The sequence below is a fragment of the Sinohyriopsis cumingii genome, chromosome 17 (assembly GCF_028554795.1).
Source record: "Sinohyriopsis cumingii isolate HCF-2022 chromosome 17, ASM2855479v2, whole genome shotgun sequence".
Lineage (NCBI taxonomy): Eukaryota > Metazoa > Mollusca > Bivalvia > Unionida > Unionidae > Sinohyriopsis > Sinohyriopsis cumingii.
In genome coordinates this window covers 66,092,777-66,164,865 of record NC_142977.1, presented here as the reverse complement: position 1 = coordinate 66,164,865, position 72,089 = coordinate 66,092,777, and the positions used below count along the sequence as shown (strand labels likewise).

The window sequence follows — 72,089 nt, the reverse complement described above, 5'->3', positions numbered from 1 at the left end:
TTATTTAGATTTCCAAAACCGGTTGATATTTCTTGTTTCTACAAGGAATTGTAGACTTCAACACTACAGGTTACAGTTACAGCATCTGTCATTGTCTTCCATCTTGGATTCTTCATCTGGACTCGAACTTAAAATCATCAGAATATTTTATTATTAGGACTTCTAAAATTTTATTTGTGGATTATTCTTGAATCATTTTGGATTTGATTCTTAAAACCATAAGATCATTTTTTTCTATTCATTTTTACAGAATTTTTCTAGGGAAATAAATTATTATATTTTTCAAAGCTTGTTGTTTCAACTCTTTTTTGTGCTACTGTTTATTCTAGCCTAAACACCAACATAAGAACACACACACACACACACATACATACATACATACATACATACATACAGCCTTCTTAATTGTTTACCTACTTATTCACTTCTTCCTCCTTATTTTTACTAAATATAGATTGAACAAAATTGCATTTACCCTAGACAAATAACATATTCCTTCGCGATTGTGACAAACTTTTACCGGTATATGTTATTTAGGCCTCTTTCATCGTTATTGTTTAAAATAGTGCGAGAAGAATACAAAGTTTAGTAATATAGTGTGTGTGTGTGTGTGTGTGTGTGTGTGTGTGTGTGTGTTTTGTTTGTTTTTGTCTTTTAATCTATAAGAGAATGGTCTTGTGTCCCAGTCTAATATTTATTGACCAACAATCATCATATAAACATTTCTCATTGAGATCATTCCAGAAGTATCAAGGGTAACAATGAAACAAGTAAGATAAACAACTTGAAATCTGATTACCGTTTATCCTTCTCCAAAACTCTGATCTATTCATACCATAATACTAACACTGTTGACATCACTTTACGAGATAAAAATGCAATTTATTGTAAATACAGTAAATAAATCAGGCTAATTTGTATGTAATATCAGACACTAGTTTTGTCGTGACAAAGTATGTTAAACGACCTTTGTGTGCATACCTTTAATGTGTATCAGACTAACATACCCGTATTAACAGATTCAACAGATATCAACAATTTTGTTTAATTTTACAATAATCTTTTTGCGGGTAATCACTGTCTTCTAATAGCAAGCAATCTCTTGTCTTACGTTAAAAAAAAAATAACATGTAATGAAGTACGAATTCTTTCATAATTTAATGTGACATTTAGTACAATCGACGTCCTTTATATAATGACACCTGAAATAGCTAGCTACATGCTACATTCATATAAAACATATTTGTCTTTAAAAGGTATGACGAGCTTCCTTTGGTCATGAATCTCTGCAATCCACAGATAGAAATTTAAAAACAGAAACCAACAAAATGTTCCTTGTAATGTGTTATTGTTGCTTTGCTGATACACGCCGTTCATGCTGGTAACATGAGGCTTTTAGTCACTACTAATAAATTATCTTAGATTGAATGTGCGTGGATCTTATCAAGTAGTGCAAGTTTTCTTTCTAATCCCAAATCCAAATTCAGTACTCTAAACAGAATCTGTCTTCTCTAAATGATGAACTCTAATACATGTCAACAATTCAAGTCACAATAATAGTAAAGCACGGGAAAGTGTTGATGCTAAAAAGGTGGCAACATTAGCTTAGCAAGAAGTTGTGCATATACCATTATAAATTCCTCAGCTTATCTCCTTAATTTCGTAATAAATGAAATATATCTTAAATATGCTTTAAATATGTTTTGAGTATATATTTTTCTTTAGAACTGTTTAAGATATATGGCATCACATAAAGTGAGGACAAGGTTGCTGTAATTACCTGTCATTATGAAGCGTTGATTGGTGTTTTGACGATGGTACAAAATAATAAATAAACGGATTCATTCTAAACAGCCATGAAGGAAAATAAGTTTAAAAAATTGTGTTGTATCCGTTTGCCGCTTTCAATTTCAATTTAAACTGTTCCATAGAAACCTCAACAAGCTAGCCTGTTTGATGATAATCCTATTTATGGTGAATTTACGAGGCATATTCCCATTTTGTGGCGATTTACGACAGTCGTGTCTTGTTTCAAAATCTTCAGCTATTAACGATTCAGCATATGTTGGAATCTGCAAGCCTGATATACAAGCCAATCATTTCTCCAACAAGAGCAGCAATAGTAACCATACTAAAAAAATCAAAATCATAGGCAGGAAATAGGCAAAACACAACCCCACCTCTTTCAAGACCTAGGAACCTATGATTCGAACCTAAATAGCGACATCACTCTACATGAATGGGATATAGCAATTGGCTCCAAAAAAAGAAACATCCCCAGGTAAAGACCAAATAGTGTACATAATATATAAAACCCTACCCATCAATACAACAACAGCCATTATTAAGCTATTAAACACAATTCGGAATAATGGTCAACAAACCCAACTACCCTAAACCGGGCAAAGACCTCAAAAACATAAATTCATATCGACCCATTTCCTTCACCAATAATATCTGTAATCTAGTGGAAACGATAATCTCGAACAAATTAAAACATCACCTCGAAAGCAACAACCTACTATCTGAAAACCAATGTGGCTTTCGAAACAAGCGTTTCGCCATCGACCAATTTTTCCGACTAGAAGCGGATATAAAAATAGCATTCAACTTCATAACAAAAAACGACAGAAACCTCATAGCTGTTTTCCTTGATCTAGAAAAATCCTTTGACCAGGTCTGGACTAAAGGATTGATTGCCAAACTAAACCACTTCGGAATTACGGGGCGATTATTTAACTGGATTGACAACTTTCTGACATGTTGCCACATAACAACAAGAGCAGGCAAACCTACTCCAAAGAATATTAACTTGAAATTGGCACACACACACACACACACACACAGGGAGTGTATTCAGCCCTACGCTCTTCAATCTTATGATTAATGACCTAGACCAAAACATAGCCACCACTAAAGTTAACCTATCGCAATTTGCCGACGATAGCGGAATCTGGAGTGCGGGTAACCCAACCAGAAAACCAGTTATTAAAGAAATCCAACAAAGTTTAGATAACATAGGGTCATGGGCAGATAAATGGGGGTTTAACAAATTTCGCACTTAAAAAACAATAACCATCATCTTCTCATCGTCTTATCCCCCAAACGAAACTATAAGCTAGAGTACCCTAACCATTATATTCAGGATCATTTAATTACGTATGTTAAGGTGGCAAGGTTCCTATGTATGTTTTTGACAACCACTTAACATGGAACCACCATATAAACCAACTTATACAAAGTTGCAGCAAGGATATAAACCTACTAAGAAATCTCAAAGGAACAACATGGGATTCAACCAAGAAACATTGCTTACAATCTTTAAATCACTTGCAAGATCCAAACTGGACTAAGGTTGTCAAATTTACAACTCTACAAAACAACCACTATTACATAAACTTGAAACTATCCAAAGGAAACCACTAGTCGTGTGCACTGGCGCACTTTCCTCTACATCACTAAACGAGCAGCAGGGGGGGCGAATCGGACATTTTGTCCAATCGTTATTTTGCTTAATTATTACTTTCTGCACTCAGCGGATCCGGTGTAGTCAGCGCTGGTAAAAAAAAAACGACGACGGTCCATCCTACACGATGGTGACGTCATTTGGTTTAATTAATCTTTCTGCGAGCCGATCCCAGCGTCGTCAGCGTCCGGTAAACACAGCGACGACCGCGTCGATGTCATTTCCCCCCCCCCCCTGCTGCTAAGAAGTTATTTACAATTTAACCGAATATTTGGTCAAGTCCGATACGATATCGTGTCCGAGGATCATGTAAATTTATCGTTACAAATCCATGTGGGGTCGACTGAGCATGACTAAAAAAGTTTCGAAAACCATTAAAGTCCATGTCACCGCCTCACCATGTCTGCCAAATATTTCGTAGCGTGTGTGTATCAACGCCGTTGAATACAGCAAGAATATTACAGTTGTCTCTGATTACTTTTGGAATCTGAGTGTATCGTTGAGTGACATATATCACGTCGGTGTTTTTATGCCTGCCTCTGGAAAATATCCTAGCTGGGTTTTTTTGATTGTCTAACATAACATCATCGTACACGACTAGATTGTTAACGTCGCCATCAATATCATCAATACCTGGTGCATCATTGATATCTGTAATAAACTCAATAACATTTTTTTCAGCGATCGCTGATGCATTCTCGTTAAAATCTTTCAACACCTCGTAGCATCGTTGATCATCCACGCTAGGGGCGATTAAATACAACTTATCCCACTTCATCCATCTCATTATTAAATTGAGTAACAATTGCGTCTTGCCGGATCCAGATGGTCCGATGATAATCATCCGGATCGAGTTTGGTAACGCTGCAACATGCTTAACTGGTTCTCTCGTTTTAGTCGCCGAAAAATCAATTATATTCATATCTCTATACATAAATTATGGATCTATATTGTGTGAAGTGTAGAGTGCGTACTGGCACGAATGATATGACAACCGTTACAACAAGAAATAATAGATCGGCGCTTACTGGTAAGTGTGTACAATGCGGTACAAAGAAATTTAGATTTATTTCTGCTAGACCCGGGGATGCTTTAAAAAAAAGCGAGGAGGTGATATTGCAGCCAAGTTATCAAAACTCCCCGGAACACCGTGGGCAAAGTATCCAGGAGAAAAGCACCTCCCAGGATATAGCTACTGTGGCCCCGGAACACGATTAGATATCAGACTCGATGATCAAAATCAGCCGCGACCTGGAGAGTATCCAATAAACGCTATCGACGAAGCATGTCGGATACATGATATAGCTTATCGTAGCGGTGATCTGCAACAGCGTCATATCGCGGATGTAAAATTAATTCACGCGTTAAATGCTATTCCTGATAAATCCGTCAAAGAAAAATTGGCCTCATGGTTGGTAAAATCGGCTATGAAAGGTAAATTAATGATTGGAAGCGGAGCTTCTCGCGCTGGTAATTGAATACGCTAGCGTTTATAATAACAACATGGAATCCATCTATTATTCTCCGAGAGGATACTGGAAAGGAAAGGCCGCAATTGGTAAACTCGCAAGCGCTGCAAAGGTAACAAAGGCCACTGCGGCTAATTGGTTATCCAAACAGGCTATATGGCAAATCTATCTACCACCGCCTAAACAAATCAACTTTTCGCGCTTTGATGTCAGCGTACCTAATGAAGTTCATCAAGCTGATATACTATTTCTGCCGCATGACAACGGTTACAAATACGCGCTAACCGTAGTTGATGTTGCGAGTCGATACAAACAAGCGGAGCCGTTAAAAACAAAGTCAGCAACTGAAGTAGCCGATGCGTTTGAGCGGATTTACCGAAGGGGTCCTCTGCGCTGGCCAAATCTATTACAAGTTGATCCTGGTAGTGAATTTCGCGGTGCTGTTTTATCAACGCTGAAACATCATAGCGTCGCGATACGACGAGGTCATACTGCGCTACATCGTGATCAGGCAATTGTTGAACGATTCAATCGGACTCTTGCTGAACGGTTATTTGGATATCAATACGCGAAGGAATTCATCCAAGAAAAACGATCTCGTGAATGGGTTAAAAGATTACCAGGCGTAATTGCCGCGTTAAATAACGAGATTACCCGAGCAATCAACATGAAGCCCAGAGACGCGATTAAATACGAGTACATACCCGGAAGATCAAAAATAGATAGCGTTTCCAAGCCGATTCCCGGCGATGTCACTGTTAGATATCTGTATGAACCAGGAGAGCTTGAAGGCGGTAAAAAAGGGCTACTGATCCTATTTGGAGTGTTACCACACATAACATATCAACGATAACACGATCAACTGGTAGACCACCGATCTATAGACTGGATTCAACTGCTCCTCAGCGCGGATTTACTCGCGAGCAACTACAAGTGATACCTGACGATACTCAATTGCCCCCGCGTGGTCTTAACTAGCGCCGTTGCGTCTATTGCACTCAAGACAGGTCAACCTCACATTGTTTTTGACATGACCGAGACTGTTATCGATCCTGTCCACGGTAAATTGGAGAGCGTCTTTATCCGAATAACGCCAGCGCATTACACAATTGCAACTCGCGCAGTGATTATTCTGTTGTTGTCGTAACGCAATTATTAATTCGGCATCAATATCAAAACGCCGCTGTTTTTTTTTATCCTGTTGGCGGTAACCCGAGAGTTTTCTATCAATGACGCTAGCATCAATAATGTCATCGTTGTCACTGGCTTCGTCAATAACAATTCTTCGAAGCTGATTTATCCTCCGTACTCGGGACACTGCAAGATAGACTAGATTTGACCATTCGATGCGATTATCAACCATCCAAACAATTGTGTCCGTGATGGTTAATCCCTGCGAGGAATGTATTGTCGTTGCGTATCCTAGCGTCCACGGGGATTTATCAGCACGTAGCGCGTCCTCGACGACGCTGATATCAACGAGCACAATATCATTCAGCACAAGAATTTGTTTTTTTATCCCTGACGCTGTCGGGCCCGGGATTTCAACTTCAATGTTCTGCCGCCGTGTGTCCGCGGGTCTATAACATAACGGCACTGGACGCGTTGGAAACTTTTCCTTATGCAACGTAAACAACTTCCGCTGAAGTGTGTCTCTGACTATCTTTCTACTCGCTACAATCAAATCGTTTGGTCTCCATGTTTCCCAGAATTCATTTAACGGCGTTTCCGGAATCACCTCGGGGATTATTTCACATTGAACTCTATCCGGCTGTAATCTGATTAATTTTTTAACCTCGCGCAGTTGTTCATCAAGTGCTCGGTAATCAGTATCGGTTTCTTCATAATAGTCCACAAAACCCTTTAACCAATCATGTGGACCCTCGCCGACAAATGGTGGTGGTTGGCCATGGTCGCCACACATGATTACCGCTGTATTCGCGCGCAGCAACCACTCAAGAAACATTTGTAAAGTATCTAACGAAACAGTACATATCTCATCCCAGATGATAACCTCAGGAATAAATTTTTCGCCCATTCGATCAGGAGTCCACTCACCGCCGCTGTATCGAAAAAAGCTGTGATAAGTAACGGCGTCATTTCGTTGTTTTATCTCTCGCGCTAGTCTATGGGTCGGTGTAAGCACGATTATACTTGCCCGCGTTCGAAATAATTCAATTGCCCGAGTCGTCTTTCCTGACCCGCCACAGCCGCTTAAATAAACTGTTTTGTGTCTACAAATTGGATCAGAACACGGTGGTGCATTAGACCATTCTGATAAATTATCACCGCGTAAGTAATTATTTTCAACGGTGACATTTGCTGAAGGGGAATAATCGCGTCGTATTTCATTTTTAATTCTCCATATACCCCAACTCTCGTCCGGACTAGTAAACTCGGCTATGTTTTCCTTGTACTTTACGTCTATACAAAATGAATCAACGGCTACTCTAACCGCGGTGTCGGGGAATCTATTTATCATCGAGAATAAATTGATAGCGGCGTAACCCAGCATAGACGCCCTCAAATGCGGATACGCGGGGCTGTCTCCATCAAAGTAGGTAACAACTGTACCCAACTTTGTTACACTGGACAAGAAAGCTGTTTTGCAGTTCACGTATCTATTTTTTGCCACTGCGTCCTTGATTACGAAATCATATTCTGCGTCATCTATAATCAGCCGTGAGCAATATCGTTTGTAGTCGTGGTTTTTTCCACCTTGTGTGAACTTACCGATTATTCTTCTACCGAGATCTTTTGCCTCTCTGTTTCGTTGGTTGAATATCCTCCTGGACCATTCGATGATATATTCCTCGTCGGCATCAATCTGTTTTCTGGATTCGTCAATTATGCTATCTAGACGCTCTGGTTCTGGTAACCAGACTTCAGTCTGCGCCCGGTATGATATAATCGCGTCACTGACAATCAACGATACAAGCATTCTACAATCAATCATATACCGTAGCAGCGCTATTGGCAGCCACTTCTTTTCAGCCATGCGTCTACCGATCCAAATATAGCAACAGCGATGAAGTCCTGCTGCGAATTCAAATGATACTATGCGAGCGAATCCGGTTAAATCAAAATCAGGCAGTGGTCCATTAATAGCAACACGAGTCATTTTATGTCTGGGGTGTCCAAATCGTTTGAAATACTCAGCGGCGGATCCATACCCGAGAAAACTCGCTGGATAACAGGCAACCATATCAACGGAAATCATAGCGTCGCGGTTGTATTCAGTGTTCCATAGTCCACCGTGATAGTATTCCAAACAACTGGATTGTACATCCGGTAGAAATTCCTTGCGCGTTGGTCTCCACGCATTTTTCCTTGCTGCAACATGAGCCGCAACCGATGGAATCGTAAAACAATTTGTTAGCAGTTGTTCATCATGCTCTTCAAATTCCATGGCGGTTTTTTTCATCTTGTTGTGAAACGCTTCAGTGCGATATAATTCACCGTTTGGTCTTACAAACTGATCAAAGGTATCCATGTCGTTTTCAGCGCTGCGAAGTAACCACACTGATACAGGGTCGTTTTTACACAAGCAGGCAATAGCATCAAATAGTTTCCTCTCTGCGAGAAAACCATCCTGTATAAATTCCCCCGGGATATACTTTACTGTTCTATCCCGTGGAAATATTGTGACCGCGGGCGTCGACGCGTGTTCGTTATGATCAATAATTTTGATTGGGGCTCCCTTTGATTTATACTTTGATTCATATAATACTTCACCGGTTATCGTTGTAACGGTTATTGGAAATCTCAGCGACGTTTCTAATTTCGCTATGTCGCTGATGGTTGCTCCTCGCTCGCGCACTGTCTTCTCCCATTGGTTTATTTTGCTACGTCGTAAATCGGTCAGTTTGTTTCCTCGACACGCATTTGTAAAATGCTCTATTATTCGTTCTGCTACACAATTTATCCCCGTTGACTGTTTCATCGGCGCTAGTTTTCCGATATCAGGTTTCTTATTTAACGGGTATATTCCATAGACAACTGCTGTTTCAGGATACGCTCGTTCATAGTATGGTCTGTCAACTCCGGTTAACAGCCCTGGCTTGGAGTCGCGGCTAACAATGACTGTTTTCTTATCGCTGAGAACCGGTTCAAATTTATCACGTATGATCCAATTACCTGATTCCACCCGGACAATGAATTTTACTCTGAAGAAATATCTTTTACCGTCAAGTTGTGATATTATCGTTGCTGCGCGGTTGTCGTTCATGGTAGCATCAACAACACCATCAATTCGAAATGTTGACCAACTATGAGATGCACCATCACGCTTGAATTCATTGATAGAGTCGCGTATTTTATTCAACAGGGTTCTATCGTTTATTAACGCTTTTGGTGCGTCCTTGAGGACTCTATCGAGATTGAACTTAATATTTTTCCAGGGCTTAATTGCTGCTAATCTCTCGAACTCATCCATATAATTAAAACAAGTATTTAAATGAAAGAATATAGTATAATGAATCACTGCAAATGGTTGATGATTGGGTCGATAACCCCGTGCAATAAATCATGTAGAGGTGAATTCTGCGGGTATCATTTACAAAGCGTTCGTAATGGTTCTCTTGGCCCCCTCCCGTTCTTGGTTTGCCACGTTGGTGTAAGAGGAAAATCGCAGTTGTGTATCAATTGTGGCGGAAAGCGATACAGAGAGTTAAAACGTTATTATGATAAACGAATAAAAAATGCCGTCATTGACCCCACCGCAGACTTCGTCATCAAAACTCCTCAGGACTACATTGCAAGGTTTATAATTAAACCAAATAATGAATTAGACAAGTAGTATTATTATACAAATGAACCAAGAATTTCAGCCGCATCCCGTGCTCGTTAATTACGAGGCATCTCGCGATGGCGTTGTTAGAAATTGTAGACTAAAAAAACCAGTTGGATGGAAAAATAATCAGGGGTATTTGATGTTTGGTGCCGGAAAGAAGAAATATCTTGTTCACAGGGTGGTATATGAAGCGTTTAACGGATTAATCGAGGACGGTCTCGTTATTGATCATATTGATGAATGTCCTCAAAATAATTCTCTTATAAACCTACAAGCTATCTCTCGGAGTGAAAACAGTAAAAAAGGCGGAACTGGTAAACACGCAAAAAAAGCAAGGGGTGTCAAATCGTTTGATACAACAACTCACGAGGAAAAAATATTTCAGTCGATGAATGAGGCAGGAAAATATTTCGATATTTGTAGAGCCTCAATACAATTTGTTGCAGAACGAGTATATCAAACAGCGATCTCAAAAAAGACGGGTCACATAATTCGATTTTCGTATATAGATACGAAGTCACCGTGACAAGGTCACGTCTGTTCCGGAAGAAAATAAATTATCCTACGGTTAACACACCTCGGGATTGATACGCGGGGTTTCATTTTTTTTTTTTTGATATTAGAAATAAGATGTTTTATAAGAATATGAATATCGAAGACATCAATAATATATTAACCGAGATTTTAAAATTAAAAAATCAAGGAATTGAATTATCTGATAAGCTTGATAACCAAAAAATATTGTCCGATTATGAAATTATTAACGAGCAATCAAAGAAAGGTCGATATACCTTGCCACGCGAGTATTCTTTTATAAAGCGATTACAATATACGATCAATGAAAACTTGTATGGCAATGACGTAAATGCATTTATTGGACTATTTACTGCCGTTGAGACAGTACGAAAAAAACTCGGACAGGCTTTTGAACGACGTCGAGAAATCTCTAATAAAATTAAAAACATTAGAAGGATTATAGACGAAAACTCCCTGGAGCCCCTGGGACATATCCCCGCCACACTCGGCGGGAAATTAGAAATTACGGAGCAATTGCAATAATGGTAGGCGAATCACTTACTACTCGGCTAGCCAGAGAGCGGCTAGTAGCGTTTAAAAAGTTCATACCGTTACGAGACAGGGTTCGAAAACAACTTCAAACGCGGCAACAACTACAAACTGATTTTGCTGTTGGAAGCGAACAACTCTTTGCTCCGGTAACTAAAGATGTTACGGCGGCAACTGTGCCCGTCCTCGGTGCGCTTGAAAAGATAGCGGCTCAGACCGAGCAAACAAAAAAGTCTCTGGAAACACTCCCTGCGAAAATAGCGGCTGCTACAACACGGAGGCCGCCACCACTCGCTATAACGGACCCACAAGAACCTTATGTTACAATGGCCGACGAGGAAGAACCAGGCGCCACCGCAAGAGAACCAGAAGAAGAAATACCGGAAGAACTACTGGAAGAAATACCGGAAGAAATAGAGAAAAAGGAGAATATACCCCGTAATGTACTCAAGAAGAGCACAATAGATAAAATTAGAGGCTTCAGCAGCAGGGAAGAATTAGTTGATTTTATTGTCTCTAATTTTGCTAAGAGCATACGAGATGAGCATATCAATAGCGGTTACAAGAAAAATATAAAGACGTTAAAGGATTGGACAAGAATAGTGTATTTAGCAAGTAAACACAAAGATGCGGCACCACGTGGTGATCCCGATTACGACACATTCCACAAGGAAGTTAAGAGTAGAACACCAAAAAAAGGAAAAGGATACTCTGTTGGTAAAGAATCCTACGGCGTTACCTGTCCTGGTAGTGTTCTCAGTGATATATCACGGCTGGAAATACTAATCGGAGGAAAACGAGCCGGAAATAACTCTCCGGAAATAATCAATGAGGCCGCTGATATTTGCAGGCGGTTATTTGCCGGTGGTATCATGGACATTAATGCATATCGAACGCTCATAGACGAACTCGTGGACCACGGTCATTACAGCGATTGACCAATCACTGGTGATCAATCACTGGTGATCAATCACTGGTGATCAATCACTGGTGATCAATCACTAATTGGAAAACACTGGTGTTTTTATAATAAAGATGATCATACACTACAACCATGATAAACCAGTACTCGTCTACGTGGTAAACTCGCGATTGCCTGTTTACCGCGCGTACTATGGAGATGGTCTCGGTAGCACCATTGCGGGGTTATTTACAAGAATGGCTCCAAAAGTAGCGCCGTTAGCCAAACAGTTAGGAATGAAGGCTATTGATGTTATTCGTGATAAGGGAATCAGCGCTATTGGAGATGTTGCCGGAAAGGCGCTTTCAGCCGCGCGGAACAAACTAATGTCGTTGGTGGGGAGAAAAAAAACAGATGCCATCAACGACAGTAATGCCTGCGAATGTCAGTAAAGTAATAAATAACGCCGTGGAAGAAAAATTAGAGTCGTTGGCGGCGACTTCGCCATCCGCCGATGCGTCAACCAACGCGATCATTAACGCGATAGCGGGGAGTGGTCTACGACGAAAACGACGTTGATGGATTTCAATTGAAAACACCGACATGAATAATAATAGAAATGTTTGCGCGAACCGCTGATCCCGCGTTTGATATGGATGCCCCAGTGCGCAGGGATGATTCTGTCCGTGATTATCAATATTATTCTTATTATGCAGCGCAACCTGACCTACGATCGCGAATTGAACTTCAAGTGCCGTGTGAAGCGTTTATCGAAATTGAGGGAGAACTCGTGACAAATGCTGCCGATAATCCACCATACGCAGATGACGATCCTGTTCGAGTTGGCTTCGTTAACAACGGTATCATGGCGTTATTTGAGAGCGCCAGATATCTTATTGACGGGCGAGAAATTGAATCAATAGAACGCGAGGTTGATGTTGCAACGACGATAATTGGGTTAGCGAGGTATTCAGATGATTATACAAGATCGGCGGGCCCATCTATGATGTTCGCAAAGGACACCACTAATAACGCTGATCATCTTCAGTACGTTAACGTGCTAGTGGAAAGAGATACCGCAGTTGACCCACAGGCTGAAGCAAATAACCCAGACCGCAGAGCAAGACCAGGCACTAATTTCAATATTATAAAGAGTATCAACAATGATTACAATCTAGGATTCGCAACACGAGTAGGGATGTTGCAAAGACCACGCCGGCAGTTTTCATGCGCGATTCCACTCCATCACATATTTGGATTCTGCAGAAATGTTAGAAAAGTTATCTATGGGGCTAAGCATACAATCGCGCTGACGCGAAGGGGCGATGATAACAATGCAATATGGCATGCTGCTGGCGTCGCTGCCGGTAAAGTCGTTTTAACTAAAATGGCATTGTGGATGCCGGTGTTGACTCCATCAGTTACCACGGAAGCACGATTGTTAGCATTTATGGAACAGGGAGGAAAATCGTTGTTGAGTTGGCTAGCGGTAACAACTGATGCTAAAGAGGATAACGTCGCCGATACGTTTACATGGCACCTGGCATCAAAACAGGGTGTTTCAGCCCCGCGTCATATATTCATAGCGCTACAGAATAGGGAACGATTGGGTAATCAAGAACGCAGCCATATGATATTTGATCAATTAGGAGTCAGGGATGTTTCGCTGAGAATAAACGGACAACAGGAACCATCCGAGGATATACAGCTTAATTACGGCGACAACCATGTCGCACGTGTGTATCATCGATTGCTGTCATATATGGGTCGTGATCAAAACGTCGACACTGGTTTGCAAATATCACAACTTGATTTTAAAAAGCTGTATCCGATTTATTATTTTTCGCTGGAACATCTTGATTTAACGAGACAATCCGTCGTTGATATACACTTCCGAGCTCGTATAGCCCCGGGTGGTGTTAATTACAGAGCGGTTGCTGTCATTCTCAGCGATAAATCAATGCTGTTGGAAGGCGTTGGTGGACGAATGAGAATCGTTGATGCGCCAGTGGAAAACATGTAATTGAAAACATAAACGCGTTTACAATAAAATGTCGTATAGTGTCGTCAGTGTAGAGTTGACTGATGGTCAAGTCAAGAAATTACGATCAAAGTCGGCTAAACAATGTGGAACCACAATAACGCTGAAGCCGTCACAGATGGCAGGTGGTAATCATAAGATATCGTTGACGGCGCGTCAAATAAAACATTTCAATGATGCGATGAAGAATAAAAAGGGTGTTCAAATAGATTTTTCGGCCGCAGCGATTAAAAACATGGAAAAGACCGGTGGGATATCTCCGTTGTTAGCTGCGATTCCAGCATTGATTGCCGCGGCGGCCCCAGCAGTGGCGAAGGCGGCTGCGTTAGGAGCCGTTGGTACCGCGGCGAGAATGGCATTGAAGAAGGCAACCGGGAAAGGCTATAAAAAAAACTACCCGTAGCCGGAAAGGGTCTAAGACTACCGGGAACCCCGTATTCATGGTACTCGGGGAAGGGTCTAAGACTACCGGGAACCGTTTATTAACGCAAGAGTCTATGACTCCAATGTCTAATTTTGATTTATTAGATGCCGCAAACGCGTTAGCGATAAAAAACTTCAGAGGTGTTTTCATGAGGGATCAATTACCGACAAAACCAAGGAATATTGAAACCGGTATAATTAACCTCGATAAATCCTCCGGAGCGGGAACTCATTGGGTTGCATACGCAATTGATCCGCGTGCGATCGTCTATTTTGATTCATACGGGTTAGCCCCGCCAAACGAGTTCATGCGGTATATCCGGGCGTGTTCAGCCCGGGCGTGTTCAGCCCCGGTTTTTTATTCCACGCTGCCAACACAACAATTAAGTGACCCACCGATATGCGGCCGTGAGGTATTGAACGTACTCGCGGCGATTTCATCATCGCGGAAACCACCTCATGTGGTTGTAAACGAATACACTAGTGGGGTCGTAGAGGCCCGGCGGGTTAATTAGAAACGCTGTTTTTTTTTACAATAATAATGATTGATATCTGGGGACGACCGGTTTCGGCGCTGAAAAAGCCCACGGAAACGCCCGCCACCGATGACATAAAAAAACTAATCGAGGATGAAATCGCTGATACGTTAAATTTAACCAGTGTTGACCCGGGCGAAATAGTTGTATTTCAAGACCGCCAGGGTAAACTGAAATCCAGTAATGTGTCGCTGAATGACGTTTTAACACGAAATAATGATGCCTCCGAGGACACTATCGCGCTGTATACCGGCGACGGACGACTTAAATCAGGTGAATCCATCTTGACGATAAATGGAAAAATAAGTACACTTGACAACAATTATATATCCGTGTCGAATTTGTTAAAAAATACTATTTCGGAGTTTACAACGCTGTCGGGCCAATTTTACACGTTACGAAAAAATTTTAACAGGGCTGATAACACCATTGATAAATTCTTTGGTAAAAAAAATACCAGACCGGAAGAAATTACAATAACTATAAATGATATCACTGCGTATGGACAGGAAATAGGAACAATCAAAACTGATGTTGCAACGAACAAAGCGGGGTTATACGTTCATATACAGGAAATAGGAACAGTCAAAACTAATGTTGCAGCGAACAAAAATAATATAAACGCGCATACACAGGAAATAGAAACAATCAAAACTGATGTTGAAACGATCAAAAAGAGTGTAAACGCGCATGAAGTTCTCATAAAAGCATTCAGCGTTAATGTTGCAGCGAACAAAGGGAGTGTAGACGCGCATACACAGGAAATAGAAACAATCAAAACTGATATTGAAGCGAACAAAGGGGGTATAGAAACGCATACACAGGAAATAGAAACAATCAAAGATGATGTTAAAGAGAACAAATTTGCTGTAAACGCGCATGAAGTTCTCATAAAAGCATTCAGCGTTAATATTATAGCGAACAAAAGGAGTATAGACGCGCATACACAGGAAATAGGAACAATCAGAGCTGATGTTACAGCGATTAAAGACAGACTACCGGAGGTGACAAAAATAAAAATCCCTCATGAAAACACCATCAACACAGTATACACGATTCATCATGGATCATTCGTTTGGACTTCTACACAGAATAAAGTAGAAATCACCGCAACTGTTAAGGGTATTTATCGATTGACACTGGTTTCAATTATGCATTTTAATATATTATCGTCGAGTTCATCCGGGTTTAACAATATAATATCAACAATTATAGACAAGGACGCAACTGAACAGTTTACAATTTATGCCGCCGATAGACATTTAACCGAGGCAAACATTACATGGTATGCGGAATTTGTAACGGATCTAAGTAATTAAAAACACTAGCTCTTTTAAAATAAAAATGACCACCAAGGTAATTGAATCAGAGGTATCACCGACGTCACATCAATATCGATTCAATACCGTAAAAGAATTCTCCGCGAATTTGAAAACGCTTTCCGAACAATACCGTGTAAAAATAAAAAAATACCGTCGAAAAATAACCACCATCGACGCGGTCGTGTACTCGGTGTCAGGTATAGTAGCCGGTACCGGTGTTATTTTATCCACGGTGACCATGATAGCCCCGATCGCTGTTCCAATCGCTATCTCCGCGGCGACAACAATTGCTGGAGTCGCCAACGCAATCACTAGAAAGATATCATCGTGTTCTCAAAAAAAACTCAACGAGTATACAGTAAAACATCAAATAGTATCCGACGCGTACTCGAAATTATCCGGGTTGATCTCGTTGGCGATAGATAATTCGTTTATATCCGATGCTGAATTCTCCACGATGGTCCAGTTGTATGACTCCGCGATGTCAAAAATCGAGGATTTTCAACTGGAAGCTGGAAACCACGTGGCTGAAACAACTTCAATGGGCTTAAAACATTCTCCTGAAACAACTTCAATGGGCTTAAAACATTCTCCTGAAACAACTTCAATGGGCTTAAAACAAGCAGGTTGTTAATATTCGGTGTTGAAATTAAACACTAGAAACGACGAATAATAATAATGTCGCTGAACCCCGAAGGGTTTCAATTGCTTCAACGGATCGCGGAGAACACCACTCCGGTACAAACAAGTATGATATCGATAACGTCAACGAAGCCAGAATTCAATGTAAACTTCCCTTCTCCGATTCCAGTAAAGGAAATAGCGCTGGCAAAATTGCGAATATATCACAGTTGGCCTAATATCCGAGCGGAAGCATTTAACGGACAACAACCTAATAACTCGCTGGTTTTTGCATGGACAAATAAACCCGATGGGACCCCAGACTGGAATGAGGTTACAATACCAACTGGGTCATACCAAGTAGAACAAATCAATAAAGAATTTCAACGCAGGATAAAATCGATCACAGGGAAAGAATCAAAAATCGATATTACGGTTCATGAACCGACGTTATCGTCGACGATTGAAATAAGCACACCGGGGTATATGGTTGATATTTATAACAGTTCAATAAGAACCATACTAGGTTGGCCCGAGAATCCACCTAATGAAATCCCAGCGTATTTGCACACGAATGCGCAATCGTATCATGAGATTAATCCCAGTTATCTGGATGATTTGTCTATTATAAGAAACACGTTATTACCCAGCGAGTTTATATTTCAAGACAGGAATACCATGCAATGGTTTTTTCCGTATAAGAAAACTCCTGAATTGTCAGCCAAGGTCACAGTTCGTTTAGATGATATCACTGGTACGTTTGCCGAGATTAATCGTAATTACCAATCACAACTAGAACAGCTACGGAAAACAAAAGCACGAAAACACGTTGAGGTGTTAAATCAACTTATATCAGACATGGAATATATTAATGAGCGAATCGTTAAGACAATATCCGATAGCAGCGATGATAATAAACAAAAATTCCTAACCGGGTATAATATCACAGAAGCCGATTTACCCGATTTCAAGTTTCCAGGATACAACGCGCCAGAACTAAGAAAGTCTCTTAATGATTTTCTCAGTCCATCAACTTGTATCCTCAGACACGATAACGGAGATGGTGGTAGGCATATTGCTCCATACAACGTAAATATCGCATCGGTGATAGCAATCAATCTAGTGTGTGATGTTATCGAAGGGAGTTACCAGGTAGATACCAATCAATCAAATCAAGCTCAACAAGGGTATATCCTTTATTCATTTTCACCAACAGCCCCTCCCGGATTCTTAATCGTTGAGAGCCCGATTAATCCGGTCTATATGCGATGCCATAATCGGTTTTTAACGAGAATTAATTTTAGACTTACCGATCAGTCAAATAACCTAATTGATCTACAAGAGGAGGAGTTAGTGGTTACTCTGTTTGTAAGATCATTGTAAGCAGCAGGGGGGGAATGACATCGACGCGGTCGTCGCTGTGCTTACCGGACGCTGACGACGCTAGGGATCGGCGCGCAGAAGGTATTAATTAAACCAAATGACGTCACCATCGTGTAAGATGGACCGACGTCGTTTTTTTTTTACCAGCGCTGACTACACCGGATCCGCTGAGTGCAGAAGTAATAATTAAGCAAAATAACGATTGGACAAAATGTCCGATTCGCCCCCCCCCCCCCCCCCGCTGCTAAACGAGCTTCACGTTCTCACTGGGGAAATACCGTTAAATCTGAGAAGACAAGAAATGCTCCTCAGATACTCAATTCGATTAGCCAAGCATCTAAATACACACCCCACTAAAATAGCCATAAGCAGATGCAATATTACTTTTAGACAAAACCTAGTTCCAAATATACAAAACGGCAAACTAGTCCTAGAGCTAAGGGAAAATCTCCCAATCCTTGAGCAACAGGAAGAATATACCAAACCACCTGATCAAACCCCTTGGTTGCAAACTAACCCAAGGACAAACACCAAGGCCACCGTATACGGAAACAAACTGGAACAAGAAAACAAACTAAAAACACATACCACAAATGACATTCAAACCACCTACCTGGATTCACTTAAGTTTACACAGACGGATCCAAAACAACTCCAAAACAACTGAACCACCAAGAACAGCAGCTGCAATAGTTATTCCTGAATATAACATCCAAATAGGGACCAGACTACCAGACCATTGCTCTATTTAAACCACATAGTTCTGGGCAATTACTGAATCACTCAAATGGATCACTGACAATAACACCCCAAAAGCTGTCATTATTAACGACTCTCTTAGTGTAATAAACTCAATTAAAAATCGCAACACTAGATCAAGAGAGCTCTTTCTTGCCAGGCCTTCCATATGCTCAAAGAGCTATCCACAAGGAACCAAATAGTAGAGTTTATGTGTGTACCATCTCATATAGGAATTCCTGGCAATGAACACGCAGACATATTCGCTAAAGTCAAATTAGGAAACCCCAATCCAGCCATATAGCTCTACAGAGGCACAATGCTTCGTAAAAACCTATATTAACAAAAAAGGGCAGGAACACTGGTATTCCACCCATAAAGGTAGGAAACTGCATTCAGTCCTTAAAAAAGTAGACCGATCCATCAAATCACCCAAGGGTAAAAGTGTAGACCAAAATGTCATTAAGCGCATAATGATAGGGAAAACAAGATTAGCAGGCAGTTTGGGTAAATACTTAAGCCCAAAACCAGCAAACATAAACTGCGACGATTATCACACTGTAGAAGACCTAGATCAAGTATTCAATGTTTGCACTAAACTTCAGATAGCAAGAAACAACTTTCAAAGAGCTCAAAAAGAAATTGATCCCCCTATACATATTCAGACTTCCTATACCCAACAAATCCTAACAAACAATTAACAAATCTTAACATATTCAAATACCTCGAAACAGCAGGACTCAAAAATAGGATTGAACAAACTCCAAATAAACCAGTCAGGTAACAAATTAAGACGGGCGACTTTGACCCGTCTAAGTGACCTGAGTAATTCAGCAAAGAAACCCGTCTTACCCCAAAAATACCTGTACCCCTCCCCCACCCCGCATCAAATCCAAAACAAACCGTTAGGTAAAACAATTAGGACGGGCAACTTTGATTCGTTTACAGAGACCTGAGCATTCAGCAAAGAAACCCACCTAATACAAACCAGTATTCCCCCTCAATTAAACCCCCACTTAATCACCAAATACCCCTTTAATTACAAATTATATATTCTAAATCTGAGTAACATATTCAATAGATTCAGCACAAAATTCTTCTTCACGGCCATGGATCTTGTTTATGGGGGACCATTTTAATGTAGAACACAATAGACCGTGGGATGAATGTCATTGCTTTACGAATTTTATATATACCACTTCGGTGGCCTAAGTGGTTAGATCGTCTGCCTTCGATGAGGGAGATCTCGGGTTCGAACATCAGCTGATTAATACCAAAGACGTATAAAAATGGTACTAACAGCTTTCTCGCTAGGCGCTCAACATTTTAAAGATTAGTTTTAGAACGGGTCGGCCAGGTGTCAAACATTGTGGATGGGTGTGACATGATACATGTTGTGACATGATGCCCCAGTGCTAGACATCACTGTAAACTGCCACAAGGCATGATGCCCCAGTGCTAGACATCACTGTAAACTGCCACACGGCATGATCCCCAGTGCTAGACATTACTGTAAACTGCCACACGGCATGATGCCCCAATGCTATACATCACTGTAAACTGCCACACTGCAGGTATCGTAGCGATATAAATGAAAAATTGTTAAAGCTACGTAATAAAAATCCAAGTCACACCAATTTTATAAAAGTAACTCACCCAGGACAAGATTAATGTTAAACTTAGCTTGCCTTTGGGGAATTTGAGCTTGCCCAGAAAAAAATACAATAAGATGTCACAACCAACATAAATAAAAGATACGGTAAAATTACACATGTTTTAAGGAAATCGTGTTATACGTATTTTGCAAAAACTTTTTAAACTTAGTTGTACCTTAAAATCATAAGCTCGTCAGGTTGTAAGGAAAAACAGATATATGAAATAGTAATTGTAGATGGATATGTAGATTTTGAATAAAAATAATGGACAGAATGCTGATATGGTTAGAAAGGTGAAAACAAGCATGTCATTTTTATAAGAACGGACATATACATGGATATTTCGATAATAGTTTTTGAAATGGCTACGTTATTAAAAGTGTGAGATGTTATCGAAAAGGGACATTAAACTGAACAATTAAACAGGCAAAAGAAACGACTGTGTTAACTTAGTTGATGCATTGGTTATAATTGTGGCTTCATATATCAAACCATTTTCGTTATCTAAATTTCCACTTACAAGTTCAATTAATCATTCAGCTTTACGTATCCGTCCAGTACGAAAGCAGGATAAAACAAAGACTCTCACTAAAAAGGTCCAATATCAATGAATTCACTCGCTGCATTAGTCAAAAGAATGTTTTGTTCACCCGTCTGCTTCTAATTTCAGGCCGTCCAATTTTGATCTTAAAATCATAGCCATCCTTACACAAACACATGACCAAATAACTTTTGAGAATGGTTCCAGAAAACCTGTTTTTATCCATTAAATTATTCAATTATTTGCCAAACAGTAAATATGTGTCTGTATCTGGTATAATCACGTAAACGAAAGGTTCTCAAACTATAAGTCATGAACCACTTTGCCTGCTGCTAGTGATATATTAGCCACACATAAAAAATAAACCGATGTTGGATACGGATGCAATTATCTCTGAGAATCAATTGCATAAACAATAGATGATAAACACCGCTTGTGGGTGCTCGATTTCTTGGCAGATAATCGTTAGATATGACAGCCGTGTTATTTCCGAACACATCTGTCAGATAAATCGCAACAAGTTACATTATCAACAGTTATCACCTAGTCCCTTTGAAATCGATGACATGCATTAAAAAAACATCGTTAACAAGTCAACTGTTTTGGTTTTGGGATTCTCAGTGCATTCAGAGCTCACAAACTGTCAGTGATTAGGTCAGAGGACAAATGTCAGTGAATCCAGCCTAAATACAAAATTGCAAATATTATAATTCAGATATAACTGATAAATTAAGTATCAATATTTATTTCATATTTGTCAAAACTGCTTTAAAATGTAAATAAAAGCACATTATATCAGTGGAAGAAAAATACAAGACTGGCCTTGACATATACTACAAGATGGAAATGACAGACAATGACATCATACCATCTGAAATAACTAATCAGTAACTGCACAAACCCGCGGGCAGCTCTGTGAATAATGCTGTACACATAAAGGCGAAATAAAGGTGCTGACATGTCACTTTGCGAGATCACTGAGTATAGAACTTGCAGAACATAAAGCACTATGAACTGAGCACGACACCCCCCACCCCCCATTTTCTTGGACCTGGGCACGTATCTTGCAACATAAGCAAGCCTGACCCACATTTGAACATGCCGCGTGCATGTGGGCAATCGGTTTTGTAAAATCCTGAATGTGTTTGCAAACTTTCGTGGAAATTCTTCCTGTACTTGAGGAGAAGTGAAAACAAAATTATGCAAACAGATGCATGTTGGAAGACGATGGACAAAAGACAAGTACATAATCTCTTCTGATCAATAACCAGTAGAGGTAACAAGGGTCTTTCAATGGGATTAGCACTCTAGAGGATGAAAAGTATTTCCAAGAAACCAAGACAGGACCATTTACCTAACTCTCGAGTGCTGAAACCGCCTCCAATATTATTGAGGAAACATGACTTTTAAGACGGAAATGCAGCAACCATATTAGATATAAGGTTAGCACAATTGTCATTTAAAACTATATATAATTATGTGACCATCCATTCTTCTGGAATAGTGATATTAAGATGGCTGCTATGGTGGCCATGTTAAATGTAAATTGGCACCGTTTTCATTTAAATGTCCTGAACTGTGTAAAAGGAAGGGGTGGGACAGTATATTTGGTGACTGAAAAGTTCGACAATGACTTCATTTTAAAAGTAGCATTCAGTAAAACTTTGAAAAATTTCACATGAGGAAAGTGCAACTATAAAAAAGACCCTCAATGTTTCATAATGTGTCCCAATTATAAAAGGTAAACGCACTGACCTTGTTTCTGCTGAAACAGTGCATCATTGTACAAATTTTGGGCATGCAATGCTAACGCACCTTTGTTTTGGGTTGACTAGATCAACTGATGCCGAAGTTAAAGAGTTTGGTACAAGATGGCCACTATCGCTTATCCGGCTTGAAGCAGCTGTTCCGTTTTTGTGCCATTTTTCATGATATATGTGCTTGTTGTATGTCTTCGTCAACGTTATTGTATTCATTATTCATTGGCTGTTCAGTTCGTATGAGTTTCTTCATCTCCTTGTTTTGGGAACGAGAACAATTAAACTTTTTCTCAGCTATCCTGCTCCACTGCTACAACGTCCTTTGTTCTTGAACAAACCACCATCACGTGATACTCACCAGTCCACCCGCTTATGCTATGATGGACATTCAATAATTGGTTTAAATGACCACTCCTTAGCTCTCCACACTAAATTGTGCACTAAACGAACATTATTCATTAATTAAATGTAAACAAAAGCGAAAAACGAAACATTCTTTCAATGCTGGCGGGCGAAGAACAGGTAGAAGAATTCCAGTTATCTCCCTATCCCTTTTTCCGGTTCAACAATTTAACAATTCGGACAATAATTTAGATGACCTAATTCAAATCCCTATTAAATCGTCATCCTTTGTGTCAAATATCCAAGAGATACCACTGCGTATCGCATTATTCAATGCCCAATCCGTTTGACCATCGGAAAAGTGCACATAAATAGTTAATTTTATCAACGATCAGAAATATCGACATCTTTTTCCTGACAGAAACATGGCTATAGACATCAGGCGATGAGCCCAAGTGCGCGGATCTAACACCCACCGGTTACTCCATCAAGTCCTTCTCCCGCCACTCTCGCGGAGGTGGAACTGCTGTCATCGCAAACAGCTCTATGATCAAACATCTTAACCACACCACAACCTTCAATTTATGCCACATATGGTTTGAACTAGTCCAAACCACACTCACAGTGGAACAAAGGCCAGTCCATTTTTTCTGCCTCTACCGCCCTCCTCCTAGTAGGAAAAACAAGCTAACTGAATCTCTTTTTGGAGCAATTTCTGAATCTCCTGGAGTATGGAAATTCGATAGGTGGCAACCTGATCATTCTTGGAGATTTCAACTTTCACTTTGACTGTCCTGGAAACCCATACACATCAAAACTCCTAGATTCCATTCATGTTTTCAACCTCAAACAGACAGCTAACCATCCCACCCATAAACATGGCCACATTTTAGGCTGGAGTCTTCACATACCTGATAATAATACTCTACGGTCCATCCTGGCATCCCACTAGCATTGGTGCTTTTGCATCGCTGCAGGAAAAAATTATCATTATTATTGCTCTAGGTAATTACTTAAGCAATTGCAACGGTGAAATAGACGAGTAATAATTTTTTTAAAAATTAAATCCTGCAGCGATGTATAGCACAAATGCCGCGTATTACACAAACTAATTACCGCAAGATGAAAAAACAGTTTTGAATTTGCGTGGATTTGAATCAGCATCTGAAATTGCTAAAAAGTTTCATATAAGTCTAACCCGACTATATGAGATCTGGAGAACAAATGCAATTATTAAGAACACGAAGAAATCCATGCCAGATAAATTTTGCAAAGAAAGTGAATTTAATATCGATGATAATTATGCCAGTGACTATATTGATGAAAAACCGCGTGAAAGTCAAAACCCCGATTTTTTAAATCGGGAGCATAAATCTGAGTAAATGCTAAACTCCTCCAGCGAAAAAAAAATAATTTTAAAAAACATTTTGGCAATGACATCAAACAAAAAAAACAAATACTTTGTTACATCTGTCTCCGACCAACAATGTTGAGGGTGAACAAAGATCAGTATCATTGTTGTATGAGGAAATATCATCGTTAAAATCCATCAATAATAATTATTGTGCTGAAATTAAACAAAATTAAAATCGGAGAATAACAAAGTCGTTTCATAATCTAATAGGCAAATATCTGAGAATAATAAGTATTTATCATTGATAAAATCAGAGAAACTATCCGAACTTATTGATGATATCAATATAATAGAAAACGAAAACAGTGAAATAGAAGCGCAGTTAGATAGAAAAATTAAAATAAGTATGAACGACTGCTGGCTAAAGAAAAAAATATTAATGAAAAGCTAAGAAAGATTGATGAGTGGCGTGAGCAAGAATTTCTTGAAAGTCATGATCAATTAACGGCTGAACAGAAAAATATCTTAAATATTTTCGCAAATAAATATATTAAAACAGATTTTTCTGCTGAAAATCAGTCAGGTTTCATAATTTGTTGGGGTAAACGATACTCAAAATTGCAAGAATCCGTCAAATTTCATAATTTGGTGGGGTAAATGTTATTCAAAATTGTGAAAATAAGTCGAATTTTAAAATTAGCTGGGGTAAATACTGCTCAAAATTGTGAACATCAAGGCAGAATAGTAATAATAATATTGTTAATAATAATAATAATAATAGTAATAATAATAACTAAACTGGCTTTAGTTAGAACTCGCAAAAACTGTTAATTTATCAACAATCAATTTTGCATTCATCGATCTTTGATCTTTTCTGGAGAAATCGGCGATTTATTTTTTGTTGAACTCATTTTTATTCTTATCAAGTGCATCTTTGGTGAGATTATCATGATTTTTTCGATCAATGGTAAATACTGGTTTTATTTCATTTATATCTACAATAAAGAGTACGGCCATCTCACCTGGTTGTAAGTAATATTTTTTATCATCTGGCCCATCAAAATGTTTTTCCCAGAAATATGATTTTATTTTTGTGATGCTGTTTTAGGATGTTTACTGCGATTGTAGATTTGTGTTTCTCTAAAAACTATTCTGGTGAATCTAGGGTTAATTTTTTCGTAAAATATTTTGGAACTCTTTTTCTTCATAATAATATTTAGTTGACCTGTAGTTCCTTCCACCGCGGCTTTCACGAATCTGTGATTTATTTTGCACACCTTTTCCACATTATAAACATGGCTTTGGACCTGTAGAACCGTTTGTTCCTTGAATGTTATGAGTCCCGCAGTATTTTCCTTAGCAGCCCTTATTATACCGCTCGGTTGACCTCAGCGGAGCATTTGAAAAGGCATTATATATAATAAAAACCAATTTTATTTTCAATTAATTGGTAAAAGCCCTAATGAAAAATATTACAAGAGGAGATTAATCAATGATATTTCGGAGGTGATTTGAAAAAGTAAGTAATAAAATCTCCTTGACAAAGTCAATGCAGAAAGATTTAGTTGAATTCAGCATGATATGTGAAGAAAATAAACACTCCACGATGTAAGCTTTCAAAGCAGTTGATGGAACAGTATAAGAAATTAAATAGCAGAGATGTCAAGTATCCAAAAAAAACAAATGTGGAATTACAAAGGCTCGCGGAAGCGATAATGGATTACAAATAGCACCGTGAAGTTTTTGGTAATGTTCTGTATGATATAACACATCGGACTATTGAGTATAATCTTGTAATCAAGGAGTCTTCATTCGAGGGATTTGATAAAGTATATGAGTTTGAAAACATTAAATTATTCAGATTCAACTTTAATGTTTTGCTTGAAATTATTTAGTTATTTCAAATGAACTCACTTCATCAAATGCTATCAAAATTGCTGTCCATTATTTTGTGAGACTCGTTAAAGCAACTGATTTTTAGCTGTCGCAGATGAACGGTCGAATATAAAGACAAAATTTCCTGGAACTCATATTGATGATATTGTGAATTAAATATATTAACAAATTTCGAGTATTATTGATAAACACGGTTCATATGGCTCTGGATGGATTTTGGAAAATATTATTCATATTTTGGTTCACACACAAAATTATGATCCAATTAATGGAGGAACATATATTGATCTACCTGAAGCTATTAAGAAAACAAAGCCATGTGTTAATTTGAAAAGCACCGATAAAAATGCATCCAATGGAGTTTGTTATCAACGTTATTTCCAGCAGATGATCAGGTAGATCGTGTGAGTAAATATTAACCGTACCATGACGAAATAAATATGTCCTCGATAGATTTACCAACTCCAGTCAATCAAATCAAGATGATAGAGAAGCAAAATCCTGAGCTTTTCCCGGGTGGTAATAAAAATATTTTCAATATGTGATATTAAAAAACCTTTTCTGCTTCGTATTACACCCGCTTGCATTATGTAAGGGTGATAAAACGATTAATCGGTTGTTCCATAAAAATCAGTATGCATGGATCTAGAATTTTAGCAGATTCATCAGTAGCAGTCTGAGCAAACATGATTAAAAACTTAATTTCTGTTATAATTGTCTTCATGGGTTTACAAAACAAATAAATTTGGACGAGCATTACAAATATTGTATTGATGTGCAAAAATTCCAATGCCTGTAGTGAAGAAAGAAATTCTTGAGTTCAACAAACCAGAACGAAGGAACAAAGTTTCGTTTACAATATATGGTGACTATGAATCAGTTAGGATTCAAGTAGAACAAAAATGTTGTAACAACTACGAAAGTGTTCGAGTACAAAAACATGTGCCAACATCAGACACATTAAACACAGTCTGTATTGATGATCGACATTCCAAGCTGACAAATTTATATCACATCAATGATGAAAATTCAGAACATCCACAAGTGAATATGAGGAAGCGTTTATTTGCCGAAGAAGCTCGTATCAGAGAAATTCAATAAAAGACAGCTCCGGAAATTTCATTAATGGCTCAGGAAATAAAAAGCTATTACGGCGTAAATAAATGTTGCATTTGTGATAAATTTTTCACAACAGAAAAAAAGAGCTCCATGTCATTGTAAGTTGACAGGAAAGTTTCTTGGAGCTACACATGAATTCGGTATTTAAAAAAAAAAACAAAAACGAAAACCCCCAAAAGTGGATTCCAAATTCCAGTTCTCGTTTATAATTTGAGAGTATATAACGGCAATATCATTTTACAAACACTTGGCCATCCTGATATTATAAAATATTGCAACAATAATAAAATCAAACTCATTGGAATCCCAAACAACATTGAAACGTTCATGTCAGTTGCAGTTGGTAATTTAAGATTTATGGACAGTTACCAGTTCACGAAGTCCTCGCTAGATATGTGCGACGAGACCCCACTTTGTGTGAGGAGGGTGATTGGCGGATTGTACCTTCTTACAACGTGACCGCTTTATTTGGTCATCATTATCTAGAGAACGATCGCCCTAGGTGTTGTTGCCCGGGTCGAGTAAATATTAATATAAAGTGTGAAACATACGGATGGAATAAACAGAGATCCGAGCAGATATCTAGAACAGAATGACACGAGCTCCTGTACATGAAATACAAAAATGTAATCAATTACATAAACAACTGTGATAATAAGTTACCTTAGGAAGATACACTTCTCTTTGAAATAAATCAGTCACGGAATTTCAAGTAAAATATGCTTATAGAAATAGCTAATCTGTTTTAAAAGACAGAATTTGGTTCATCATAGAATCGAGTATATAGTCGAAGTCATTGGCTTGTACAACTTCATAACCTGCTTATTTCCGGTTCACTCCAACGGCACCGTAGCTGTTGTTCTTGGTCCTATTGATTTTTTCTTCTCCAAACTCTCTATTGTGTCGCCTTTATCGGCCCTCAAACTTTGCGTGGGTAGGTTGGATACCTAGATACTTGGATAAGCAGGTACGTGGATAACCCATTGGAGCTATTTCCCCATATGTGTTCAATGTTTGCTCGCTTCTACCGCCAGAATTGTTTCAGTCGACTTTCCAGACATCCGGTCCTCGGATAAATGTTTTAGGAGAGAATTTCTTCTAAATTCAATCTCAGTCTCCTATATTTTTTCTCTTGCAGGAAAACGTAGACTGACTAAATTTTTGGCGATAGGGCATATAAAACCCAAGAAATTCGGTGTGGGAAACGCGCCCCTTATTTAGCGTAACCAATCCGGATTAAATATATATATACCGCCTTTTATAACTAGAAACTAAAATTGCGGAAGTCTGACTTCTAGATTTCCAAATAACTGAGTCTAGACAATTTCAAATCCGACATGTTCGATACAAAGATCGAAGTTAACCTTTTCCTTCCAACTTGTCTGAAGGTTAAAAAAACGAAGGCTTAATTAAGAATGACCACTTCTTACGCCACATACATTAAAAATCGTTGCAGTATAGCGATTTAACATGCAACTATCTCCATAAATCTAATTAATTGTTTTCTTGCCCAATTTAACCAGTTCCTTATAGATCGACAGAAATGTGCACCCATACAATATGCTTGCAAAAAGTGGCTCAAGTTTTCTCAGTATTACTAAAGAAGTTGGCGAAGTAAAATTGCCTTTGCTGAAGAAGAAAGGCCATTTCCCGTATGAATATTTGTATAGTCATGAAAGGTTTGTAGAAACGTCTTTGCCTGACTAGGACAAGTTCTATTCATCACTGACCAAAAACGTTTTTGATGATGATTATAATCATGCTCAGACAGTTTGGCGAGAATTTAGCTGTAAGACGCATGCTGATTATCATAATATTTATTTACTTACAGATGTGGTTTTGCTAAGAGATATCTTTGAAAATTTCAGAGAAACAAGTTTGAAATATTAAAAGTTGGATCCTTGTTGGTATTTCTCTGTGTGCCAGGACTTTCTTGGGATGCATTAATGGAGATTTCCAAGATCGAGTTGGAATTACTAAGAGATCCCGACATGTATAATTTTACTGAAAACGGAATTGGTGGGGGGGGGTGTTGTTACGAAATACCTGATATGGCTTGCTTAGACCACCATAAATTCCAGTATTTGACGTGTTTTGCGCGCCATAGTATCTTGTGAATATACTTTTTCTTTGCATCGCGTGACGCCTTCATTGCTTGCGCGGCACGTGCATAATGCGTGTTAACGCGAGCGATTATATATGTTACTTAGGGATCTTGACTGATAAGCTATTAGAGGGAAGCTCTTAGTGTTTAGCTGTCGGGGCGGGATCGCCATTTTGTCTTAGTTTGAGCCAACGAGTTATATTAATCAATTCTTTTTAATTAATGTTCAGTTTCGCAAAACACGTTCAATGTTGTATTATACGTTTGCGTTGTTTTATCGTACTTGTAGTTTAATTCATCAAGAGTGTATGGCTTATGTAATTTGGTAGCGAGAGATGGTACTATTCGAATTATTAACAGGGATATGAACACACATGTAATACTCCTGTTGGTAGGTTATCGTGTCGCTATTGTAACTAATATCGAAGACGTATTATGTATGTATTAGAGTTTTAGTATATTATATTTCTATTTTTGTTGAGTATGCCATTCGTACGTCACAGTCGTACTTAATGAATATATCAGGTGTGTTAGTATTACTCCATTTGCAATGCTCAGATATTTTAGTCTAGATACACAGAAAGCAGACTATTTGGAAAGTTGTTTCTTTTCATATTCAGCTAACTAGGTGTGGATTACTAGTTGTGGATAACTAGGTATGAGTGTCTAGGCGTGGATAACTGTGTGGACTGACTAGGTGTAGCCAGCGGCCGCAGCAATAGTGATGAAAGACCGCCAGGAAAGTGCCTACGCATATGTGCATGAAAAGTCTGGATGGTTGAAGTGACCGAGCCGGTTAGCGGGTCAAAGAGCATATGAAATGTCAAGTAAACATTGGACATGCATATAAGAATTTGGTCATAGTGTTTGACTAAGAGAAATGTCATTAGTGCGTATGTCATTAGTGCGTTTGACTAAGAGAAATGTCATTATAGTGTTTGACTATAAGAAGGTCATAGTGTTTGACTAAGAGAATTTCATTATAGTGTTTGACTATAAGAATGCCATTAGTGTTTGACTATATTGGGAAAGGGCACCATATTGATTGACCAGAGAGACAAAAATCATGGATGTGTTTAATTGTCTGAGACAAATTTATAATTATTGAACATTTCAAATAATTATATCTGTTCTTCATCATGGTTTTTCCATTGGATCCATATTATGTACCTTTGCATTTATTTTGTTGTCGGGTTACTTCATTAGTGTGAGAGAATATTACATATTTTTATTGTCACTCGCATATGTATTTGTTATTTCTTAAATACCAGTTCAGTCTCAAGGGTGTTAGCTCGATTACGTTACAATTTTTGGTAGTACCTCCCACTTCAAAAAAAGTATACCTACTTTTTAAGACTACGAAATCACACGATATGGTTAACAAAATGGTTCAACTTTTGCTGAGATAATCTGCAGCTACATTTTCCGTGCCTTTTACAGCTTCAATCCGGAATCTGTAAGGTTGTAAAGACAAGGCCCATGGCATCAGCCGTGAATTATTAATTTGGGCCTTATTGAGGTAAAGCAGAGTTGATGGTCGGTTTCCAAATTGAATTCTCTGCCATGGAGGTAGGTTTGGAATTTATTCCCCAGTCTACTGCCAAGCACTCTTTATCTATCACCGAGAAATTCTTTTCCCTCGGAAGCAATTTCCTGCTGGCGTAGGCGACTGGGAGTTTGACTCCATCTTGCTCCTGTAATAGTACCGTCCCATGTCCTATCTCTGAAGCATCGGTTCTCAAAATGAACACTTTGTTTAGCTCTGGCAATTTCAGTATGGGTGCTTCTGTTAGCAGCTTCTTCAAAGTGTTAAAAGCTCTATCCTCATTCCCCCCCCCCACTGAATCTTGTTTGGTTGTCCCTTTTCGGTCAGGACCGTTAAAGGACTTGAAATGGCCACGAAATTAGGGATGAATTTGCGATAATACTCAACTAGTCCAATGAATGACCTGACTTGTTTCTTCGACTCGGGTCGCAATGAATCCCCGATTGCTGCAAGTTTCTTGGGGTCGGGTTTCAACTTGTTTACCCTTGTTTACTATGTGTCCGAAACATTCTAAATTTCCATTCGCCACGTTGCATTTGACAGGTTTTACAGTTAATTTAGCTTTACGTAATCTATCTAGAACCCTGGCAACGTCGCGCAGATGCTATTCTCATGATTCGCTGTATATAAAGATATCGTCGATATAAGTCTCTACATGCTGCAACCCTTGCATCACTTTTCGCATTAACCTTACACAGCTAGCCCCAGCTTTACCAAACCGAATGGTAAAACTCGAAACTGGTATAATCCACTATCAGTGGCGAACGCCGTCATTTCTTTCGTTTCCACCGACACTGGTACCTGCCAATATCCCACTGTTAGATCAAGCTTTGTAATATATTTGTGCCCTGCCATATGTACGAAGACGCTTCCTAAGTCTGGTATGGTTTCGGCGTCAATTACAGTTCGCGTATTCAATTGGCGAAAATCGATGCAGAACCTGTTCGTGCCATCTTTCTTTTTAACTAGGACGACAGGTGAGGTGACGCATAAGGAGAGACTGACCTCTCTATGACCCTAAACTTTAGCATTTCTTCCACTTCCTTTTCGATGATATCTCTGGATGCATGATGCATAGGGTAACCCTTGACCCGAAATGGCTCACGTGACGTAAGTTAATACTATGTTCTAGAACACCTGTTTGACCGGGTTTGTCCGAAAATACGTCTGGGTATTTCTCAACGAGATCCCGGGCCTCCTTTCTTTGACATTCCGTCAAGTCTGGACCCATACAGACTCCCTTCTTCCCCCTCTCATACTCCATCAATCCATTTAAATTAAGCCCTGGAACGGACTCTTGTCCCTCATCATCATCCTCGATGATGGCTATACTGGCCACATTTAAAGCTCCTTGTTCTGTCTCTGCATTTGCTCGATCGTAATAGCGTTTTAACAAGTTAGCATGGAACATGCGGGACATTCCCCCTACATCAATAGTATAATCCATACCTCCCTTTTCATCTACGACGGTATACGGACCTTCCCACTGCAACACTAACTTGTTTTTATCAGTCGGAAGTAAAAACCAAAACTCTGTCACCCTTTCTGAATTTTTTATCGCGAGCTTTTGAATTATAATACCGCACTGCACGACTGCTAGCTTGCCTCAACGTTTCGTGGGCGATTGCACAAGTCTCTCTCAACTTGTCCTTCAAATCACATAGGTACTGGTATGTGGTTCGAATTTCGGCATCTGCTTCATCATCCGACCATAGCGGTCTTGATATTTTCATCGGCCCATATAAGAGTTCGAAAGGCGAGAATCCTAGGTTCTCTTGGGGAATCTCTCGGTATGCGAACAATACTGCGTGGAGATATGTCCCAATCGTTCGGGCGTTCTGCGCACATCGTCGCAACATTTGTTTCAGTGTTCCATTGAACTTCTCAACCAGCCCGTTGGACATTGGGTGATACGGAGTGGTCCATAATTGCCTGATCGATAGAAGTCTACTAACTTCTGCCACGAGTTCTGAGTTGAACTGCGACCTACAGTCTGTCAGAATCTCCTCTGGTATCCCTAGCCTACTAAACATTTCCACTAAGGCTTCGGCCACTCGCTCAGTTTCGATGGATGGTAGAACGACGGCTTCCGGGTACCTGGTTGCATAATCGACCATGGTCAAGATGTACCTATTCTTACGATCTGTAAGGGGTGATAACGGACCCATAATATCTATCGCCACACGTTTGAATGGAGTTTCATTCAAGGGCATTTTACCGATAGGTACGCGCTTAACTCTCCCTTTATATTGCTTTTTTGGCAAATGTCGCAGGATCTGCAATACCTCGTTATATCACTTTAGGCCCTTGGCCAGAAAAACTCCACGAATACTCGGTCTTTGGTTTTCGTAGACCCCAGATGACCCCCCCCCCATTGTTGACTCGTGTGCTAACTTCAACACATGCGGTCTATAGTCCTGCGGCACCACTACCTGTGTAAATCGTCTGCCTTCACGAGTAGTATGCTCCCTATGTAAAATATTGTTGTTATACTTGAATCTGTGGCTACCCCCGCCTTTGCATTTCATGACTTCCCCCGACGCGGCTTTCTTTCTGATTACTGACAACGACTCGTCTTTAGTTTGTTCCTTAATTAATGCCCCTTTATTTATGGTTGGTGTGACATCGGGTACTTTTAGTTTTGGCAAAGTTTTCTTAAACTCTGCAGCTTGCGACCTAGTTTCAATCGCCATGGAAGTTGGAATATCGGCCATTGCTATCCCTGGCGCTACGGGATTCACTACCCCTTCTATGTTACCTATGATTAAATCATACAACGGTCGTTAAACGCAACACTCTGTCACTGTTTCTGTCTAGTAGGGTGTTTCGATATGGACGCATGCAGTCGGCACCTGCACTGCAGTGTTGTCCATCATTCTGACCGACACTGTTTTTCCGAGGTATTGATCTGGCCTCACCAGACTCTGCTTAACAACAGTATTACACCCAGCTTAACAACAACAGTATTACACCCAGTATCTCTAAGTACTGAAGCTCTAACCCCGTTCACTAACCCCTCGCTCTGTATCGCTACATTTGACATATTTGGATTGGCGCTACCTCCATTGCTCTCTACACAAGCTGATGAACCTACCATGTACGAAACTCCTGCAGTTTTTGGTAAATCCCTCTTACGCTTCGGATACGCACTAGAAATATGTCCCCATTCCCCGCAACTGAAACATTGTTTATTTCTGTCTATCCTGACTTTTAGGTCCCATCTGAGCTGACCTACCGAATTCCCCCTTTTGGTTTTGTGGAAAACTCCTCCCCTCTGAATTCATTTGCTTACTTTCCCTAGGACCTCTCGTATCCCGGGCCACCAAATTCAGAACCCCACCACGTGAGTCAGCAAATATGTATGCTTACTTAGCCATTTCACTTGCCCTATCGATAGTTTTCTCTTTAAGTATTGGAATAGTTCCTTACTACATACTGCTGGCAACTGATCTCGGATGAGAAAATCACATTCCGCGTCATAAGTCTTTGCGACTCCACCGCTAGCTAACCAACGGAATAGGCAATTAGATATCCTATATACAAACTGGTCGAAGCTTTCTCCCTTTTCTGGTTTATTAAATCGGAACCTCTCCTTAAAACCCTTTTCAGTAAGCTCAACCCTTTTCAGCAATGCATCCTTCAACAAATCGTAATTCACTGCATCTAAACTCTATCCTTGAGTACACTCGAAAGCCCTACCTTTTATGCAAAGTGCTATGGTGCCCAATCTTCCTTTTTGAGTTTTTGCGCAGTAGCAAATCTTTCGAATCTTAACGTAACTATCCAAGTCATCCTTATTTTCTTCGAATGCTGAAAGTTGTGGTTTTTTTAATTTACCCAGTTGCGATACCCTACTGTTCTCCAGTCGTAATCGTTCTAAATCTAACTTCTCCCTCTCTAAAGTTTCCATTCGCGTTATTTTCTCGATTTCCATTTCTAACTAGTTTTTTCCCTTTGTTTGGAAACCCACTCGGCTCTTTCTCTCTCAATACGCTCGTTTAGCTCTAATTTCTCGCGCTCTATTTCCCTTTGTTGTTTGGAAACCCACTCGGTTCTTTCTCAATACGCGCATTTAACTCTAATTTCTCGCGCGCTGTTTCCCTTTCCAATTCAATCCTCTCCTTTTCAATACGCGCGCTTAGCTCTAATTTATCCTTTTTGGCTTGTCGCTCTTCAGCGCGTCTCTCTTTATTTTGTTCATCCTGAATAAATTGTCGTAAGGTTTCCCCTTCATATCCCATTTGTTTACCCAGCTCTGCCAATTCGCTAGTAGACATGATTGTAAATAGGGTTATGGTCTAATACGAGTATCAATAAATTAATCGCTTCTACGAAGGAAAATGGAGTTCAGTTTCGTTCACAATCTTAGTAAATTATTTCTCAAAACCTTCCTCTCTCAAAGGCTTTCCCGGATACTGCTGGATGGGTGAACTCAATGTAACAATCCAAAAGTATTCTCGGATAGAAAGATATCTATCCAAACCACTGCCACCAAAATTGTAACGTAATCGAGCTAACACCCTTTGAGACTGAATTGGTATTTAAGAAATATGTGATGTGATGTGATTTTGATTTTTCACGTAGCTTTAACAATTTTTCAGTCATATCGCTACGATGTTTGCAATGAGGCAGTTTATAGTGATGTCTAGCACTGGGGCATCATGCCGCAGACATGTAGCATGATGTCCCACCCAGTCACATTATCCTGACACCGGGCCGACCAGTCCTGACACTAACCTCTTAATGCTGAGCGCCAAGCGAGGCAGCTGTTAGTACCATTTTTGTAAGTCTTTGGTATGACTCGGCCGGGGATCGAACCCACGACCTCCCGCATCCGAGGCGGACGCTCTAACCACTAGGCCACCGGAGCGGTATTTAAGAAATAACAAATACATATGCGAGTGACAATAAAAAGATGTATTATTCTCTCACACTAATGATGAAGTAACACATCAAAATAAATACAAAGGTACATAATATGGATCCAATGGAAAAACCACGATGAAGAACAGATGTTATTATTTGAAATGTTAAATAATTATAAATTTGTCTCAGATAATTAAACACTACCATGCCTTTTGTCTCTATGGTCAACCAATATGGTGACCTTTCCCTATATAGTCAAACACTAATGGCATTCTTATAGTTAAACACTATAATGAAATTCCCTTAGTCAAACACTATGACCTTCTTATAGTCAAACACTATATTGAAATTTCTCTTAGTCAAACACTATAATGACATTTCTCTTAGTCAAACACTGACAAATTCTTATATGTCCAATGTTTACTTGACATTTAATATGCCCTTTGACCCGCTAACCAGCTCGGTCACTTCAACCATCCAGACTTTTCATGCACATATACGTTGGCACTTTCCTGGCGGTCTTCATCACTATTGCTGCGGCCTCTGGCTACACCTAGTCAGTCCACACACAGACACTCATACCTAGTTATCCACAACTAGTAATCCACACCTAGTTAGCTGAATATGAAAAGAAACAACCTTCCAAATAGTCTGCTTTCTGTGCATCTAAATTAAAATATCTGAGCATTTCAAATGGAGTAATACCAACACACCTGAAATATTCCTTGAGTACGACTGTGACGTACGAATGGCATACCAAAAAAATAGAAATGATATATTAAAACATACATAATACGTCTTCAGTATTAGTTATAATAGCGTCAAGATAACCTACCAACAGGAGTACTGCATATGTGTTTATATCCCTGTTAATAATCCGAATAGTACATAAGCCATACTCTTGATGAACTAAACTACAAGTACTATAGAACAACGCAAACGTATAATAATAAAACACTGAACGTGTTTTGCGAAACTGAACATTAATTAAAAAGAATTGATTAAAAAGAATATAACTCACCCAACTCGTTGGCTCAAACTAAGTAAGACATAATGGCGATCCCGCCCCAACAGCTAAACACATAGAACTTCCCTCTAACAGTTGTGTCAGTCAAGATCCCTAAGTAACATATATAGTCGCGCGCGTTAACATGTATTACGCACGTGCCGCGCAAGCAATGAAGGCGTCACGCGGTGCAGAGAAAAAGTATATTTACAAGATACTATGGCGCGCAAAACACGTCATATACTGGAATTTATGGTGGTCTAAGCAAGCCGTATCAGGTATTTCGTAGCAGTTCTGTTTTAACAAATAAACATGCTGTAGCCCACAAGTACACAGAACATTTGATATTGACAAAATATATTCTGTATTTGGATCCTCATAACCCATATGAATATACAATGTCTCAGCCAATGCCATATGGAGGTTTTCAATGGATTTCCCCAGAACAATTTGTTGATGAAAATAAGAATCTCACCACACAAATTAATGATGAATAGTTATTTCGTATATTGATTATCCAGATTCGTTACATGATTTTCATAATGATTACCCATATTTAGCAGAATCATTCACAATTACTGATATGTTACTAACAGCACAATTAGCACTTCAACTAATTGGTCCTTCTAAAGTAAGTAAATTAGTTCCAAATCTTTCCATCCAATAAAAATCTCAAACAGGCTGTTGATGATGGATTAATCATCGTCAATCCATCTTGTGTTGAAATTGAATCATTCTTGTTTGATGAAAGGTTATATCAATTCTAATACAGCTAGACAACCACAGGCAACTACAGACTCTTAAAACTCGCCTATTTCAACTGCAATAACAAACTTAAAGAATTAATGTTTCCTACCTTTATGTTTTCTAATTTCATGGTGTTTGTTTTTTTTGTAATGATATCACAGTTTTGTTTTTTGTTTTAGGTGTTGTCTAATGTAAAGTGCTTAGAGCTTCTAAAGATTTGGCACTATACATAGTCCTCATTATTATTATTATTATTTGCAAAGCTTTATTCTCTGGCGCATATGATATCTTTACATCCATATTATGTTGACTAGCTTTGGAGAGTCCATAGCTAGCAAAGGCTTGAGATATGAATCTGTTCAAAGCACAGAAACGGAATATGTACACAGAATTGTAAAGCAATGATTTTCAAAAGCTTGGATGGAGTTAGGTTATACAGTAAAATCTATCGTTAACGACCACTGTTATGTGAGACCACCTGTCTTGAGAGACCATATTCTCATTATTCTTAATTATTGACCATATAGTATTATGACCTGTAATGAGAGACCATCTGTCTTGAGAGACCATTATTTTTGGCAGAAGGGGTGGTCTTTCAAGACCAGTTCTACTGTAATAAGAGTGATTTCACTTACCATCTAAGGGGCCCCAAGTGGCTGAGTGGTCTAAAGCGCTCTCCGTTATGGATCACTGCCATCTCACCTCTGTCTGCGTGGGTTCGAGTCTTGGATTCAGCTAACATGGGTATGTGAGAAAGCATGCCAGTAGCTTCTCCTGGGTTCTTCCTCCACCATTAATACTGGCCACCATGTATAGCCTATCGTGTGCTAAAAAATGGCATTAAACCTTACAACAACAACATTTTTGGCAGAAGGGGTGGTCTTTCAAGACAGGTTCTACTGTAATAAGAACAATTTCATCATTACTTTATGGCTAAAATTCTATATATAAATATCAAATTTCAACAATACTTAAAGATTCCAAGCAGACTTGGGTTCAATTTACATGATTAGTGTAATTGAGTAATTACAACTACACTGTATTTGTAATTCTAAATGTCACTGAACATCACAGATTTGGTGTAATTGTAATTGAAGATCTGGATTTGCATAATTGCTCAATTAAAAGCCATTTACAAAGACAAAGATAAATGTGTTTTTTAACTCCTATCAAATTATAAAAATTGAGAAAATATATTTATCTTAATTGCCAATACTGTAGGAATTATACTAATACTATAGGAACTAACATAGAATAAGAAACAAAGCTAAGTTTTAGAAAAGAAAACAGTGTATATAAACGATTTTACTTAGTCTAGTGTAGGATTCAGACTTGGGTTCAATTAAAGTGTAATTGGTGTCATTGAGTAATTAATTAAAATTACCATATACATGTACTTGCAAATATAACTATAACAGAACATCATCGATATGGTGTAACTGTAATTATACAGGAACAGTCACAAGATTTAGTAATTGAAATCTTAATTGCAAATGTCATCTTCAAGCACACTGTAAATTAACTGAACATCAGTATGATTCTAAGTAGAATTTGTAATTTGGAAGCTTTTATTTTGAGACTTTTATTTGGTTTGGTTGGGTACTTTCTGGCACAGCAACACAAGTAGGTTATTTAGTGCCGAGGCAATTTGAGTAAATTGCCTTGTTCATAGACACAACTACAGCTGACTCAACCTGGTCCGACAGTGTAGTGCTGAGGCAACTGGAGTAAACTGCCTTGTCCATGGACACAACAATAGCTGACTCACCCTGGTCCGATGGTGTAGTTGTTGTTGTTGTTGTTGTTGTGGGGTTTAACGCCATTTGTCAGCACACGATAAGCTATACATGGCGGCCAGTATTAATTGTGGAGGAAGAACCCGGAAAAACACCAGAAAGAACCACCGACCCACGAGAAGCTACTGGCAAGCTTTCTCACATACCCACATTGGCTGAATTCTAGACTCGAACCGCCACAGACAGAGGTGAGATGGCAGTGATCCGTAACGAAGAGCGCTTTAGACCACTCGGCCACTCGGGGCCCCCCCGATGGTGTAGTGCTGAGGCAACTGGAGTAAAAAGCATTGTCCATGGACACAACAGTAGCCGACTCAGCCTGGTCCGATGGTACTTAGACTTTGGTGCCTGGCATATCAATCTACAGTTAATATGGTAAACAAGTCTTATGACACCATCCGTTTTACAGATTATATTTTTCAAATAGTTCAAAATGCAACAGGTTTAAGAAGGAAAAATAATCCAACTGCTATACATGCATTTTATTCATTAATCATAGTTATCGTCACAATAGTGCAATCATTTCATCTCAAATCAATTTTGTATATCAATAATGACATACATCATTAAACACTGACAATTATATAGAAGATGATGTGAACATGTAGGTTAGCAAATGAACTGCAAAATTAGGTGCTATTTATTTATCTTATAAATAATTTAACATGTCTATGAATTTCAGACTCACTTCAAATGTAGCATAAGAACTGCAAAGTTAGCTATGATAAAATTACTCATCCCGAGTAAAAAAATTAATGGCTTTCATCAGGCTTTTGGTAAATATGGAATATATATATGTACCAACAAATGAAATAAAACGAAAGAATTATACCATCCAGAAACGAGATAAATTTGTTTAAAGACAAATACAAAATGCCTAATTGATGGACAATGTAAAAGCATTAACACGATAAACAAACAGTAACAGGCCTCAACCAGTCAACAGATGGTTACTTAGTGTCGGCTTTAATCACAGTATGATCACAAAATAAACAAGCCAAACCTTTGACAATGAGAATCAAATCTGGAAAATGATAACCCCCACCCACCATGGATTGACTTCTAGGACAAATGACATATTTGATCGCTACCAAGAAGACTCTCAAATTATTCATTTGGGCACTACTGAGTTTTGTGGTTTTTCACAAAAGATAAAAAAGAATAAGAGCCTTTAAACTAATGATGTATACCTTAGATGGTTCCTTTAAAAGGAACAATGGTTAATCATACTGAGGATTTACAGGACTTGGTCACTTCACTGGCCATTAGTGACATGTAGTTTAGTCTTGTTTACAGTCTGTGCTGCTTTAGTGGTGACTTTAGGGCCAAATAATCAGTGTGAGAGAGAGTTTGCAGTCTACACTGGGGGAGTGGGTCACTGGGTTGTACTATCATCTTTTTCTTTGGTGAGATGGATTTGATTAGTGTTTGAATTAATGGAATCTGTCTCCATAAAGAAGCACAGCTTTAAATACAAAATGGAAATAAAATTAGACTCATCAACAGTTAGTCATGCTCACTTTAAGTCACGAAACCTGCATTGGGAAACAAATGGCCAGATTAGATGGGCAATCTGGGACCAGGTCTTCTTTAAATGATAATGTGGAATGCTTGGAAGTCAATGGTTAAAGACTCATCTATAATGCAGTATCCAATGCAAAGATATGAAGCAAATCCAAAAGGGCCATAACTCTGGCCAAATTTAAGTATGTGAAGCAAAACCTATAAAATCTACTTCCTGTTATACAAAATGATGTTAACAACAAATTGCACCTAAATATATTTCATGGGTCTTGAGTTTATCCTATTACAAGTAACATCCCAGGGAGAGAGAAATGAAAGTAACTGAACAGTGATATGACTGTCTAAACCAATATAGACAAGACAAAATCCACACAAGACATGAATCTGATTGACAAGGGACATAACTATTAAAAACTAAGTATACATGATGAAACCCATAAAAGCACATGTAGATATAAGCAACTATGTTCATTCCAAATTTCATCAGATTAAGAATATGATGAATGGTTTTACAAGTATATTTTATGTGCTATGCCCATTACAAACAATACACTACATGAAGATCAATTGTTAAGGACCACAACTTGACCCAACTTTTCATCAAAGAATACTCATTAATGGAATATTTAGGTCAGTGTTCAAAACAGGTGGCAACATAATCTATGAAATAAAAATTACTGAGCTACGCTAGTTACAACAACATCCAATGAGAAGATAAAAAGTTCAATGTCAGGGGCCATGAATTACACGAAATTATAACTGAAAAGAGAAACACCAGAAGCACAATTCACCTACTAGATATCATCCAATTATTTGTAAGGGTTGCAAAGCTTTGGTGGTTGCAAAATTCTTGGCAGACAGACCAATGGACCAATGAAAAGGTGCTATCAGGATCCTGATGTGGGGCCCTAAGAATTATGCATGGCTACACCTTATTTTTAACAAATACCCAAGTAATATAAATTTCCTTGCTATTATCAGATGAACGTAGACAAAACACATCTGACTATTCAACACTCTGACAGTGATATAATACGAGTCTGAATAATATAAATGCATGGTATTGTATGGTCTCCTAGTCTAGTTATAAGTGTCCAGTCCACCTGACAGGGACAGACTGGATGGGGGTATCACTTCATACTTCTGGGTAGAACCACCCTTAGACATCACATAGTCCAACAACTGTAGAGGATTCCTCTTCCTACCCATAGTCAAATACCTGTCCTCACCTGTACCTCGTGATATTGCCTTCAGGTTGAATTTTTGACACACCTGATGGATGACTGCCCGCTCTTCTTTGGTGAATTCTGGTGAAAAGACAATATCACTCTGATTATCAGATTGGAGATAGTCTAAAGCAAACTTGTTCATCTTGTCGTAAAAGTCCTTTGGAGTTCCTTGTGAGGTCATCAATCCCAAACCTTGCCTGTTCACAACCTGTCCGACATTTACAGGCTCTGCAATTCCTTTATTTCCTTCTTTACCTACACCTCCTCCTGTCCAACCCATCTTACGCAGCAGCATGTTTCCAATGTTGCTGTCAGGTAAAGCTTCCCCTCCAGCCTGGAGATCTGCCAGAAGATCATCTTTTGTCATGGCCGTTTCATCAGTGTCTGCACTCTGCTTTTCTTTCAGACTCCAACAAATTTCCTTTAAAGCTGCCAGGGCCTTTTCAGCAGAATTTATACGAGCCTCTTTTTCATCAATCCCTACACCATCAGCCATTAGGAATTTTCCAAAATATGTCTCACATCGCCATCCAGATTCTGTTGCTTCACTTTTGTAGTTGAGTTCAACTTTATTGAAATCGGCAATTCTCTTCAATCTAGACAATATAGGGTCCTCTTCCCGATAAATGAGGATAAACTGAGATGGATCATTAAATGCTTCCTCATAACCTCTTTTTCTTTTCAGCTGCTGACAATGACTCTCTGATTTTTGCATGACATCCATTGGTTGACAAATTTCCATTAATTGTGGTCCAGTCTGAGATGTAAATGATGGCGCAGCGACGGTTGTGAGAGTTGGATTTGATTTCATATTGAGCTCATTCTGTGATTTCATATGAGGTTTGACATTAGGTGTAGTATCAACCAAATCTGGTGATGAAGCAGGTATACTACCTGTATCTGAATGAATCACTTTCAAATTTCCAGATTCATTTTCAACAACAGACAGCGAGGACTTAGACAGTAGATCTAATGCCTTTTCACAAGCATCTTCCTTGGCTTTTTTCTTGTTTGTACCATGACCTGCAGAAACCGATACACAATCAATAAACAATTCACAAGCAAACCCTGCCCCTCCTTTCTCCAAAGTAGCTGGCTCAATTCTGTTGCTGACTGTCATCTGACATTTAGACCCAACCATGTAAAGTAACTCTACTGAACTCATAGTCCTGCTTTGAACTTTCTGCCCTCTATAATGGATTACCTTTTCTGACAAATCCTGAAATTTCTGATTAATTAGCATTCTTTCTCCTCCTTTTATTTCAACTTCTGCAATGGATGATTGACTAGTTTTTTCAAAACCAATACCCATTCTTTTAGAATTTGTTTGATAGGGGTCAGATGTTATACCAACAGTCTGGTTTCCTGTTGATTTTCCAGTGCTAGCAGACCAGTTATCTTGCACACCTGCTTTGACAAAGTTCATCATTTGTACACCTTTGATCCTTGATGTTGTCCTTACCAATATGTCTTCACTTTGATTAGATGATCCTTTCTTTAGTGGCACATACTCTGGAATGTCCTTTTCCAACTCTCTAAGCTGTTTCATCACAAGTTCTGGGTATCTACAAGAGAACAAAATTGACTTAGAGAGTTGGAAAAGCTGGTCTTTGAATTAGTCAAGTTGTTTCACATCAATGGACAAATCTGTTAGCTGAGACATCAATATTGGTGGGTACCTATAAAAAAAATTTATTCCGAATAAGGCTCTACTTGAAAAATTCCAACCCATATCAGCTCATAAAAGTGACATGCAATAGTATAAAGCAGTGGTTCCCAACCTTTATAAGTGCAAGGACCCATTCTTAACTTCCGAAAATCTTCAGGACCCCCACATGCTAACAATTTTACTCTTAAGTTCCAATAATTTAAAAATTATATAGACCTTGGAATAACCCTGCACACTCGCAATAAATCCAATAGATATCAATAGAACAAAGCACTAACATACCTGCTCGATCGGCCAATGTGTAGATAGTGTTAACATATTAGAAGATGGGAACCACTGGTATAGGCTTCTGAAAACTCACAAATATGCATCCCTGATGCAATCAAATTAAAAATGATGCATTAAAACTTCCAGCCAAAGAGTCCTGTAGGACAAAATAAAAATTGCTGACCAAGTCAATTTCCAGCTTGCAGAAAAGGTTGAGGTTTCTTGGAACAGTTGTCTCAAGGATTTTCTACACCATCTGTTGACATCATGCTCATTAGTTATGCATTGTATTCATTTTTGAATGTAGCTGATTAAGTATAGTGCATGTGATCTTGAAAGGACGACACACTAAAGATTCAAATTAAATCAGATGATATTCCCTATGATAAATATTGCTTTCACACTGAGACTTGGACAAAATGCCATTTGCAAATCTGGATAATTATTTTGGGGGTTAAATGCATAAATGCCAGCCATCATACTTTTGTCGTAAACAGTGAGCCTTTTTTAAACAAATTACATTTTATGTTTTCCAGTAAATGGATGACCCTATTTTGTTATTAAAAAAAGAAGAAAAAAATTAAACCAGTTAAAAGTTATGTTTATCATTTTTAGTATCATCTCTTTAATTCCACTTATAAATTTGAGAATCTGCTATAAAAACGTCCCTGCTGATTAAGAATTTTCCTTTTCTTTTCAATTCCAGTGAATTTTAAGACACTTCTGACATTTGTGGTGTAAAATAAACCGAATATACGGTCCCTCATGATAAAGTATTGCAAAGTATCCAGTGATTTTTAAGACATTTCTGAGACTTGAGGTGAAATAAACAAAATATACTGTCCCTCACGATAAAGCACTGCAAAGTATCCAGTGAACTTTAAGGCATTTCTGAGATCTGTGGTGTAAAATAAACCCAATTTTTTATATGCTGATTGTTCTATGTTAACATTACATTGTCAGAATCATGCAATATTACCCAATACTGAACTCATGCACAAATACACATATTGCATTCACGTGCATAAAGGAACTACTTTCTACTGTAAACAAACAATGGCCACAGATGCCAGCACTTCTGATTTGTAAAAAATCATGTACACTTGCGCAGTAGGCATTTTATGTTGTGGTTGTTTTAATTTGTTTTTGAATGAAGTAAAGGAGATGTTTTATGGACTGTCACATACCAGTTGTTTTGGCACATTCCGCATTAACTTTTTTGAAACAATGTTTCAGAATTAGGCTAGCTATACAAAAGATGCAAGAAAGGGTCGTTACAAATAACATACTAATGATGAGGCATATACTATCTTCTTTAGCTGGTGATAAGAATGGCAAAAATATATACTTAGTTTTACATCCTGAATTTCCTCAAAATATACTTAGTTCTGCAAATCCAAATTACATGAGCCATGTCATAGGTTCTCAATCTTGATTACACATTTCAAAATTGTACTGTAATTTCAAATAAGTGCAATTACGTCCTTCTTACTGAACTGAAAATGAAATAATCATTAAATTCCATAGCGTCTTTTTGATATTGAAAGGCTTCCCACATTATCAAACATTCAATGACAGAAACAGAAACAAACGCATCTGCAGATGTCAACACGCTTCTCCCTTGCTTCTTCAATCCGATGTATTTCACATAGAATTTCACATATAAATCCAGTCCATAAGCACAAAATTTCATAGAATCAAAAATAAATATAAAAATCTATTCATTCCATATCAAATGGAAAAGTTGTTGCAATGTGCATTCATTCACAATATGACTCCACATTTCAATTTTAACTAGACATGCCATATTCTTTTGAAAGTTATGTCCAGCGTGCGACTAAGTTCAAATTTATCTGGGCGGAGTTACGTGAGCAGTAATAATGTTGTTGCTGTGTAATGATGAATCTGTGTTTGTGTATTTAGATTGGAATAAGACATACATTCATTTATGTTGTTTCTTGTAGTGTATTTTGTTTATTTAATTAAGCCTTAGGTAGAATAAGAAAATGAGCATATAACAAAAAGGTTACTGCATTTGTATGGGAAAATATTAACTCGTTTTGTCAGATGGATATACTGCACTCCCAAGGTCGTGCAGACATTTCTGAGACTTGTGGTGTAAAATAAACCCAATATACAAACACTTTGCAGCTAATTGAACAATAGCTTGTTCATCTTAAATTGTTTAAATAATCAAATTATTATCTTCATTTATCAAGGCAGATGTAACTGTGAATTAATCATGTGCAACATCTTTCTTTCTCAAAGTTTAAAATTATTCTTGTAACATAAAAAATTCCAACTTTTTCATACTTACAAACACCAAATTGTCTAAAAGAAGTTGGAAATTTTCTTTACTGAAACCAAAAATTTTCTAACCCTTGATGCTAGGCTTTAGGAATTGACAGGCTTTGGGAATTTCCTCAACCCTTGATGCCAGAGTTTGTTAATATATAAAAAAATCATGTTATCCTTATATGATATGCATAACTCTAGTTTGGTCCAGCAATAAGAGGTTAGTGTTAGGACTGGTTGGCCTGGTGTCAGGATAGTGTGACTGGGTGGGACATCATGTTACATGTCTGTGGCATGATGCCCCAGTACTAGGCATCACTATAAACTGCCACATTGCAGACATTGTAGCGATACAAGTGAAAAAAAGTGTTAAAGCTACATTAAAAATCCAAATCACACACACACATTTGGTCACTAAAATGTAATTTGTTTTTGTTTTATTTCACTATTCTTTACACTGTAAGGAGCATTAACATTTTGTTAATTTCCATCCAGGGGTTTAGCAGAAGACAAATAAATAAATATCATGATATCTGCATACATAAACATGAGAACATGAAATTTAAATGACTTTGGATTTGAGCTAGCCATTGGAGTGTAACTTATGCAAAGTTGAATATTTTGCAAAATTCAAAGTGCGGAAAAATACCTGCAACCATACATTTCCACATTGACATAGCAGTTAGAGAGGCAAATAAGTCTGTCCAGTGGAAATTTGTCTGCATGAACCTCAAGAAAGCTTCGCCGCATCTGCCACTCTGTGTTGCTCTCAAAAGGATTACGCAAACTCCCAATGTCAAGCCTATTGTTCTTCTCCATCTTTTCTACCTGCAAAAACATAATGACAAAATCTGAAACCCTATGTATTGTCCAGTCGGCAATATATGATTTTACTCCATATAAGCATGTGATAATGCCGCAAAGGTTATATAATTTCATGTACCCATACATAGTATTGATCAAAGACAAATCACAGAACTTCCTTTGTGGTCAAAAATGCACAGATTGTCGTTAAATCACAGCAACAACTTAAGAGTGACCATTACTTCAAGAGCTTTGCATGATGTTAAAGCTGATGCAATAAGCTTTAACTTGGCTATCTTAATATTTAATTTCCTCTATTTATATTGTGTCAGACCCATTAGATTCTATGCTATAGGAAGGAAAAGTCATAGTAACTTCAAGATCTAACTATTCAACACTCATCCCTAAGTAACTTCAAGATCTGACTATTCAACACTCATCCCCAAGTCACTTCAAGATCTAACTATTCAACACTCATCCCCAAGTAACTTCAAGATCTGACTATTCAACACTCATCCCCAAGTCACTTCAAGATCTAACTATTCAACACTCATCCCCAAGTCACTTCAAGATCTGACTATTCAACACTCATCCCTAAGTAACTTCAAGATCTAACTATTCAACACTCATCCCTAAGTAACTTCAAGATCTAACTATTCAACACTCATCCCTAAGTCACTTCAAGATCTAACTATTCAACACTCATCTCTAAGTAACTTCAAGATCGAACTATTCAACACTCATCCCTAAGTCACTTCAAGATCTAACTATTCAACACTCATCCCCAAGTCACTTCAAGATCTAACTATTCAACACTCATCTCTAAGTAACTTCAAGATCGAACTATTCAACACTCATCTCTAAGTAACTTCAAGATCTAACTATTCAACACTCATCTCTAAGTCACTTCAAGATCTAACTATTCAACACTCGTCTCTAAGTAACTTCAAGATCTACCTATTCAACACTCATCCCTAAGTCACTTCAAGATCTAACTATTCAACACTTATCTCTAAGTAACTTCAAGATCTAACTATTCAACACTCATCCCTAAGTCACTTCAAGATCTAACTATTCAACACTCATCCCTAAGTAACTTCAAGATCTAACTATTCAACACTCATCTCTAAGTAACTTCAAGATCGAACTATTCAACACTCATCCCTAAGTCACTTCAAGATCTAACTATTCAACACTCATCTCTAAGTAACTTCAAGATCGAACTATTCAACACTCATCCCTAAGTCACTTCAAGATCTAGCTATTCAACACTCATCTCTAAGTAACTTCAAGATCTAACTATTCAACACTCATCCCTAAGTCACTTCAAGATCTAACTATTCAACACTCATCTCTAAGTAACTTCAAGATCTAACTATTCAACACTCATCCCTAAGTCACTTCAAGATCTAACTATTCAACACTCATCCCTAAGTCACTTCAAGATCTAACTATTCAACACTCATCTCTAAGTAACTTCAAGATCTAACTCTTCAACACTCATCCCCAAGTCACTTCAAGATCTAACTATTCAACACTCATCCCTAAGTCACTTCAAGATCTAACTATTCAACACTCATCTCTAAGTAACTTCAAGATCGAACTATTCAACACTCATCCCTAAGTAACTTCAAGATCTAACTATTCAACACTCATCCCTAAGTCACTTCAAGATCTAACTATTCAACACTCATCTCTAAGTAACTTCAAGATCGAACTATTCAACACTCATCCCTAAGTCACTTCAAGATCTAACTATTCAACACTCATCCCCAAGTCACTTCAAGATCTAACTATTCAACACTCATCTCTAAGTAACTTCAAGATCGAACTATTCAACACTCATCCCTAAGTCACTTCAAGATCTAACTATTCAACACTCATCTCTAAGTAACTTCAAGATCGAACTATTCAACACTCATCCCTAAGTCACTTCAAGATCTAACTATTCAACACTCATCTCTAAGTAACTTCAAGATCTAACTATTCAACACTCATCCCTAAGTCACTTCAAGATCTAACTATTCAACACTCATCCCTAAGTCACTTCAAGATCTAACTATTCAACACTCATCTCTAAGTAACTTCAAGATCTAACTATTCAACACTCATCCCTAAGTCACTTCAAGATCTAACTATTCAACACTCATCTCTAAGTAACTTCAAGATCTAACTATTCAACACTCATCCCTAAGTCACTTCAAGATCTAACTATTCAACACTCATCCCTAAGTCACTTCAAGATCTAACTATTCAACACTCATCTCTAAGTAACTTCAAGATCTAACTCTTCAACACTCATCCCCAAGTCACTTCAAGATCTAACTATTCAACACTCATCCCTAAGTAACTTCAAGATCTAACTATTCAACACTCATCTCTAAGTAACTTCAAGATCGAACTATTCAACACTCATCCCTAAGTCACTTCAAGATCTAACTATTCAACACTCATCCCCAAGTCACTTCAAGATCTAACTATTCAACACTCATCCCTAAGTAACTTCAAGATCAAACTATTCAACAATCATCCCTAAGGTACCTATGCACAAGCAAAGTGGTAATAACTCGAAAGTTTCCCCAAAAGTTGACATGGTTTTGAAGAAAGTTATCTTTGCACCATACTTACATAATTATTACTTGCATGAAATTATTGCTATTTAAGCAAAGGAAATGTGTATCTTGACTTACAATTTAGCACACATTTTGTGGGGAACAACTGACAATACTGTACATGCTCAACACATACATTGTTAGAAAGATCAACATTTGAAACCTTTCTTAAGACAATTTTCAAACTTTTAACTGATGCCATGCTTAAAAATGAGTTTTGAATTAAGTGGGACTGGCCTGTCATCCTGAAAAATGATCCACTGCCAACTAGGCAATAGTATAGCGTGTGTGTGTGTGTGTGTGATTTGGATTTTTAATGTAGTATTTAACATCTTCAATCAGGGCCCTGAGTGGCCGAGTGGTCTAAAGCGCTCACCGTTACAGATCACTGCCATCTCACCTCTGTCTGCGTCGGTTCGAGTCTCGGATTCGGCTAATGTGATTATGTGAGAAAGCTTGCCAGTAGCTTCTCGTGGGTCGGTGGTTCTTTCCGGGGGTTTTCCGGGTTCTTCCTCCACCATTAATACTGGCCGCCATGTATAGCCTATCTTGTGCTGAAAAATGGCGTTAAACCATACAACAACAACAACATTGTCAATCATATCACTACAATGTTTTCAGTGTGGCAGTTTATAGTGATGTATAGCACTGGGGAATCATACCACAGGCATGTAGCATGTCTCACTCAGTCACATTATCCTGACACCAGGCTGACCAGTTCTAACACTAACCTCCTAATGCTGAGCGCCAAGTAAGGCAACTGTCTGTACCATTTTTGTAAGTCTTTGGTATAAATGGGCAAGGGATCAAACCCACGACTTCCCGCATCTGATGCAAATGCTCTAACCAGTAAGCCACCATTTGGTAACATCACTTTTACAGGTTTAAAAATATGTTACACTCCAAACATGTGAACCTTTGGATTAAAATCTGCAGATAATTTAAATATTTCACTATGTTTCAATCACTTTAATAAACCAAGACATAGCAGAACTGATAGCCAACTTCAGAGTTATCAATTTCTGGTTTGCTTCATTGGCAATTGTGGGGGCCCGAGTGGCCGAGTGGTCTAAAGCACACTCCATTACGGATCACTGCCATCTCACCTCTGTCTGCACAGTTTCGAGTCTAGGATTCGGCTAATGTGGGTATGTGAGAAAGCTTGCCAGTAGTTTCTCGTGGATTGGTGGTTCTTTCCGGGGTTCTTCCTCCACCATTAATACTGACCACCATGCATAGCCTATCGTGTGCTGTAAAATGGCGTTATACCCTACAACAACTACAACAACAACATTGGCAATTGCTAGCACCACCCTACTGAGTTTAATAAACAGATTTACCCTATCACCCAAATGGGTATGTATCATCAAGAATTTTTTGGTCTTCTGATCTGCAAATGTGTCTGCAGTACAATGGCATAAGTTCTAATATCAGTGGCCCTACTTCTGGGACAGGTAATAAAATGTTCTTGTATGTAGCAATGAAGCAGCTGGATGTGATTCACACCTGATGCTTTTTCAGCATGTTGTCAGAAAGTGTGATGATAATGCCTACATATCCTTAAACAAATCAAGTAGTCGTCTAATATATTACCAGTACAGCTAATTTTCATTGCAGAACAAAAATATTTTATAAAACTTATATTCTTCACACATAATTTTCTGTTGACATGTCTATCACATTTATCTAACAACTAATTCCATTCTCTGCCTCATTTTTCAGTGTGCCATATAAGGATATAAGATCACACAATATCCAAATATGGTGTAACAAGCCTCATTTGGAAAGCAAATTACCATGAGAATCTATGTTATCCAGTGTGGTGGCCAAAGTATGGTGAGGGTAAATATATCAATAGTTTACTTTATATATGCTTAATATCTATACGATTCAAACTTTCTGAAAAAACACCTTTTCTAAGGTAGTTTAATTTTTACTGATGTCATCTTTTTGTGTTTAGATTTATCGGCTCAAATGCAAAGTATAGGATCACATAGCCTTGACTATGTCAAGGCTACAATATGCGACATAGAAATCAATAGGAACACTCATTCAGATTCTTGATTTGGCTGCACCATGGTTTTATTTTGATGTAACCAAATTGAGGTGAATTCTAATTTGCAATTTATTGACCCAAATTACCGTACAATAGAAAATAATGGGGATAAGCGTTTTCATTCCCAAGATGTATGAATATCACAGCAGTTAGTGTTTTCATTGCAGACATGTATGGAAAAAGTCACCTTTGTTGACATGAAAACTGCTGTAAGCCAAATTTAGACAAATTTTAATATGTGCTACTTTTATAGTAAATGTGATAGGTCATGTATTTACATTTACTGATCTTAAATTAATAATAAATTGTTGCTTTACAATTTAATTCAACTTGATTGTTTTTCCAAGTTCCATTGACCTACGTGCTAAAATCATTTAAAGGAAGGCAAACATCCAGAACAAAGAGAAGCTATCAAAACACTTTCTTTAAAAGTAGTATATTTTTATTTGTTTCCTTAAAGAAACAAACTTCAACTACATGGTTCCCATGCTTTTCCAGTTGTTTTTTTTTCAGGATAAAATTCATTTTTCAAGGTTAACATATGACCATTACTGAATGGAATTAAAGAACATTCTGGATTATAAAAAAATGCATTTTCCAAATTTGAAGATGTTTCTTATTCCAGATTCTCCAAAGCATGTCAGAAAAGATGAGCATGTTCAAAACCACAAAATGAGTCACATGAAACAAATCTGACTATATTTCTATAAATTGTCACTTAAAGCCATTTCAATTTACAGAATACAAATTCTTACTTTACTTTGCTGACCTGCATTATGCTGCTACATGGAAACAACATAATGAGCATAAATTATTTTGTTTCCTTTCAAACCTTTAATTCTAAAGAACTCTAGAGCAATGACTGTGCATGTTATACAAAGTAAACATTTCCTTTCACAGTATGAAAAAAAATAATAAACGCAAAGTATTAGAATCTTATCTTGTAGCAAAAAAAGTTTAACCCTGAATTTATGCATCCCAATAAAATCTCAAACAAGATTTTCAACCAACATAAACTCCTTAAGACATTTGGTTAAAAAATTCCATTATTTAAAGACATTTACAAAAGGGTTGATTTAAATTTTGATACAAGACCTTCAGAATTATATACTGTTGTATAAACAAGGTCTGAATTTTCTGTAAAATCAACATGTCTTCTTGTAGTTCAATAAACCAGTCCCCAAACCTGTATTGATACATGGGCTCTTATCATTTCTTAATATAAAATAAATGGGATGACAACTTCCCATATCACTTAAGATCTGAAACCAATGCCTCAAGCTACATGTCACTGTGTAATCATTTTGCACCAAAGTTCAGCTCAGAGATTCAAAAGTTTATAATCCGTGTTTCCTCCAAATATTCCAACCCCATTTTTCACATTTGGACATTTAGAATGGAGTGTGGGTTCAGAGCAATTATACATAAAAGATTTGGAATCTGCCACCACCGTAAGATAGCCTACCAGCAGGCCTAGCAAATTTTAACAATGTTATATCGACTTGTACCTGCATGAAATCGATAGGAAAATTATTTTCTCAAAAACGGCAAGTATTATAATCATTATGTCTTTAATCCGTTCACAGACTAGACGAAACTTGGCATAGATGAAACCTTACCCAGTACTCACCATTTGCATTACTGTAGTAGTCACATGACTTCACAACTCTCACACAATGACACCAGAAGTCCAATAGTCATATGATATCAACAACCAACTCTTTTTTTAATGTTGTTGTGCAAAATTTCCAATTATATTAAATGAAAGGCTGATACCTTTCATAAAAACCAGAAAGAACATACAATTCTCAAAATATTTATTTCAAGAACAACTACAAGAAACTTGGCCAGTCTGACTCATCAAGCCGAGTAGTATGGTTCCTAGTATTTGAAAATGAGGGTTCTGAGATTCTATGTGCTCGTACGACTAGCAATCGAAATTGCTAGTACCAACTCAAATTTCATCCACGCATTAGTTTTATTGTCATTCAGCAGATAAAAGACATATCGATTTTAATACTCACAATTTCTGAGAAAAAAAATAATCATATTGATTTCATGTAGGTTTAACTCAATTTATCAACGTTAAAGTTTGCTAGCCTATCTGTAATGCTGCCATGCTTTAAGGCCACCATGTTGGCCTCTTGTGATTCTAGACTGGTCTTCATACTTTCCATATAAAAAAAATACGGATATCGAACTGTCCATGAAACAAAAAAGCTATCAGACAAATCTAATCCACTGAGCATTTGGATTGATCAACAAATATATTTTATGGCAAGCACCCAAATGATCCATACTGCAATCTCCTAATATTCTGGTTAGAACTCGATAAATTTAACTCGCGATCAGTTCAGTTCAGGCTCCTTAGATGGTAAGTAAAATCCCTCTTATTTTGACCAATGGCATTAAATCCTTCAGAACTCTTGGGCTTGTTTAGTATTAATACCTATCAGAACAGAACACCAGTGTATACATCATTTACTGACCTGTTCATAAATTGCTATCATATGCGCAAAATGCAGCATCACCCAAGGCAAGAGTAATGACACCATTTATATGCAGTTCTGTTTTAAGCATTAGTCAGTTCCTAGTGATACAGTCCTCACAAGAAAGTTTCCAGGTGTTACTCTTGTGTTAGGGTTATGGTGCTTTCCACCAGCAATGTCAGAAAACAAAAGCAGAGATCTTCTTGTTGGTCTAGTATGTATGACGATCAAACCAAGTGAATAATTGCTGTTTAAAGGTATATAGAACCAAATTCTAAAACAACGGTCTTACACTGTATGACTATAGTCTGGATATACCTCCCTGTTTGTTCGTACCACCCTACCGATTTCAATAACTGAAACATTTCATATGATAAAAAGTGCACAAAACTTAGTCAATTCATTCACTGATTATAATTTCTAACCGGAATGTGACCAGGGTGGCCCTAGTACTGGCATTCTCCACACCTTTCATACTAACATGGCACCTAGTCCTACATGTAAGACCTCGACGCTGATATTTGTTTTGGACGTCAGGTAAAGCTGTACCGATGACACTTTTTGCCAATTATGCCAATACCACATATAGCGGATTATTAAAATTGCTGATATCGATTATGAGACCGAATATTTCAAGAGACTGCCTGTTCTACAGTTAGTGAAAGCACTAGCATTTGACTGACAAGTAAACCATGCCCTATTTTTGTTATAACTAACATTAAACAATGCCTAAAATGGGTGTGGATTTATGTTAACAGTTCAAATGTGGTCTCAAACTATTACCCACATTTTATATCCCACCTTATTTCTTATTGTTAACTCATATATGAAAATAAAACTCTTAACATAGTTATTCCTAATTAGGTTTTTGGGGGCACATACGCTCTGTGATATGTTTCTTCATTCCTTCTTTTAATTTAATGATGGTAATCAATGCTTATATATACGGTACAGTAATGCCAGGTCAAGTTGTCTCGTGCAAGTTTCATTGGTGGGAATGGAGATCATAACTTGCTTATCGACAAAAAATCTACAACATTCAGTGATCATTCCTTGAATTTAGGAAGCAGTTCACTAACAAGCAAAGCATGTAAAGCGTGGCAAAAATAAATTTCTGAACTCCTGAATGCGAGAAATCAATGGTTGCATTATAGGTAACGTCGCTTATCTTACATTGCAAAAGTACGATCATAGGGTTTTAGTATTAAAATATCATTATCTAAATAAAGTTTCTTATCAAACTATTATTTGGAAAATAATATACATAATATAGATTTGCTTAATACCTGAGGTTTCTATTAAAAAATGAGAGATTGAAGGAAAGTAGATAATTTACATTTGATAATGCATTTACGGTGATGCACAATGCAAAGACCATGGAAATAGTGCAAAACTGGAATGTAATGATTTATTTTGTAATATTATGGCTGTATTGCTTGTTGTCAATAAAGTAATAACTATCCCATCTTTTTCAATTTTCACTGCCTATTACATTAATAGTCTTGGAAAAATATTCACTACTTATTCTGGCGACATTTTTGGAAAATTGGCAACAAAATATTGAGACGAGAGATTTTTTTGGCAACAACTTTTTAAAAGCCAGGACCATCCCTGTAATGTGTATGCTGAGGCCTGATTGGCTGGTTGGCTACTGTGATTGGGATGGTTGCATGCATGGTATTGATAATTTGTTGTGAGCAGACAATTAGCGGTAGTTTACAGCAAGCATGTCAAGAAGTATTTACTTTGAAGAGTATACTGTCTTTCAAATAACCCCCAAATCAAATGTTTATTCCTTAATTTCCACTATTTAATTCTGATTTAAAATTCAAGTCATGTCAAGATGACTGTTGTGATTAAATTTATATTTTGGAAATTTGTTTACATTGGCACTGATTATTTCTGCTGATACTCATTATACTGATTGTTCCAATAATGGCAGATTAATCGGTACAGCTTTAACGTCAGGGTCTTACTACCTAACTAACGATGCTGTGTAGCATGTTTTGATGTCAACTAACATCATAATGAAAGTGAAATTTTCAGGAATATCTCACACAACTGGCAACTAAAATAACAATACTTTTCTAAAAGGTAAAGTTATGTTTTCGTCAGACTTCACTTACTCTGATGTCTTGCCTCTAATAAATTCAAATTCTCACAAAAGAAATGGATATGTTTTCAAGTTTCATTGGCCTACATTTCAGTTGGCTGGAAAGTGATGAAAGCCGGGAATGCTGAAATCAGATTAAGTTGAAATACTATTCTTTAATGAAACGAACAAAAATATATTATGCCTATTGGAACTGTAAGCAACATTTTGCTTTGTTCAAAAAACATATCCCCCACATGAATCTACTTCGCTATACCTCGACTACTGTCGCTTTTCAACTAATTCAAATGTATGTCAACGATACATGAAAATGCATCCATTTGCTAGTGTCAGATTTTGATTCCAGCAGGATAATAACAGCACAGTAAGTATATTAATTACATATCAATTTGTCGAAGAGTTTCGATATGGGCTGAGAAGTGTGTGAGATATTGCTGAAACTTTAATCACTCATTCTGATGTCAAATGACATCATAACACACTATACAAGCCTGTTATTGAGTGCTTAGATCCAATACTGCCTTCACTAACTGATGTTATTAATACCTCTCTCATCTGGGAATTCCCATCATTTTTCAAAACTGCCATTGTAAAGCCTCTGCTGAAGAAACCAACACTAGACCATAACGATTTAAAGAACTACCGCCGAGTTTCTAATCTCCCATTCATTTCAAAAATCTTAGAAAAGGTTGTTCTATCCCAGCTTGTATCTCATCTAAATTCAAACAGTCTTTTTAGCAATGTACAATCTGCATATCGCCCTTGCCACAGTACTGAAACTACTCTTCTAAAAGTAGCTAATGACATTCTCTCTGCATTGGATAGCAGAAAGATTACAGTCCTCACCCTCCTTGATTCGTCTGCAGCATTTGACACAACAGACCATGATATATTACTTCACCCTCTCCAGCATGTATTTGGCATTCATGATACAGCCTTACTGTGGTTCAAGTCCTACTTGGTCAACAAGACACAAACTGTATCTGCAAATGGAATACACTCCAGCCCAGTTGATCTATGCTGTGGTGTTCCACAGGGGTCTGTTCTTGGACCTTTTCTTTTCATTCTGTACACTCAGTCACTCTCAGGTGTCATAGATCATCATCCAGTGTCTCAACAATTGTACACTGATGACACCCAAATATACAAATCTAGCCACCCAACTGAAGTTGATGTTACCATCCAAGGTGTAGAGAGGTGCATTTCTGATGTGAAATCATGGATGACTTGTAACAAGCTGCAGATGAATGATGATAAAACTGAGGCCATTCTGATCACAACACAAAGACTTTCTCATTCACATCCTTTACCTAAAACAATATCAGCAACGCTAACATTAAATTCACACAATCAGTACGAAACCTAGGTGTTACTATGGACAGTACTCTCACATTGCACCAACATGTCATTAACATATGCAAGGCTGCATATGTTGAGCTGAGACGCATCAGCTCACTTCGTAAATATCTTTCAGCTGATGCCACTAAAACACTTGTGTGTTCATTAGTACTTTCAAGACTGGACTATTGTAGCTCAATTCTGTCTGGTTCATCTTAATATCTACTCCAGAAACTTCAAAACACAGCTGCTCGGATCATACTTAGAGTACCATGATCAGAGCACACCTCCCCGCTGCTCTGTACCCTACACTGGCTATCCATTCGCTCCAGAATCAAATACAAAATTTGTTCTGTGTGCTATGTTTCACTGTCGGACTGTAGTCCAACATACCTATCTGACCTCACCCATGTGTACACACCAGCAAGATACTTACGCTCCTCTTCTGACAATCGTATACTCATTATTCCCACTATGAAACCAAAGTCATATGGACAGCATTCTTTTGCATACCAGGGCCCAGCAACATGGAATGAATTGCCCACTGAACTTAGACACAAAGACACAGTGATCACATTCAAGAGGTCTCTCAAAACTCACTTATTTTGACAGCAAAGACAAACTTAAAGACCTAATAATGTTTCCTACCTGAAATATTCTCAGCATGTTTTTATTTTATTTTTTTAATGTTTTTCTAATTTCATGTTGTTTGTTTTTGTAATAATATTATTATGTTTCTTATCTTATAGGTGTTGTCTAAAGTTGTAAAGCACTTAGAGCTTCTAAAGATTAGGTGCTATACAAAGTCCTCATTATTATTATTATTTGGGTAGCAAGGCAAAGCACGAAAACAAAAATAACATGTGCTATATCTTACACTGTAGGACTAACATGGCACCATCTTGCATACACCATGGGCAAGCTGATTTCCTCAGACAACATTGTGACATAGTTCATCTTATTCGGTAAGTGCTGGATAATTCCAAAAATTACCATAATGTTGAGTTTTTTGAGTTATATCCCTTTGCACAAATGTACTTAAAAATTTGTAGTTGTCATTCTTTTCCTTTGCTTGATCGCCATTGTAAATATCAGAAGCAGACAACGTAGTATTTTCTTGATATGTACATATATGTGCAGTCATGCATACACTCCTTCGTAGTACCCTTACTTCTACCTTGTGCACATCAACAAATCAAGCTGAGGCTACGACATCGTAGCTAACTCCTTCGCTGAAAAAGGACTTGTTCGTCTTCTGCACAATGAAATTCCGTTTGGAATGAAACGTGCAAACAATAACAGTTAAGGTCCCACCTTGGCATAATCAAGCATGAAATTATCAATCAATATATGAACTAAGTTCGGTGCATCTTTAATCTGATTTGTTTTTCCTGTTTTTAAATCAGTAGGGGCGGGGTACAAACAAAGGGGATGTGAAGATCTATAGACCTAAGGTCGGCAACCTATTTTACATAGCGTGCCACCTTTATCCAGATTAGTTACAAAATCAACGAGCGCGTGCCATCAGAAAGCGAATAACGCTGTCAAAATTGAGATGTGTGGCTGCCCTTCGCGTGCAACAAAAAAAAAAAACAACTCTTGACGTACCACCTTATGGCACGCGTGCCGTAGGTTACCGACCCCTGCTATATATTTTGCGGTAGAAAAGGACGTCTTATCGACTCCGTAAGCAATAACAGGACCTATACGGCAAAAAAAAAAAAAAAAAAAAAAAAAAAGAATATGCTGCGAGACCCAAATGAATCAAATACAAGTATAAATCACTGAAAGATACTAACCGAGAATATATACATGCATGTATAACGCAAAAAATCGGCCGAGTGAATATAGTACCACGTGTTGATGGATGTAACAAGCATATTCTTCAGGTCTGTTATGGTATATAGTACAGTAAATAAAAATTTAATTTAAAAAGTCAAAATTTATATTACCTGCACAATGATGTATACTGGGAAATTTGTATATCAAAACACGTAAAACCAATAAAATCCGACAGTAATACGCTCCAGTTTCACATGTACCTAGACGGTGATAAATCAAATTTCGTCCATAGTAAATATTTCCTCATTTAAGTGTTGGCTCTCAGACGAATACCTTGTAAACAATTTAATAGAAGTAATTAAAATTATAAATAATAATTTGTTAAAGGATATTTTTTATCTTTAAATTTCTTATAAGATATTCCTTTGATTCAAGAAATATAGAGGAAAATTTAGTATAGTAATTTTACATGGACGCCGTATTTGGGATCTTTCACTTTAAAAATACTGCCACCATTTGCAACGCTCCCCGTTCCCCCGAATAATTTTTAAAACCTTCGCGTTCTTATGTCGGGAAATCTCACTCAAAAGGTTTCGCGGTACTATGGGGTCTAGAGGACTTTAACATGGGTTGTTCTGTATAGGGTCAACGGGAATTTAACATAGGGAATGGATTGGGTCTGTATATGTTTAATAGGAATGGAACAGGGTTGACGTCACAGAACTGAATACTGGCAACAATGCTACAAGTGGCTGACCTCAATCGAGACCAAAGAACGGGGGAAAGTCCTAAAACGTTTGGTGGGACATAGACATATATAACACATACAACATAAAGACAGAGATTGATGAACCTCAATCTATCACAGAGAAAAACTAAAAAACCGACTAAAAACAACTTTTAGGCAAGAAAGCAAACCTTTTCGAGGCATATAAGTGGCCATGAAAGGGCCTTTGGGTTTCTTCTTTTTATTCTAATATCTTCTATTCTTCCACCAGCTTCATTTTTTTTCTTCTGTCCTGCACTTTTTGTCTTCTTTTTCTCTTTATTTTCCTCCTCTTGTTTATCTTTTTTTCCTCCTCTTTCTTCCGCTTGTCATTTTCTTCTTTTTCTATTTTTTTTTTTTTTTTGGTTCCATGCTCTCTTTCTTCTATCCTTTTTATCCTCCTCCTCTTTTTCTTTTTTTCATCACTTCCCTTAGTTTGTCCTTAGACTTTCTCAGATTGTTTATTTTCATCTTGATTATATTTGGACTGTAAGATTAGTAATCTTCATCCAGTATGACCTGCATCTCTTCCATCATCACCAAATTGTCCACCACTTCCTGTAACGTCTTCATTTTGTCGATTTTGTTACAAGCCATCTTCTTCTTTGGTTATTCCGTGTAATGGCGCGAATCAATCAATTAAAGGATTTAAGTCGCCTACGACTGACGCTTGACTTTATAATTGTCAAGCACGGACCTGAAGGGAAACATCGCTTACACTCACCTCACATACTATCTACTATCCACACAGAAGGGAATGTTAAAAAAAACCCAAAAGATACTATCAAAAACCCTAATATCGACTATCCACACAAACGTACGCTGACGCATGCAAATCCAAAAATATGCCATCAAAAACCCCAATATATACTGTCCACACAAACGTACGCGAACACATACAACCCCAAAAATATACTGTCAAAAACACTAATATCTACTATCCACACAAACGTATTATAGCTCGTACAAACACACACAAAGGTACGCTTGCTCATGCAAACACACGCTCTACTACCCACACAAACGTACTCTAGCTCATATAAACAAATACTCTACTATCCACACAATCGTACGCGAGCTCATACAAACACACACTCTACTATGCAAACAAACGTACGCGAGCTCATACAAATACACACTCTACTATCCACACAAGTACACGCGAGCCCACACAAACACACACACACACACACACACACACACACACACACACACATCAGTAACGGAGTATATGTTTAAAATCACACTATTCAACACTCACACCACTTGGCAACTTGAATGGTCTCTTTTAGAGTATTGGGCAGCCCTGAGCAGGGTTGTTGTTTTTGAACTTAAGATGCACATGGCTAATAATGACAGCTCCCCCGCCTGGCACCACAGACACAACCGCGGGTCCAGTCATTGTCCCAATTGACTGCAGCTGCTGACAATGCGGAGGCAGTTTGAGTGGCCTCATGGCCTCATGATCTCAAGCTTCAGTTTGTGGGATCCTGAAGACTTCCCTCTGACTTCTACGCCAGACACAGGGATGATGTTGTTGTTGATGTGGTTTCTCTCGCAACTCCTTCTTCCTAGTTTTCCATCTGGGGGATCACGACTCTTTCTACTGATGGTAAATGCTGTGGTTGTGGCAGTGCCTGTAGCTGACGTGGTTGTGGTGGTGCTGCCTGTGGAGGTATCCTCACCTCAGGCTTGACCTCACACAGAGGCCTTAGCATAAGGCGAGACATGATTCTTTCTTCCTTCTCTGTCTTACTTTTCCTATCCTCCTCTTCAGTTCTTTCACTTTCTGCAATTGCTTCCATGGCCAGCTTCGCCAAATGGGGCCTGGCTTACTCCAGGTGTATCTGAAGTTCCAAAAGCTTGGTGAGTCTGCTCATCTTCTTTCAGTTGATGAATCAAAGACGGGTAGTCAGACTGACTGACTGACTGTTTGAATTAACGTGATTTTCTCATTAACGTGCATGCATCATGATTTATGCCAGCACGGCTGGCTGTTTAATTTTTTCTGGGGGAAGGAATTAGTGCCTCATCCCCCAGGCATGTATGTATTCACAGAACACTGATTAATTTGGCGCGCAGGTCTTGGGACTAAAAAGTAATGAGTGGGAAAGAACCCAACACGCACTCATGTTCAAAGATGAATTTCAGTCTGCCACAACTGATGAAGGGTTTCAACCAAAGCAGTATGTGACGCCAGTAGCGATTAGTCGCCACTATGACGTCAAATCGGGACACCAAACTTTAGACGGGTGGAAATTGTTCCACGTCTCCGTCCATGTATGAATGTCCGAGAGAGGCAGAAGAGGCAAGATACTCGGCAAGCCAGCCATGGATGTTGTGTACTCCCAGAAAAGTCAGCTCGTACTTATTTCAAAGCTAGTCCAGTTATACTAATGGACAACAAAATGCCAATAACGTGTAAGCCACCTGTGCAATTGTTCAAGTCCAATAAGTAAAAAAAAAATTGAAAATGATTCACCATGTAGTTGAAATTTCGTGTGCAAAGTGTACATTCAATATATTGATTAAATGCCAATCCGTAAAGTTAAAATGACTTATAACTAGTTTGTATCACGCATAATAATAATTAGAGAATAATTATTTTGATGGCGTTAACCAAACGGATCATATTAGGATACTGGAAATAGAGATAGTATCGAATATTAAGAACCAGTTACCTTGAACCAGGCACATTGATTGTTCCTCGACCTTTTCATGTCGAGTCCAGGAATATCTTCATGTAGATCCAGAAATGGGCTGCGCTGCTACACAGGTAGACATGTTCTCCATCTGCAGACAACAACAACGGTGCACTTCTCCCAGGCGGAGTCCGCAATTCCCATTTCGCAGTCTTGAGTGATTTTCGGTCTCAGCGTTAATACGGGACTATTAATAACCGGCCACTGTTGGAAATCCAAGCTTAAGTCTCCGGACTCGATGGTTAGGTAGTTACGTGTATGTGGCCGTGATTCATTTTCTTCTATTTTAATAGTTAGTCCTAGCCCACGTTCAACATGCTTTGTCCGCTCCCTACCCCTCCTTTTTCGATACAGTGGCAAGCACTCCAGAAGTGTTTTACTGCTACGTTCCCTAGTCCCCAGTGGATAATTTAGGCAATACTCTTTACTGTCCCGGGCAAACAATCAGTCAATGTTTGGCTCGTAGCTCATCATTTCTCCATTCTTCGTGGATATCATTTAGCCGCCACGCGGACGGCTCAGTCGTATTATTCTATGATGCTCACTGGTCGACGTTTCCTGGTTGAATGGAGAATGAATGAGTAGACAGACTGATGAGCACTCCTTTTATATTTGTCAAGCACGAACGTGAAGGAAAACATCCCCCTCATACCAAAACGTACATCACCCTCAAAAAACATGGAAAGCGCGGACCTACAAGAAACACTCACTTACTTTTTACCTAAAAACGCTAACTACAAACAAAAACACAAAGAGGCTATATTTTGACAAGCCATGGAAACGAAGTGCTTATAGACACACTTCTATTTTTTAAGAAACTTACTAACATACAGTTGGCAATTGATTAGTATCTCTTTTCTAAGGTAATGGGGTAGCCCTGAAAAGGGCTGTTTTGTGAACGATGAGTTATGGCAATCTTTTATAATCGAAGATTGCGTCCCAGTCTGCCGACAGGCTTTCCCAGAGGATCAGGTCTGATTCTTTCGAAAGATAAGGATAACTCTTTCGTGTCTATACGATAATCAACAAATCTTCAGTCTGGTTGCTGTTGTTGGTGCTGTTCTCTCTGTTCCCTCTGCTTCTGAAGTCTGTACTTCTCTGTCAACTTTTCTCTCTCTTTCTTGTCTTCCTTTCTGATGACCTCTCTTTTCAGGTCTTCGACCATTTTCAGCATTCTAGTGTTGTCAGTCTTTTCAGGCTTGGGTATCATACATTGCCTGACATGATGCAAAATCACGTAGGCTTCGTTTAGTTTAGCACAATTGGAAGGCATCTTCATAGGAGGATGAGTCAACAATGGATGTTCAGATTCCAGACTGTTTTGAATGATATGGTTCAAGCGCGTACGCGATAGAAAACATCCCCATAATCGTTAAAGTCTGAACGCTTTGATAGCTTGATTTTAGGTTGAAGGAAAGAGAAAGGTCAAAGAGCATGTATCATGATAAAAATTGAAAACAAACTTCAGCTACATTCTGTTTAAAACACAATATTTATTATTCCAATAACTAACAACCAACAATTAACAATTTTTCAAACATAGAAACAAACAAATATTTTTTAAATAACAAATTATTTTTGACAAGGTTGACAACGTTGCGAAGTGAAGCTAGTCTTCCACTGATGGAAGTCATTGGGCCATCGGTGTACACTAAGTTTCGTAACTAAATGCAAAAGATAACCATAATGGTCGTAAAACCATCGATCTACTTTGCCATCGTTTCTAGAAGAGTGACGATTAAAATAAGTCACTAAATGAGCTAAAGAATATCCAAGATTGCGTTGATGAAGAAAATATACACAATATTGTCCACACACCATGGAATATGTGGCTTCTCATTTCACATTATTGAATAATGTCGTCCGGGCATTTCTTCTCATAAAGTCAATGATGTCGCCTTCCAAAGGTGGCAATCCATGCCAATCAATATATTTCACGCAAACCTCTCTAGGTAAGTAGACAGCTACCCAGTGTGTTCCTGTGAGATGACTTTCGTCCGTGTTGATGACATAAGCTTGATGTTCTTGAGGTTTGCGATGAGGCAGTTCATCTATAGTACACACGATAGTATTCCAAGAAGCAGTGTACGAACTGTGGTTCATAAGGTAACACGGTTCCCAGGTATCCATTTTTTGTGGAGGGTTTTTCTGGTTGTTTTTCTTCACAGGTAAACATAAGTCATCAATTCAATTGGAACGTTTTGTTTGAAAATGTCTGAGAAGTAACCGTTTCTTCGCTTCGTCTCTGCACTCTGAGCCAAGAGAGCTTCGATGTGATCGATCTCTAAATCCATCATTGGAGGAGAGGGATGATCGCGCAAGTCTTAATACCACTGACGCAACACGGCTTCTTCCGAAATGAGACTCCAAGCTTCGTCCAGATACTCGTCCAATTTTTCTTCTTGACTCAGCATCAGACATTTATCATATTGAAACTGACTGGGATGATCGAATCGACATCCATAGTAATCTCTCTTGATCAATTCCGTAATTGTTTCTGCCAAGTGTTTGGCAAAACAGGAGCCTAAATGTTGTTCTCTTGTTCTGGCCATCTGGACTTCATCACTATGTCCTCTTCGTATTTGTCTTGTGGTTCTGTTTCCACGGCATCCTCCCATTCCATTTCCATAGATTCTCCACTATTCAAAGAGGGTTTACAGTCTGCCATAGTTTTTAATAGTCTAGAATGACTTCTTTCAAACTGTTGATTTATATGGTATATCAAATACAGCATACGTGATGACGTTCACTGTCTCCTGTAGCGGTGCTTTAAACTGAAGTTCCAACGGATCTGGCCGGATTTTATAGGGTGCAAATGTCCCTCATCGCTGCCTTGGTCAAGAGTGAAAACAAAACCCCACAAAGTGTAACCTCCTGCGTAATACTCGTACGTAATACCGTGACTGATGTTGGTCCCTAACTCTCTGGTGGCTTCGTACAGGGAAAAGTACGATATCAAATAATTGGCCTTCTTCTTTTTCTCTTCGTCTTCACTAACAAAAACAATAAACTCACGTTCGAAAGGGTCTGGTACACAAGGTCTTGCCATCGCGACTGACTTTGATCTTGGACACCCCAAAATGTTGAAAGTGGAAATGATACTCTTGGGGGTGGAGGGACTTTGTTGAAGGCTTCCCAGCTCACCATAACAATGATTAAACGTTTGGATAACTGTCCTTCGAACAGATGATCTTCATTCATGGATCGCTGGCCCTTGGGAATGGTGAAAGTTTTTACTCCCATGCGTTGTATCGGATACTTGGCGGTCGTTCTGCTCAAAGTTTAACCGATATCGTTTCCCACTTTAGAAAATACTTCCACACGTCGCACGTAGAGTCTAGCTTCACCGATGACAGTTTTTTATTCGGTAGCATCGTCAGTTATCAAATCTAAAGCAGTACTGTTACGATTCTTTCTCAGGCAGACATCTACACCGTTCAGCAAATACTTTTCTTGCAACCACATGTCCAAATGCAAACTATCCATCAGTTCTAAACTAACGTCTTTAATCAGTTTGCATCGACTTTCCATGAATCCTTTATTTTGACTGCCTACATCGTCAAAATTCCTCGCTGTGTAAGGTTTCCATAGCACGCAGGCATCCAGATGGGTGTTCTTGGCTTCTATTCCTTATGTCAAGAGATTATCCATGTACGCTCGGTAAGGGTAAAGTATCCTTGCTGCTGATGCTGACCAGTTTGTGTTTCAAGTACGAATCGACCTCGCTGAACAAGGAATGCATACAATTACTGACGTGAGCTACCGTATCGTCTTCCTCTGATTGGAATTGGCCGCTTCTAACACTTTCACTTTCAGGTTCAAGTAACTGTTTTTCAGGTCAATGTAATCTTCGGACTGTCCTTTCATTTCAAACTCGATGAGAGCTGAGACCGTCAAGAGAAGGTGGGATGAAATTAGACCCATTGGGATTCTTGCATTGTCATCATGGTTGGTGGCATGGCAAACAGATCCAATTCCGACTTGGAACAGGCACAACACTCTCGGTGAATCATTTTTTCTTTATTTCTCTATTTGTTATTTAATAATTAAAAACGTCTAAGTCTCGGACGGTTCTTCTTTTCACAGTCTTTCTAGCTTTCTGAGTGTGAAGTCCTCTGAAGGGGTGTTTTCGTCGTCTCTTTCTGCTTTTTCCTTGCTGTGGCGTCAGGGAAGCAAGAATGCTTGACCCGGCAGTGTCCAGGGCATTTATAAGAGTTTCTCTTCGGCTCAAAATGTCCTTGCCAGTTTTCAGCAAGACAGTTTTGCCTGCTCTCAAGAAAGCTTCTTCAAGATTTTGTTTGTGGATGATAAAATTTTGGAGAAATTATTTAGCATGCCTCAATGCGGCATCTTATAAGGCGTGCAATCCTCGTGTCACCATCGGTTTCAAACCTGGGGTCACCGATCGAAAGGACGATTTAAATATATCTCATAAACTATGTCCTTGCTGCCGAGAGACGCATCGGTACACAGGATACATGACGTACGAGTCGTTGGAGAATCGTCTTCGCAAATGGAGTTTCACCGTGACTTTCACTTTGGTGAATTCAGTATTTTTTCTCCTTGATCTCCTTTTATAGCAATGTTGACAGTGTCCAAATAAGACTTACTGACGGGCAAATAATGAATATTTACAAATTCGCATTGAACGTGATAGGTGTTTCCACCTTCCTCGTCAGCGTTCGTGGTAGAACCCACTTTGAAAGGAATGACAAGCAGTAACGGTACGGAGGTGTGTTCCACCACGTTGTACTCCACCACATTGGAGTACACAAAGATCAAATTAAGTCCTTGGTTCACTTCTACCTAGGATTGAAAATACCTCGCAAAAACTACGTACTTGGCAATGGTTAGTATGGTGATCTTTTTGGTAATCATGTGTGTGGCGATATTGAGGTATCCGCCCAAAATGTGAAACAATTTAGGGCAAAATCTAATACCTATCACTTATTTCGAACGTTCAAATTTCATCAGCAGGCGACGAGCCACTTTATGGTATTGAATGGTGATAGGTTTGTTCAGTTGGTCAGGACTTTGTCAAATCCTGCATTGAATCTGACAGCAATTGCTTCCACCAGATGTTGACCGCTAAAAAAAATAGCCTGAGTTAAATTTGAACCCACAGATGTATAATGTAGGGTTAGTGCCGGCTACTGCTTGATTCGCAGTGAATTGTCATGTTGTTTGCTACTAATTATGGCTTGTTGTGCTGCTCCGTCCGAAACTTCGACCTTAAATTTGTTTTGATTTTTAAGGACATTTAGCACTTCTGTATGGTTAATTATTTCTACCAAAGGCACTTCCCAAAGGGCTTCGTGATCTAATTGGATGGACTGAGGTAATTTGGCCGTGTAACAACACAAAGTAGTGTAGGGAAACACCTCCATAGGACCATTACTGGGTAACCTTAATTAAAATTGTGTGTTCTTTTTATTATTGTAGTTTATAATTCCAGAGTTCTGCTGCTGTCCGAGGGATCACTCGAACCCAGAGGAGTGTCTAAAAGAGAATTATTTTGGTGATTATTGTTATTGTTAGAGTGATGACTGACGTTGGACTCGGGACTTTCGCTGTTACCGTTCGAATAGTATTTCAGGGAAGGATTGGGAAGAAGGTAACCGATGCAAATGCTCAGTGAAATGGTCCACAGTAGTTTGTCTCCTTATTACAAACTCAAATTGGCAATGGCAGCACCGATGACACAATACATCACAAGGATTTGGCAGAACAAGATGATTTGCGTTTTAGGTAAGCGTTCTCCACATTACCCCCACAAGGATTGTTTTGTATTGCAGAGACATCGGTGAAGGAGTGGAAACTTTGTTAGCGGTAGCTGGGGCTGTGTGGAAAGGCTTGGTGGTCACTTCTTTTTATAGACGATGACTTGCGAAGGGTCGATCCAAGAACCAAAATTGAGAGGATATCCTTTCCAACGCAATTTGACTCCTTTGACACGTCGTTTTCCCACTTTACGGGTTCTTCGTTCGAGGAAGCTTTCGATGTTGTACACTTAGTCTTCTTTTTCGGTCATGCGTTGTAACTCGGGCACGTAAAACGTTCATTTTAACACTTCCCCCGTTCCTGTCTTCCAATTCATAGACTGAAGGATGACGGCGACGCACTCGTCCTCTGACACAAAACAATTCCGTCGTCCAGTTGGGTAAGCAACTTTTGTCAAAAATGCGTTTGGTTTTGTCAATGGGCACCCAATCTCCTGCTGACCACACTCCACTTTTCTTGGGGAAAGCCACTGTCGGGGATGTACCAAACAGGCGCTCAAACACAGTCACTTCATTGTCGGGAGTCACTTTGTCGGGGATACGTCTGATGCTTCGATGGTAAGATTGGTTGTACGATTGAACCAGGTGCGGTAAGGCGTCGATGTACTTGAGTGTGTTGATGCGTAACATATTTCCTCGTGCGTTCTTTTAAAGTGCGTTGAAAACATTCCATGATGCTGGCTTTCGTTTCGGGTTCTCGGTGGTGAAAAAAATGAATGTCTTGTTTCTTCAATTCCTTTTGGAAAGCTTGGTTCAGGCGTTTGGTGCCTTCATATGTTTGTCATCGTAGAGGATGACGACCGCTTTGTTTCGACACCAATTTGAGGGCTGATACTAATTCACTGCTTGATTTGAAAGTCAATGCCATATCCCAGGCAAATTTAGAAAAGATGTCGATAACACAAATACAAATATTTGTAGCCACGATTGTAGGTGGCCAAATGAGAGACATCAGTTAACTCGGCTTGCCATTGATGATCTATGCCCTCCAATCGGATGGAACTTCTGGGAAATTTTCATCAAATGGGTTTGTGTAAAGTGTACGTGGCTTTTTCTTGTAGCCATCGTTGAACTTGAGGGTAAACGGAGACTTTTCTGTCGAGTTTTGGCAGCACGATACAATTTCTGACCTTCTCAGGATGGGATGGTGTCACAGAATAAGGCAAGAAATAACTTGTTTCGTCTTAGAACGATTTGATCATTTTCGTCTTTCATGCGGACAACGTTACCTATGTTGAATAATTGTTTTTCTGGGTAAGCAACTGAACTAACATGTACCTCGTCGTAGATAAGATTGCGGCGAGATTCACTAAATGCACGGTAAGCACTTGGTATTTTACCCTGACTAATACTCAGTCTCCTGTGGATTGAAGGCAAGTTCCAACTGACACACTGATTTTGTCAAGGAGTGAACGTTTTCCATTTGTGTTCTCCAGCCATAGGGCTATTTAGGGTTATATAGGGCTGTCTGAAGCTGTCTAGAGCTGTCTGAAGCTATCTAGGGCTGTCTGTAGCTGCCTGTAAGTATGTACATACGTATGTCTGTGCGCATGGTGGATTCACGAAGGGAGGGTGTATTCAATTCAAGTGGGTCAACCCAATCTAGGAGAACTGTGTGCTGTTGGTGCGTATGTGTGTGCGGATATCTCAGGCTATCTGTCTGGCAGTCTGTGTTTCGATATGGAAGATGATATAACCATCAAGGCCATACGAAGACGAAACCGCTAGTTTGAAAACTTGTGCGCATGGTGGATCCATGAAGGGTGTGTACTGAGTCAAGTTTGTTAAAATTGGTTGTTTCAATCGAATACAATTGAATCATTTTGAATACATAAGATTATTTGAAACTTTATTTTGGATTACATTAGAGAATGTGAATCTCACTTACATTCCAGGAGGTTATTTGAATCTCACTTTCATTTGAATCAATTTTAGTTTTCGTATATGTGAATGTTTGGATTGAGTATTTGAATGAGACGTATGTTTAGGGTGTGAAAGAATCACTATATTATATATATATATATATATATATATATATATATATATATATATATATATATATATATATATATATATATATATATATATATATATATATATATAATTTTTATTAATTCATTTTATATCTATAATTATCATTTATCACATTATGTTGTCTTGTCATCCGATCCAGGCATCCATTCAGGTCTATCATGTTACAGATGGATCGTAGTAACTGCTGGCAAACACCTTCTCCATTTTTTAATAAGTCACCCAATCTTCGCTGATGCTACTTTCAATGGGGCGAAATAGTGGTTTGGAAACGGCTTTACGCATCCGATGTACCAAGGAAGTAGATGTCGAGGGTAGTGGGGTTGGTAATGTTATGGCTTTGGTCTTCTTTTCTTTTTTCACTTCTGGTTTCCTATCTTTAATTTTCACTTATGTCGAAGGAGGAGTGGACATCATCTTTTTAACCCAAGCTTTGAGTTCTTCTCGTTGGCAGTGGCAGAAGGGGTCAGCAAGGACGCTGAAATCTTACTAGGAATGGGAGCTGCTCACGGTGTTTGAAAGACTTCTCGAACCTCTTCTTGCTCAGGCATTCTTGGCGCTGTGTATGTCTTGACTTCTGGAGGTGGTGGTGGTGGCGATGGTGACGGACTTTTCACCCAGGGTCTTAAAATCTTTGAGAGTCGATAGAGCTGTTTCTTCTACATCTTTCTGGTATACCAGATGTTATAACAGATGCAGTCGTTGCAATAGTTGACAGTACGTTTGCGATTTTTCTGTTAGGACAAATCGTTGCGATCCATTAACGGCTGCAATTCGTGTTGCAACTGGGACATCTCGGTCAAATGAGGACTGGGAGGCAAATGCGGGGTCCGTTGTTCTTGTCAACGATAGTATTCCATCCATCGTATGTAAGGCACTAAAGACAGTTTTCGTCCTTCCATTCGATTTCATGGTCAAGTCTAAGATCTTTTGACTCCAGAGGTCCCTTTTATATTCTTGGTTCTTTTTATCTTGCCCCATTCAACCCTCCCACCATTGTTTCTGATACTCCTTTCAGCAAGGGTTCTAACAACATAGACAAAATACCTCCGCATTGCATCAACATCTTTTGACGGATGGGTATTTTCTTTTGGACCATTTCGCGAAGAACATGTCGATGCTTGGCTAAGCATTCTTTCTGAT

The 72,089-nt window shown here is 38.5% G+C and overlaps 1 protein-coding gene across 4 annotated transcripts; it reads right to left on the bottom strand.

The window, feature by feature from the left end:
• Positions 1-39,956: 39,956 nt before the first annotated feature.
• LOC149779142 (uncharacterized) lies at positions 39,957-59,951 on the bottom strand. 4 transcript variants are annotated; one of them, XM_089939703.1, is made up of 3 exons: positions 59,838-59,951; positions 47,123-47,301; positions 39,957-43,807 (listed from the first exon to the last, which is right to left on the bottom strand). In XM_089939703.1, the coding sequence occupies exons 2-3, from the start codon at positions 47,290-47,292 to the stop codon at positions 42,094-42,096; spliced, it is 1,884 nt and encodes a 627-aa protein (XP_089795829.1). In that variant the 5' UTR covers positions 47,293-47,301; positions 59,838-59,951; the 3' UTR covers positions 39,957-42,093. The 4 variants fall into 4 exon arrangements, with proteins under 4 accessions (XP_089795829.1, XP_089795827.1, XP_089795830.1 ...); XM_089939701.1 differs by lacking the exon at positions 59,838-59,951 and adding an exon at positions 59,685-59,744; XM_089939704.1 differs by lacking the exon at positions 59,838-59,951 and adding an exon at positions 59,494-59,512.
• Positions 59,952-72,089: the final 12,138 nt, after the last annotated feature.

What these genes read in the sequence shown, in the direction of transcription:
- LOC149779142 (XM_089939701.1), bottom strand. An exon ending in GTGGAAATGTATGGTTGCAG is followed by an intron (nt 43,808 to 47,122) that starts GTATTTTTCCGC and finishes GTTCTCTTGTAG; the next exon opens with ATACCCAGAACTTGTGATGA.